Source organism: Astatotilapia calliptera, chromosome 18 (genome assembly GCF_900246225.1).
Source record: "Astatotilapia calliptera chromosome 18, fAstCal1.2, whole genome shotgun sequence".
In the NCBI taxonomy this organism is placed as follows: domain Eukaryota; kingdom Metazoa; phylum Chordata; class Actinopteri; order Cichliformes; family Cichlidae; genus Astatotilapia; species Astatotilapia calliptera.
Window position 1 is genome coordinate 27282607 of NC_039319.1, and position 51834 is coordinate 27334440.

Consider the following 51834-nt stretch of genomic DNA (forward strand, 5'->3'; position numbering starts at 1 on the left):
GACCCAGAGGTGATCATAATTAGGTGGACCAACCAGCAACATATTTGGGCCTGCAGGCACTGCACCTGCCCAAAGTCAAGTCCAAGCCTACAAAAGATACAAAGTCCAAGCCTAAATGGAGAGACGCAGTTACTGTCCCTCCATTTAGGAGGGACAATCAGCCAAGTACTGATTGTAATGTGTGCTCATTGAGGATAATTCTATTGTCTTCTATTGGAATTACACCACTGCACCAAGGGTCATAGATGGGCTGCTAAAAAGTAGTCCTTTATGGGAGGGTTGCAACAGGATCGGCTTCTGATGTAAAAACTTTGAAAGCCCTTTGTAACTATAAGAAACAGCCCAAACTACATTATTGGTAAAAAGGCATTACACTGTTATTGTGACAGCCATTCTACTGTTACAGTTGCTAACCAACTGCAAATATGAAAAACAAAAGAAATGGAAGAAATAATTAAGCTACTCCTAAAAACTCTTATCATACATGGTCAGTCTATTTGCATCAAGTCAAGGCTCGGGAAAGCAAAACCATTCAATACCTTTCAAAAAGATCTGACTACCTCTACTAAAATGTAAACATTGTCCCAAAAGAATAAAAAATCTGATAATGTCCATACTTCTGCTAACCCTTCTTATACACCCCTCTCTTTGGTGTCTATAGGATATGGATGTAAATGTTGCTGGTGTGGTCTATACATTTAATTTTTTAAATCCACATGGTTGCTAGAGAAGCTGACCCTGTCTTTTAATGTCACCTGCTCTGGGTGAATGGGGGAAAAAATACAACCCGCTGTTAGTTACGGAGAGTTATGAGCATGAAAGCTTCCTGTTCTGCAGAGTGTCAGTCTGGCTAAGCAGTTTGTTTGTGAGTCAAAGCTGTCCTTCTTTTATACAGGCCTTTATAATTAAAATACATAAAGAAAAATACACAGCAAATGAGCAAAATATATTTTCCTTTACAATATAAAGAACTAGTTTATTGGTTTGAATCATTATCCAGCAGTTCCAGCAGGAGGCAAGCTGACTAACAGTTACTGCGTAAAACCGAGGAAAGTCACTGGTGTCAAAGAAATTACAAACAGGCTGGCAGACACAACAGACAGTGCTGGGATCATAATATCAGGCTTTATTTGGACGTCAGGTTTACAGATTTGGTTCATTTAGGCTTGCGTGTTAATCAGTGTGCAATTATCTACTGAATATGCATTTGTGTGTGTAATTTGTGTTTGAAGCATATCTACATGTTTTTATGCCCTGATCAATCTACATTTACAGCATAACATGAAGTAAAAAACACATTCAATACCAAATAAAATGGCTTTGTCCTTGTTTTTCTACTTTAGCACCTTTTAAGTAAATACTGACTTCCTGGAAAAAAGGACTGTGTGTGTGCACACGTCTGTGAGAGAGGGAGGAAAAATGTGTTTCGGCAAACCAAAAATTAATACAAAATAAAGCCTACTGATAAAGTGGTACACATTCAGAAATCACGTACCTCTCCTTTGGGAGGTCTTTGGCTGAAAATATAGATTTGAGATTAAAAGAACAACTGATACAAATGATACTGCATGTCTTTGTGTGTGTGTGTGTGCGTGCGCGTGTGTGTGTGTGTGTGTGTGTGTGTGTGTGTGTGTGTGTGTGTGTGTGTTGGTCCTGCATAGACTGCTTTTGCTTTTGGTAAATTAATTTTCTCCCATAATGACAGGATATGTAGCCCCCTCAGTGCCTTCCATCCAGTAATGATAGTGACCACAGAGGTGTGGTCTGTGAGGGTGTGTTTACATGTACGCTGAAGGAGCTGGTCCTTCTTTCCTCCCATGAATTCTCGTTCTAGCTTTACAGTTCCTTTCTAGCATATCCAGCGGATGAAGCGCTCAAAGAAGGCCGGCTTGTTCAGCATGGCGTAATCATCTCCCCTAAAGATGGCTGACGTGTCTCCGAGCGCCACCTTCTTTAGCACCTCCTCATCAGTGTCGCTTCCCATGGCGATCACCGTGGGAACGCCTTCCGCTCTCTTCATGGCGCTCACACCTTCATCCAGCTGCTCTCTGGCTGTGATGCCATCAGTGATGAACACGAAGGCCACCTCAGCGTTGCGGCGTGACAAGCGACTGTTGCCCTACAAACACAACATAAAACAAATAATAAAGTCGCGTATCATTTGAGCATTTTTTGCTCCATACTTGCGACATTAGTGATGCCAGAAGATTGTCAGTCAATCAGTGAAAACTCCAGGGAGTCAAAAAGACAACCACTAGGACTGCAAAAAAAAACAACACACCAAAATGCCAAAAACTGCAGTACCTCGTCTGGCCACATGAGGCAGGCTCTAAAAGTGAGTCAATCCCCACAGACTCCCTTGTTAAAATGCTGAGCTTTACAACAGAGTTAACAATGCTACAACAGAGTAAAAAACAGTTTTGATCTCTCAAGCTGACTTCACTGACTTCATCCTTCAAAGTCTCTGTGTTTAGGTTAATTTTTAAGTAACACAACAATTTAGACATTAAGCACCTTCAGCCATTTACAGCTAGAAGCAGGTGTTGGCTAGAACACAAGCTGCGTGTCACCTCAAACAGCTGGAGGGAGTGGTCTGGACTTCTCAAATGAAAAAAAAATAAGATGTGTATATTTGTTATACCTTGAACACCAGATTGTTGACAGCATAGATGATAGCGCTGCCCAAAGCAGAGGAAGAATCCATGTAGGTGACGCCTGCTAGTGAATCGGAGATCACTGTGAGGTTATGCGTCAGTGCGAACTCCTCCCTCTGCTCCGAGGGGCTGCCGTACTGTAACAAAGCCAGGCGGGAATTCCTATCGTCATTTTCGCCAGTAGCCAGGACGAGACGGCGAGCCACATTCTCAATGAACTCTTTGGCCCTGCGGTGGTTCTCCAGCCCCATCCTCTCAGAACCATCCAGGAGGAACACCATATCCACTGGCCGCTGAACACAAGCAGCCACAGCAGGCTCTGGAACAGACACACATACATACATAGCAGGGTGTTCGGTGAGCTACAGCTGGAAAACAGATGCTCAAGAGTCAAAGCCCGCAACAACAACAACAACAAAAATATATATACACATATTAACAACAACATGCTGTAATTCCATGCATGCCAGCTGCAGTCCGGCTCTTTCAGTATTTCTTTGAGTAGCCTTCCCAGATTCTGACCGGCCTTGTCAATAAAGCACTGTTTTAGTTTGCTCGTTGAGTTTATTCTCTTTAGACATTAAAATAAAAATAATATATGAATGTATCCCATTTTACAGGAAACAAAATGAACAACGTGAACAATGTTCACATCAGCAAGTTGCAGTCACAGAGCTAAAACAATAACATGACATTGGATTGAAGCCACTCTGTGGTCCTTTTCTTCAAGTCATCCTACTTTGCAAGCCAAGCCACATGCAAAAAAAATCCCCCCGAAAAACATGCACCAGTCAAGGGCACATCATACAATAGTTCCCTCACAGTCGGTGCCAATTCATTTAACCAAACATTAACATACACCATCCTCTGACTCACATACAGTATGCTGTGAATTGTGTAAAACCAGATATTTTCCACATGCAACAGCCTTTCACCGACGTGATTCATTCACAGGGGAAAAAAACATAAAGGCTGTAACCATGGATACGTGCAAAACAGCAAAAAAAAACCTGTCATCGGAGTGATTCACAGTGAAAATGAGGCTCCATCAACTGTAACCGAATAACAAGAACGGCCCTGTAGACAAATCTGCCTCCAACAAATGCATGACATTCATTTTCCATTTCAATTGAAAATGTTTTGAAATACGTGATCTGTACATATTACTAACAGACATACTCAGGATTACTGTGCTATATCCATAAATGTTTATATTTATATTTATATTCTGAGGCCAGAAGGGATCATGAATCCACATTTTGACTGAAGTCAATTCACACAAAGGGTTCTCTGAAAGCTTAGTAAAAGACCAGCTTCATATCATGCAGTTCAGCCCAGGTGTATATTTCACCTGCATAGTTTAAACAATAAAACAATGCCCACAGTTTGAATAAATTCTATTCTTTGTCCAGCAGTAAGCTTATTAGTCAATGGCATCCATAATGGCGAGGTAGCATGGTTAGCATATTAGCATTAGCAAAGTCCTATGGCTTTCGTTGGGTCCCCCATAATGTCCCCATAGACATATTTGAAGGAGTTGATAAACAGCTGGGTCCACTGCTGCCTGTCCGCTCCTTGGGCGAGTTTGGCTCTCTGGGCTGTGTACGCCATGGTCGCCACACCAATCCCATACTGTTGCTCGCTCAGGCCGCTCAGCAGGCTGGTCACACCCTCCAAAGAGGTGGGGACCAATGAGGGGCTGCCTTCCTCGGCTAGTGGCTTCCAAGGGGGTGGGGCTTGCCCCACAGAGATGCCCCCTCCTGCAACGAGTGGGCGGAATAACATTGTGGGCGTGGTCCCACAAACACGAGGCACCAACAGAGCCAACTGAGATGTCGGAGGTACACTGAGTTGCTTGAAAATTCTTAGATTGAGCCAAAAAATGTAATCGCACCAATACAAAGGAGGTGTAATGATCTCTACTGACCTACTGCTCGCACGGTTTAACAAATTGCAACCAAATCCTAATGCAGTCTAACGGGGCAGTATGCTTCAAAAAGAAGGCAAATCTATTGGTATTTAAGTTGTAAATGGCCACCACTGAAGTGAAATGCAGGGCGATTTGTATAAATAGGTAAAAGTACCTCGATGGAAGAACTTTCAATAAGGCAAAACAAAAAGTAACTTAATTTGAAGCGTAGTATAAATGTTACAGGAATAAGTGAAGCTACAACAGGACACTTAGACTTATACAAAAAATCCTACCTGATTTACAAGGCAGATCAGGGCACACGATGAAAGGATCTAAAACAAAGATAGCGAATATGTCAAACCATGAAGAACAAAACAAGATGGTTAGTCCACTACATGCTGCACAGAATGAATATTTCTGTGTATTTACCTGGGCAGAGCACGGTCTCGATCTTGTCAATGAACTCCTCTGCCACTAGGTCTGCAAAGCGTCTCATTCCCATTACTTTACCATCCCTCTGGCAGGCGATGCTCTTCAGACTCTCATTCTCCTCGATCTGCTCAAACATGTCTCCGATACCAATGGCGCTCACGTCAACGTTGGGATCTCTACTCACATGCATTGGTTCACACAAACACAATCGATGAGATAAAAATGATCCTTTTCACAAAAAATGAATCTCAAACCACAGCCCCAGTAGCACCTGCAGAGGTAGGTGAGCAGATTGTCGTCATCTCTGGGGTCAAAGCGTCCGTCGGTGATGACGACGACAGTGACGTTGGCTTTCGCTCTGCGGCTGTCCCTGATCAGGTTGTCGTAGGCGTACTTCAGAGCAGACGGCGTGAACGTACCTCCTGCGATCCACTCCAAACGCTTTACTGCATCCTGAGCGATGGAGACGACAGTATGAGAGTTGTTTGCCGCGTATTATGTCACATCACCACCATTATTTTTACAAAGGCGCTTCATGTCTGACTACGGCCTTGTTCTATAAAAACAATTATGGTAATATGTGCTGAGGTGAAATTATAGGCTGTAATGACACCCAATGGTTTGTTGAATCCCTTTTTTTTGTCATTTACTGCCTTGGTTTTTTTGAAATGAAACAAGCAAAAGGATGGATGTCGGTAAGAAACTAAGCATTTTACCTTAATTATAGTTATAGAGGTTAAAGTAGCTTGCAGATCAGAAAGGCACTATCCCTAAATTATACCCTGTTTTATTATCTTTTTCATTCTTAGTGGAACCATAAATTACAAAATGAACACTCTGTATTATTAAATAGGACTTAAAACTAGCACATGGGACCATGAATTTGACAGTGAAGTGATTTTCAAGGCTATGAGTCAATAGATAAGTGGATATATTTTCCCATAAACTTTCATAGAGACAGATTTGTTTTTGCAACCAGATGAGTCGCCCCCGTCTGGCCATTAGAAAGAATGCAGGTTTAAGGTACTGCTGTGTTGACATCACTGTTCAGATTCAGAAGTTATTTCCATTTTTTTCAGACACACCCTAATGTAATAAAATAGGATAAAGTTTGCACTGACCACATTCAAGTTCAAATTTAAACTTGTTTACCAAATGTAATCAGCAATTGTAACAAAAACACTATTTTGAGAGAAGCTGGATTACACTTCTTACATTCTTTCTAATGCCAAGCAGGGGGCAGATCGTCTAAGCCTCAATTGTGAAGAGGTCTGGGAAAATCACTCTGCTTTTTTAAAATTTGATTCATGATGTCTGGAAAACACTTTCTTAACTAGTTTAAAATCTCAGTGCTAAGTTTCAAATCTTCCATCCAACGTGTTGTTGGGTTTGTTGATTAAAGCTCTAATGAAAATGAAATAAATGAGGCATATCTCTGGGCGTGGTAGCCTTCTAACTTGCAAATTGCTTCAGTATTAACTTGAAATCCAAGATCTGAGTATGATCCATCCCTGGCCTGGGACATGTGCTTTTAAAAAACTGAAATAGCACTGGCTAAAATGTAAAACTGAAAGCTTTAAAATGAGAGCCCCCAAGTCAATGGGTGACATCACAGTGGCTGATCAACCTGTTATATGCAGTGTATCATCGTTTTTATTCTTTTCTGATTTGTTTATAATAAGAAAAACATCATATGTGGCCAGACACTTGCTTTATGATGGTGAATTCCATCTTCTGCAGCTCAGACACTACTAAGCAACGTACTGAGAGGAACATGTGCAGACTGATCAGCCTAGTTCATTAAAAAAAAACATCTGGTGTAAAGAACAATCTCCTCTCTACTCTAAAAATAAACTGACACATGTGTTTGTGTCCGTCTGTGTGAGACCTTGAAAGCAGCCAATGAATCAATCTTGGGGTCGTTGAGCCGGATGGCCTGGAAGGTTCCACTGTGACTGTACTGAACCACTCCCACCCTAGTGCCTGGAAACAAGCGTGGCTATCTTATTAACAGGTGTAATTGGGAGTTATCTTGTAAAAATGTGAACTTAAAGCCTGACAGCTGTATCTACCTGTGTCTGACAGAGGGTCTTTGGCAAATGACCCCAGTCTGCTGATGGTGTTGATGACAAAGTTCTTCTCCAGGGTGAAGTTGGTGAGACCCACGGACTCTGAGCTGTCGATAACAAACACGATGTCCAGCGGTCCGCAACGTTTCTCACAGTCTAGAGATGAAAACGCAGCACGCTGTGAAGGTCTGACAATCTGACAGAGCACTTTGATGTCATGAATGTTTAGAGAGAGGCAAACAAACTCACCACAGCAGCCACACGTCTCTCTGATGTAGTTCATGACGTCACATTCCTGCAGGAAAAGACAGGAAACATCATTAAATCATCATCATGTGTTTGTGCTGACATAATAAAAGTGTAGTTGGTTGCAATATTCTCACAGTGAGGCCGGGATCCCCCTCAGGGCCGGGATCTCCCTGCAAAAAGACAATGCGAAATATCACACTGCGAATGCAACTACATTATGGATCTGTCTGTTTGTTTTTTGTGTACTCACATCACGCCCAGCTTCTCCTTTTGGGCCTCTTGATCCAGGTTCACCCTGGGACCCTGGCTCGCCCTGTTGGAAGGAAATAAATCACACAGCTTTCCTTTGAGCGAAAGAGAAACTTCAAACTTCATCCAAGGTGCTACTTACTGGTTGTCCTGGAGTTCCTTTAAGTCCAGGTTCACCCTTTTGACCACAGTCACCTCTGGTGCCACGAGGTCCACGCTTACCCTTGTCTCCTCTGTCACCCTGCGTATTATCGGGGAAAATTTCATCACCTGGCCATGTCAGGCAGAAACTATAAGCAGTGTTAACGCATTGATTCTAAGTTACCGGTTCTCCTCTTGATCCCGTATAGCTAAAGCCAGCTCTTCCATTGTCTCCCTGAGTAGCGATAAAACAAAGAGTTAAAACAAGGAACTGCAGCTATGAAGACAGCTACCACAGAAACAAACGTGGAGAGTCTAACCTTTGGTCCGAGGTTTCCAGGCTCTCCTCTAGGTCCAGCATCACCAGGGTCACCTCTGCTGCCCTAAAATACAAGCAGAGTAAATGGAGAGTGGATTAACATATATGTCTTTAAGGGACTTTTAAATATAGTTCTCAAATGTGACTTTTAACCCACGGTTCTTCCTTTCTCTCCTGGTGGGCCTGCTGGTCCCCTAGGTCCTGGCAAGCCAACATCACCCTGTTCAGAACAAAGAAAAGTGCACATGTAACAAACTCAAGTAGATTAAAGAGCTCAAGACTGTATAGTGTTCAATGACAATGAATCAATGAATGTGACACCGCAGTTCATATTACCTTTGCCCCATCGCTTCCTGTTTCACCGGGAAGGCCCCTCTGGCCCTCAGGCCCACTTTCACCCTGAAACACAGTAAAAAACGCCCTTCAGCCTCCCAGTGGTGGAATAATAAAACCGATTTAAGAGACAAATCATTTGAGGATATGCGAATAATTCATCACGTAGGTGATGTAAAAGTTACAAAAGGTCCCAAAAGTTAGTGGGACCTCAGACGATAACACCAACCACAGCGCTGTCCTGGATGATTTAGTAGATGTCAGTGTGACATGTAAAAAATATTTACAAAAAAGTCTTGTAAAAATCTTGGAGCCTTTACTGACTGATTGGACTGTCATTTCTGAGGAAACTCTTTTTTCTTAGTCTATCCTTTTCCTTGTTGGCGCAGGTCAGATGCTTATTTGTAAGCAAAAAAACCTCTCAGTTAAGTTGTTGACTGGTCTAAAAGGCTGATTGGTGAGCCACAGCTGAGGCCAGACAGTTCCAGCGGTCGGCTGCTTCGATCTTACTTTGACCACTCGCATCCTTTGCATACTGACTTTGAGTTTCTTCCTTCTTGATGAAGGCTGGCAGTGTTCAAAGTACAAAACAGCATTCATTTCTTTTGCTTATCTGTTGTTTTATGTTTTGCATGTGTATGTTGATGAGTTGCTCACCTACTGTAGACCAAACCACCTGAACCTGACATTTACGATTTGTGTCAGTGTGTACATAAAGACATACCTTCTCTCCCTTAGTGCCTGGAGGCCCTTGTGAACCCTTTGGACCATAGTCTCCTCTTCTACCCTACAAACAAAAAAAGGCATGGCAGCTGTGATGCCACATAAAGACAAAGCTCGCAGGAGAACGACTGTTGGCAAATGAAATAGGTGTTCTCACCTTCTCGCCTTGAACACCCGGGACTCCAGAGGTTCCCTAAAAACACACAACACAGCAATCAGCGCCTTGAAGCAGGTGAATGAGTGTGACTTTGTTATTTATGTGGGGATGCATCTTACAGTGTTTCCTTTCGCTCCAGGAATACCAGGTGATCCAGGACTTCCCCTCTCTCCCTGCAGATGAAACACCAGAGTTTAGTCTATCACCTCCAACACTGATCATACTAATGTGACTTCCATGCTGCTATTCTGTCTGTTTGCTGGTACAGAATTTACCTTTGGTCCACGATCTCCGTCTGGGCCAGGCGGACCAGATCTTCCAGGGCGCCCAGGATCTCCCTAAAGACAATTAAGCAGACTTTCATCATCTCTTGAACAAATTATAGATTTTTTAATTTTATTATTTTTACAGCAGGAGCGACCATCTACCTTGTCTCCATCAGATCCGGGAGGACCACGTTCACCGACATCTCCAGGGTGACCGTCAGGACCCTGCAAACCATCAAAAAACAGACCATAAATAGATAGCATGTAATAATAGTTTTGAATAGTAATCAGTGACGTGACATACCCTGTCGCCTGGGTCTCCTTTGCAGCCTGGAGCGCCGATTCGCCCAATTTTACCCTAAAGACAACGACAAATACATCAGAAAAGCATCCCATGATCAAAAACTGGGAGCGTCATTTCAAAATAAGAGCATTTAAGGAAAGACTGCTTGAGTCCTACCTTCTGCCCATCTGTCCCGTTGCGTCCTGGGATGCCAGCCACACCCTAATGAGAACAAAGAGGAAACAGTTAGATGAGAAAAGCAAATCACCTTCCAGCATTAATGATTATTTAGAGATGACGTTAGATTAGACATACCTTTTTCCCCTGAGTTCCAATCTCTCCCTGTAGTCAGACAAAAGTCAGTAGTCATTTTATGTATAAGAAACACAGACGTTACTTTCATTCATTTTCAAACATCTCCATAGCCCATTCATAGTTGAAAAAATCCAAAAGCCACACCTTCTCGCCTTTTAGACCTGGTTCTCCCTACAGAGACGGGACAAAGAAAACCATGTGTCATTATAAAGCCTAAATCAATGTTAAGAGTTGCACTGATGAAGATGATGGGTAGGCGAAAGTGTGGCTTCTTACTTTGATACCGGGCTGACCGATTGGACCTTCGATACCGGGGTCTCCTGGGCGACCTCTTTCTCCTTTTATTCCTGGCTCGCCATTGTCTCCTTTAGCTCCCTGCAGTCATCGAGTTCAGACGAGAAAACATTTGTGAGGATCAAAGTCACATAGGTGAAAGTGCTCTAAGCATGAGTGTTTGTGTGTGTGTTAAACTCACTTTTTGTCCCCTGTGGCCTTTTGGACCAGGAGGCCCTTTTGTCTCCAGACAGGACACATTGTAACACTGCGGTTCACAAGACACAAGGAGAGACAGTCAGTGAAGATAAAGGAAGGCAGCTCATAAACTGATCCTCTTCTGATTCTCAGGTGTGTCTTACCTCTACATATGCCAGATGTTTCTGTGAAGACAAAGGACACAAAACGTTAGCAGTAGCTGTCAGTAGCTGTGACTGTTTATGCGTGTGTGTTTGGAAGTTACCATTGTCTTGATGATTCGATCAATAGTTGGGGTATCTATCGTGACTCTGTTCTGGCTGAAGTTCACAGCTGCATATTCATTCCTGTAGAGGGACACTGGAGAGCTGGCGATGTCCCTCAGCCCAGTCTCCTCTATGTTATTCGATGCTGCCACAGCAAAGATATGGATGCCCTTGTCACGAGCCTCCTCTGCTGCCACCTTAATACCCCCACACGGGTTTCCAGTCACATGACCATCAGTGATGACAACAGCAAATCGGAGGGCCCTGGGGTATGAGGGTGAGCTCTGTATCTCCTTTGCCATTTCTCTGAGGGCACAATCGATGTAGGTCCCTTTACCCAAATACCTGATTCCCCTCACACCCTGGAAACATAGAAAATCAGAGGCGTTATCATGAAGGATGAGTTACAAAATTTGTGTTATTTTATGTTATTTACAGCAGAAACATTAAAGGAGAAGCCTGATAGGATGAGGCTTAAAACCTTCCTGTTTTAAATGTTTACAGTTAACGCTGGATCAGGTGACCGTGAATCCTTGCTTAGTTATGCTGCATTCGTCCGAGGCTGCTGGGGGCTTCCCATGATGCACTGAATGCTTCTTCTTCATTCACTTATTTTCCCTCACTATGTGTTTATACACCACTCTGCATTTAATCATTAGTTATTATTATTAGTCGACTCTCTTCCACAATGTGGTTTTTGTCTTGCCTACCTCCCCTCAGCCCCAGACAGGGAGGGCAGACGGCTGTGCTCCCCTGAGCCTGGTACTGCTGGAGATTTCTTCCTGTTAAAAGGGAGTTTTTCCTTCCCAGATGCTTTAGAATAATACAGATTCTCTGTATTATTGTAGGGTCTTTACCTTACAATATAAAGCCCAATGAGGTAACAGTTGTTTTGATTTGGTGCTAATACATAAAATGAACTTGAGCTGAATTGATCCGTCTCTGTGCCAATTAGGCCAGCTGGCTATTGGACAAAAAGTGAACAGGTGTATTTGAAAGACTAAAGGTTTTTGAGATGTGCGTCACTCACTGTGATGAAATCATTCTTGGATGCAAACCGACTGAAAACACTTTGTGTCTGGGAGAAGTGCAGTCCACCGATTTTCCAGGTGATCCGCACGACACCCCTGAGCTCTTCATCATCCAAACGCTGTGCAAACCGCTCCGTGAATATCTACAGCATCAACAACATTACACAACACGGCTGTTACTTTTACTAAATCCAACAATAGGGATCGTTTTAAGCCACAGAGTTGTAAATAAATGAGCAACCTTGATACTCTCCACAAGTGCTCCAGGAGGCGGCTCCTGCAGGGCAATAGTCTCCGACGTGTCTATGGTGAAATACACGTCTATGGGACATTCGTTTTTTTCTAGAAGGGAAAAGATGAGAACACAAAAACACAAACTTAAACCTTCCTTCCTGTTACATCACAGAGTACTTGAATCAGACAAATGTTCCATGTTGTGTTAGTGAAACTGTGGCTGTTCAGTTTTGTCGTGCTCACTGCTGCAATCGGCTTTCTCGGCACGAGTCAGGGCTCCAAAGAGAAGAGCGAACAGGACGAACTCTAACCCCACCATCTTCTTCTTCTCCTGTCACGGCACATTGAAACACACTTTTCAGTTATTGCAGTTGGGAAATGAATTCGGCAACTGCAGGATAAAACAGCAAAGAAAGGCAAAGACATGCATGATGAGATTATTAAGATGAAAAAAAGAAATGATGAGAGAATAGCCTTTAATATATAAAACATTATAAAAAACCCTGAAAATGCACGCTTCACTATATGAATTTTTTGTATCTAGAGTGCTTTTTTCCTGCTTAAAACTGAACTTATTTTTTTTTTCATTTTCTTCATCTGACATCAGTGTCAAACAAACACATGCAGGGACTGTTGTACAGTGAACAAAATGGCTGCCGTGCAGTTATGTAAGAGGTTTGAAAGCATCACATGAGTCAAACTTGTTTTGTGTGTGTCCAAAGACAGAAAAGAAAAGAAAAGCTAAAAAATGTAATAACTGTATGACTGTATGACTGTGTCGCTGTAGAAACTTAACCCGCTGCTAAACTACAACCAGATTCCATCAAAGTTCAATGAGAACAACAAAACTTGTGCAGGAGTGAAGTAGTTCAGTTCAAGCTCAAAGCTACGAGGTATTGACCTGATTATATTCTCAAAACAAAAAGCATGAAACCTCAGCCGTGTTCCTGAACATCAGGGTCAGCCTATGGCTGCATCTGGAGACCAGAAAACAGGTTGTTGATTGGATAAAAAGAAAGGCACACATTTTTATCACAAACCAAATTCTTTCAAAGGTCTCACTCTACTGCCATCAACAGGATTTCTCCACTCTCACATAAAGCCAAAGCTGTCACAGCAAGGTTAACTCATTGAGGGCAGGCTCGGTGACCTTATTTGCATCACACACTTTACAGCTTTGACGGGACATGTCTCTGCCATTCAAAACAAATGTACAGAAACCAGTTGCACATTGGGCCTTGTGGGAGCTCTTATGATCTGGGCAGAAGCAAAATGAAAGAAGCTAAGAACTCTATTGCCCATCACTCCATTTAAACTAGGAACTCCAGCTAAAATAATGTCTACAAGAGCACAGTATGAAAAAACGCACACTAACGGCGCAAAACAGGAGAAAACAGCTTCCGTCTGAGAACAAAGAACTTTCAACACAATTTCCAATACTACATGTGTCATTCATATATGTCACTCTACACAGCTCAGCTGTTCTGCCGGTGGAGCTCGTATCTGTGAAACAAAATGATTTTTCCCCCACCAGCGCTGCTGAGTGAGTTTTCATACAGGCCTACATTTTATTTTAATGCTGGAATATCAGCCAGAACCTCGTCAGCGACGCGCTTTGCTGCGGGTCCCTCTAGCGGACAAAAGGCTGTGAGCTGCGCAGGAGTCCTGCAGCTTCTGCAGATGTTCCTACTCCTCTTCCACTGCCCGGGCCACGAGCGAGTGGGAGCTCTCACAGCTTTAGAGCTCAGAGCGGGTGAATATCGTGCAAAAAACCCAAAGAAATATACAATCCACTCTCTGATATTTTTATTTGTTTGTTTAACGTTTGTGAGTTCTCAGAGAAGGTTGACGCTCTGAGAACTCACAAACTTCTCGCCTGAGAGCTAGAGTTCACACAACAGTTTTCGTCGGCTGAGAAAACACCGTCATTTCAGCTCATAGGACTAAATTACAAGACACAGAAGGAGAGAAGAGGGAGACAGGCAGGTTCACGAGAGAGACACGGGGGGAGAGAGCGAGAGCGAAACAGAGAAGCAAAAAGAGTCTGTGCGTAAAAGTGCAGCTTACCCAAACTCTATACAACTTCAGAACTTCGTCAGCAGCTTATCTTTTGATTATCTCCTCATCTCCACAGGGGGGGGGGGAGCCGAGAGAACGAGTGATACAGGAAGAGAGAGTGGGAAATGACACCCTGGATGCGCGTTTGCTTCCCGCAGAAGAACCGTCCGTTCGTCCGCCTGTCCCGGTCCAACCCCAGCTACGAGCTCTTGAGCCCTCCTCCTCCTCCCAGCTCAGATCAGTGCGCAACGCCGTCCGCTTGGAGGCGCCGTGGCTTCGCTGGAACCCGTGTGTGTGCGCGTGCGTGTACCAAGTGCCTGCCGTGCCAACAGGTGGTCGTTTGCCAGAAAGTGATCGCCAGTGTTTATATGTGCTCTTTAGTTCTAATGTATTTACTTATCCTGATATAAAGTCAGCAGTCAACGTGTATTTATGAAGAACTCATATATAAAATAAAGAAATGACCTGATATGGAAATATTCTTATGATTCTGCATTATCATACAAGCTCCGTGTTCTACATCTTTGGCCACTTAAACTAATTAAATTCTCTTTATAGAAGTGTGATGTTATATTTGGGCTGATCAATCTTCTGTCTTGTCATATGAATATTCTTCTGGCTCAAAATGACTTGATATCATTGATGAGAGATATATTTCTGATATGCTTGACAGATTATAGGCCAACAAGTCATTTACAGCATTCAATTTTTCCCCCCAAGCACCACTAATTTGGGATGCCAAGACTTGTTTCTGTCTTAAACGCCACAGTTTTTTTTTTATCATTGCCATTCCACAGAACACATGGTGAAAACCTTAGGACACGCTGAGCTTTCAGGTCCTCGAGCTAAAGCATTTAGGAGGTATTCACAGTTGATCTCAGACATGTGGCAGGTCAGAATGAAATAAAACAGGATAAAGAGCAGACTCACCCCCCTTCCTACTCCTAACCCACCGTCTTGCCTGTTCCTGGTGATATGCTTGCAATTAGTAGGCCAAGCTCTGTAGTTTATACCTGGTGTAAACACAGGCAGCCTGTGCATGACTCTGCACACATGTTTACATATTTTGAGGGACTTAAAGCGAACTATTTACCTACTTGTATGTGTTAACGTAGTGGGAGTTCTCCCCTTTTTTAGGGGATTTACCCTGTCTGTGCACATCTGCACAAACAGTTAGATTTATAGTGTGAATGGAAAGCATGTCTTAATTTATGTTATCATTGCAGATTATGCTGCTGGAGCTGCCTTTGCAGTGAAGACTAACACTGCCACTAATGTGTAATCCAGCGCAGAACACAGGAGGCAAATCAGGAACAGAGTTGTACATCCTTTACATGGCAGAGCCAACAATGTGGAAATGAAGCGGTCATGTGGATTAACTCACTGTGGAAGGAAGATGCTGTAAAAAATAAAAATGAAAATCTGGAGTTTTATTTTGAAGCTGTACCAAGGATCAACATAAAATACCTTGTCAAGCTTTAGACGAAGCGACACGAATGAACACGTAACGAATCTGTGAAAGGACATTTTTGAAGACGTTGCTCTTAACTTTACCTCGCTTACAGAGGTGTCTGGAGGTGAGGCAGGAATCAGCATTCTGCCGTGTGGGAAGATGAGAAGAAGTGCTGAGACAGAAAAGAGAATGACGAGGAAGAGAAGGCCAGCTGCTGACCAGAGTTATTACTATGTGAAGCTCTTCTCTCTGGATGGGGAAGGGTTTTTCCTTAAAAAGAGAAGAGTGGAGCAATGTGTGTGTGTGTGTGTGATGGAGAGATGGGGGTGTTCTGGTCTCTCTTAAAACTGGGTGACTCATAGGATAGGAATGACCTTCCTCCCGAATAAGAGTAAACCAGTCTCTGCTTCTCTGTGTCTCTCTGACACACACACACACACACACACATTAATTTTTGTCACATGGACTGAAAGAGAGTTCTGTAGAGGGATTACTGTAGAAGAAAAGTGTCTAGAAAACTATCATACTCAGACACTGCTGCAGCTTATTTTCTCACAGTTCCATGGAAAAGGTCACAAGGAACAATTTATTTGTGCCTGTTGCAAACAACTGCAAATGCACATGAAGGGCAACATGGGCAGGGGGGGAAATAAAAATGTTAAGAGCTGTGCAGTGAAAAAGCAGACAAACATTTTTGCTGTCTGTAATGAGCGCAGAACAAACTGAGTGCAGATATGGGTTATTTGATGTGCTTTAATCTCTGTGATGGTCACTGGGTGTGTGAATGTGAGCCATTCTTTCAAGAGGTTTTCCAGAGCAGTTCTTGATCTGTATATGTATATGTGAACAAATGCCAGGATATTACATATAAACATTACACAAGTTAACATTAACCCCCATTTTTTGCTTCTTTTGGCAGTCTCTCTCTTCATCCAGATGTGCTTTGTCTTTAGACAAAACAGCTGGTAGTTGTTACCTCTTTGCATCTCTCTCTCTCTCTCTCTCTCTCTCTCTCTCTCTCACACACACACACACACACACACACACACACATGCTCACACACACACACAGACACACACACACACACACACACACACACACACACACACACACACACACACACACACACACACACACACACACACACTTAAATTTCTTCTTCTCTGTTTTTTTCTTTTTTTCATTTCTTTCACCCTCTGAGGAGGTTTAATGCATAACCATTTCCAGAGTTCTAGAGAACTATAATAGACAAACACTTTTTTGCCGCTTTTTTGGACACATCTTGCAAAAACATTTTCTACACTTTCAGCGAATTTCCTTGGAAAAAGTCTGTACTGAGGTCTGAGGGCAGGACAGCACAGAAAGGTCCAGTCCCCTCAGAAAACAGAAGGAGCACGGGAAATTGCAGAAAAGCTGCAGAACAGCCAACACAAGCTATGTGCTTGGCACCACTGTGCAAGTGCATAGCTGCATGCATGCAACAGATTTAAAAGGTGCATGCAAATGTAAATCATGCATGGCAACATGCAACTGGACACACCCATGCATATGCGCATAAAAGAACATGCACACTGGGGAAAGATCTGTGGAACAATCTGATAAGCGCAGTTCGGGCTCAGGTCATTTTGAAATTACTTGGACACAGGAAGTTATGTACCAAACAGTACAGAGATACACACACCCCGAACAGAAGTGAATGTCTGGTGCACACATAAATGCTGCACAGTCAAGATCTGAACAAAAAAATCAGGATCACTGGAGGGGAAAACAGCAGATTTAGTGAGGCAGTCTCAACGAATTTCTCCTGAATTCTGACTAAGGAGATTTAATTTAAAACATGTGTTTCGCATTGAGCAATAGAGAAGAAAATCAAACATTTGTGTCTGTGGATACAGAGTGATGAAGAGGCAAATATTTTAAATAAATCATGGACAGTTTTTGCTAAACGAATTCCTTCTCTTGTCCTTTTCTGCAAAGAGGTCAGCAGTCCTGTATCTTGTCTTGCTAGGGGCATTTCAACAGGCTGATACTTGCCGTCACAATGGGTAGCACTTTGGAAGCTGTACAAGACTACTGGCCTGTTACACTGAGAGATGGAACATTAAGCTGTCTTCAAATGGGAAATGGTGACGTTAGCACTTGGACATTTAGCAGTGTAAAACAGGCTGAAAAATTCTCCTCACTCTTTCCTGATTATCTATCAAAATTATTGTTTTATTTAAAAGAATATTAAATATTGTTGCAAAGAACAGGTAAAAAAAACCAAACATGTCTACAGCACAGCTAGCAACTCTTGGAGAATTTCCAGAGTTAATGGCAATGCTGCATGCTAATTTGCTAATCTCACAACCACACTTTTATCTAAGTAAAGTTTCACAATATATTTTTTTAGTTTTGTATGAAATGAAGATTAAACTCTTATGCATGAAATTTTTCATGTTCCACCAGGAAGAGGCCTTAGGACACACCGAGGAGATTACATCTCTCAGTTGGCCAGGGAATTCCTCAGTGTTCCCTCAGATAAGCTTGAGAAGGTGAATGGGGAAGGTCTGTACTTGTCTGCTTAGGCTTCTGCCCGGATAAGTGGATGAAAATAGATGGATAGGTAGATGGGTTTGTGTGGATGAAAATCCTTTGCACTCAGTAGTTACTGATACATAACCCATAGATATCACCAAATGCTGGTTCCTCCTTTGAGATGCTCTTCAAGGCCTTTACCATAGTCACCTTCAGTTGTTGTTTGTTTGTGAGTTTCTCTGCATTTGATAAGTGTATTTGGTAATACTGAAGCTTAAAGGAATTTGTTCAATTCTAAACTACCATTCACTTTAATTTTCTGCCAAAATCTCTGGCGTCTGACGTCAGTTACATGAGTCGCTTACCTTGTCCGTCACTTCCGTCACTTACCTGCTGACATACCCTGACACTTTGACACTCTTGTTTTTGTCTTTCTTTATTCTTTTCCCTTTTTCTCAGTACTCTCCAGACTCTTTTACATGTTTTCTGGCAAAATCGAATCTGGCCTACCTGTTTTCGAGTGAAGCCAGTAGTTTGCGTCTTGTTGCAAACCCTCTGTATTTCCATTCTTATTTTGTCTCATTTTCATTATTGATTGTATAAGATCTCTATCTCCTTGACAGCGTTGTACACTTGGTAGGATGTTATGAAGACATTTTTCTTAACCGTAGAAATAATTCTCTCAGTTGTCTGCAGTTTAGTTGTTTTCTGTCTTCCAGATGTTTTGGTGTTGCTGAGCTGACCAGTACGTTGCCTGTTGATTTTACCACTCCCAAATATTTTTGCTATCTCCCTGATACGTTTATGATGTTTTTTAAGCCCGATGATGGATTTGCCCGATGATGGATTTGCCCACTGATATCTCTTTGGCCATCATTGTTACTGAGAATGACATTAATCAGCTATCTGCTTAATTGCTTAATTGATTATAACCAGGAATAACAAGGAAACAGGCCTCACCTGTTAGTGGGAAAGGGGAAGATTAAAAAGAGAAAAGAGAAATAAGAGCTAAATACAAACTCTCAGAAAGAGAAGACCGCAATTAAAGAGTAAAAAGAGAGGTACGAAAAAGACGTCTAGCAATCTGAGCTTAAAGCAGCATAGCTAAGGGAGGGTTAAAGGTCACCTGATCCAACCCTAACTGTATGTTTTTATAAAAAAAAGAAAAGAAAGAAAGCTCTAAGCCTAATCTTAAAAGTAGTGAGAATTAGGGTTAGTCTTCTGGATCCAAATTGGGAATTGGTTCCACAGGCCTGAAAGCTGCAGGCTCTGCCTCTCATTCTACTTTTAAATATGGCCTGTAACTGGTAATGGTATAGCGCTTTACTAGTCCATAAGGACCCCAAAGCGCTTTACACAGTCAGTCATCCACCCATTCATGCACACATTCACACACTGGTGATGGCAAGCTACATTGTAGCCACAGCCACCCTGGGGCGCACTGACAGAGGCGAGGCTGCCGGACACTGGCGCCACCGGCCACGATCACCCTCCATAGTAAATACCATAGTAACCACAAGTAAGCCAGCAGTCTGACAACAAAGTACTCAGTTAGGATAATAAGGCACTATGGCATCTTTAAGTTATGATGGGGCCTGATTATTCAAGACTTTGTATATGAGAAGGATTTTAAATTTGATTCCCTGATTTAGCAGGGAGCAAATGGTGAGAAACTAATATGGGAGAAATATGCATTTTGGATCAACAGAAGACTTTCCAGGGAACTTTGAAAACAGCCTGACAGTAATGAATCACAGTATTCCTGCCTATGAGTAACAAATAATGTGTATGTGTTAGTCCCCATAGGGAAATTACTCCTCTGCATTTAACCAATTCACCCAGTGAAGCAGTGGGCAGCCACCAATGCAGCGCCCGGGGAGCAGTGTGTAGGGACGGTACCTTGCTCAGGGGTACCTCAGGGTAGCCGTTCAGTGGAGTCAAAACCCCGACCTTCTGATCATGGGGCAACCACTCTACCTACCTGCCCCAAATGGACTAGCTTTTCAAAAATGACTCCAAAATTCCTCACACTGTTAGCAGACATCAGGGTAATGCCATCCAGAGTAGAAACCTGGTTAGAAACCACACTTTCTAAGATTTTTAGGGCTCAGGTACAATAACCTCAATTTGTTGGAGTCTAGGTGAAGAGAAATTCAGTCAGGAAATTCGGTCATTTGTGTACTGAAGACTTGTCTGTAGTTTAACTAATTGCTGGCTTCACAGCAATGTAAATGTATGCATTGTTTTATAACACTACCTGAGAGATGTAAAAATTCTTTTTTTCTCCTCAGTGTTTTAATCTGAACCAAAGAATTGTCAGTAGAGGTACATGAACATGTGTGAATGGATCTTTGTAAACTACCTTTGCGAGTGTGTGTGTACAGGACAAAAACAATCACACTTAGGTGCAGCAACCTTTATTGAAGGAGCTCTTATGAAACTACTGCGGCTGTGCATCCCCACGGTAAAAATATCTTCTTTAACAAAAAGGGTAGAGGCTAATACACTGAAACTAGTAGCACCACAGATAACAACAACAGCTCAGTGACTCTGAGCCAATGAAGATAACAACACCTTTGAACTTCCACTTAAGGTGATCTAAAAAGCTGTGTGTATTTTTCTGTGTGTGGGTAGGTGTGAGAAGTGCCATGTTTATTTTCAAGGTTTCCACCATGGCAGATTCCAAGGTCACTGAACCAATGTATGCATGTAAGCGTATGTGTGTGTGAAACTGAGGCTTTTCTGCTCCACAGACAATAAAGAACAGTTTTTTATCATTACTCTATTATTTGAACCAGCGACCATAGTACAGCTGTTTATGGACCAACGCCCCGAGGCTCTGTGTAAAACACACATTCACATGTAAATGATGTCCACACACTGAGAGGGTTCACACATACTCACAGACAGAACCACACAGGTAAGGTCGAGCTGTGGAGTTCTGGTGAAGCAGGCTTTCTACATAAGCCTATCTGATGTCACATCCTGTTTTGGTGATTTAATATAACTTTGACATAATGAACAGTGTGAGTTTTCTCCAATTGTGGACTAAGTTAACACTTAAAGATCATGGAGGTGGAGTTTAAAATAAATCAGTTCACAGCTGTGATTGGTCACTTCATTTTGCGTTACTGTCACACAACAGATCTGACACCACTTGAAAGAGTGGCTAGAGTTATAATGAAAATAAGAAAAAAGAATCCACATTAGACTCTAAACACAATCCTTGAAAGGGCAGGAGGTCCGGTCCTGGAGAGGCAAGTAAGTGCTGTTTCAAAGAGCCTTGTTTAAAGCTGAAGTCAGAGCTGACAGTGATACAGGGATACCTGAGTAGAAATCAGCCTAATGCAGATGAAAGCTAGAAATAGACACGTGCTAATACTGATGGCTTTCCAGGACCGGAGTTACCCATTTATTTGGCACTTTTTTACCCTGAACTTTACCTCCAAGGCAGAAATTTCTAAAAGTGGGAGGTTTAGGTCAAATACCTTCGTTTGGTTATGATCTCAGCGAAGGCACCGGGGTTTGTACACAGCCTAACATGGTCCGCCTTGGAGGATCAAGTTGGGGTAAAAAAAAAAAAAAGGTTTCTGGGTAATTTTTGAAGAAATTTACATTTTTTCTGCCACACAATCATTAGTCATTTTGCGACTTTCTTTTCTTTTTTAAACACAGTGTACTGTAAATGAGTGAGACTGAATATTCATTGGACTAAAAATGTAAAGCGTATTAGTCCTGTTGTATGGTGTATCGCCATTCAGGGCATGGACACCCTGCGGGAGACGGTTTGGTAAAAGACCCCACGGAGCAGAGATGGGTAGTCTGGGAGACGGAACAGATGGCGCTGAGCGTATGTGATGTCGGCCAGCCGTCCTCTGCTCACCAGAGTGCGCAGGTTAGCCTCGCTGACCTGGGTGCCAGCTGAGATGACATAGAGCTCAATACCAGCATCCGCCACCTCGCGAACACGCTTCTCCAGGACAGGCTGGGTGACGCCCTGAGACCTGCCGTCAGAGAAGAGCACCAGCTTCTTACTGCCTGCTGATCCATCCCCGCGGGAGGCTAAAGTCCTGATTGCAAACTCCAAGGCCTGGGTCACGCTGGTGCCATCGTTTTGGAAGGTAGCTGCTTTAATTTCCTCAGACAACACTGTCAGATTGTGATTCAGCGGCGCGTCCAAGCGAGCATTCCGACTATACTGGCCCACACCCACTCTAATCTGGGCACCAAGCGACCTGTTTGCGTTCAGGAAGCGATCAGCCAAGTGTTGGGCAAAGGTTTTGCTTATTTCAAAGTTCTTCTGGCCTACGCTGGCCGAGCTGTCCATCATCACCAAAATATCGGTACTTTGAGGAAACTCGACTGCAATATAAGCAGAAATAATACACACAACACATCTGGTCAGAGATTTCCAACACAGGAGAGAGAAACACAGCATTTATTTATGATGTCTTTAACATCCAGATTCTAATTTATTGTTGGTTTGGGGTTTTTTCGACTTTCGTTCACTGAATAACGTGACTGTGTTGAGATGTATTTTTTTCAAACAATCCTTAAAATAATATAGAAAAGGTGAGGCAGAGGCAGAAGTAACTAAAATTAAATTTTAGCCTAAAGCTTAGAGACAGAAACAGAAAAAGGGAATTCGTTCAGAGTTACCTCTAGCCACTAAGCACAAAACATAGAGGTAGGAGGGCTGACTCTGATCTGAACGTCAGAGCTCATGTGGGGTCTGTCACTGAGTCTCCTTCCTTCTGCTTTAAACTGTTCGACCTTTTCTAAGTCTGAGTAACACAAAGAAACTGATAACATGCTTTTATGCCAACAAAGCTGGATAATTGTAATGCCCTGCTAGCTGGTCGACTTAAAATGTGTTACATCAGCAGAAGTTAGATCATTTATTTGGAGATAAGAGAAAGATTATATTGATTCTGAAGTCTATACTGGCTGCCTGTCAGTAGTGAATTCAAAATCATTTTACTTGTTTTTAAACCACCTCGTGGCCTTATTCCAGTATCTATGTCTCACGTGCTGATGGCATATAAAGTATTTCAGGTCTTTTTCTTGTTCCAGTGTGGAGGAAGAAAATGTTTAGAGGCAGCCATGAGGTTTTACCCACATCGCTAAAACAGCAGCAGCACCCAAGAGCAACAGAAGGTTTTTGAAATCTCTAAAAAGAAATTTAAATCAAATCTTTTATGCTGAAAAGATTGGATTTGGGGTTTTCTTACATGTCCTACTGATGTCGCATATTTTTATTTGATTTTTTAAAATAACTTTCTATGTTTTTAACTATATCTTTAACTTTGTATTTTTGTTGCTATTTTATTTGTGATTATTTTTATTTTTACATTTTTAATGTAATATTTTAATATCTATTTTTAAATTGATTTAAGCTTTATTTGACTTACTCTTATCATACCTATAGGCCATTTCAAATTTAGATTTATTTCTTGTCTGCTGCATATTAATTTATTATATAATTTATTTGTTCCTCCTTATTATGTCTTTTTGACAGTTGTGAAGCACTTTGACCTGCACTAACCTGCATGAAAGGTGCTATAGAAAAATAGCTTTGAACAACTGATTTCTGAATGAGGGATGTAAGACATTGTCAAACCCAGTAAAATAGTACAAACATAATACAACCCAGTGTAACTGTGTATTGGAAAATAATATCAGACTTACTGGGACATCTGTAGTCTGGGCATTTCTTCTCTGTAACAGAAAGCACAAGATAAGTCAGTTTATTTCCAAATTACTGTTTCCAGCTGGTTAAATAACTGCAAGATCAGATACTGGCGTGTTGTTTTGTTACTACAAAGAAGTCTTTAATGTTTCTCTGTTACCGCAACTGACACAGACGCCTGGATATCGCTGTATATCGTGAATATGGTGTTGCTAAAACAACACTAATAACTAGATAAGGAGTGCATTCATAGGTTATTTAAATATGTGGAGCTGTGCTGTACCTTTACAGATTCTGTCTGTAAGGTTCTGCAGGAAGTTGTCGTCGAGAAGTTCAGCAAAGTTATCCAGCACGAAGGAAAAGCCTGGTTTGGGGTCGCTCTTACACACCACGTCGTCGAGCTGCTCTTGGTTGGGCTCACGGCCTGAGTAGTCCTTTACTCCTAAACCACCAACCTAGAGATGAAGCAGGGACCTTTTAGGGTTGCCTGTACAGGGATGTGATTCAACCTTCTACAGTGTGTGTTTCAAAGTGTGTCACACTTGCCTGGAGGCCTTTACCACAGAGTATGTTGAGGGGGGTCTTGTCTCTGTCGATATCAGAGCGTCCATCAGTGAGAACGAGAACGACTTTGTTCTCTTTCCTCATGACACTGATTGTGTTGCTCAAAGCAAAATCAAGGGCCTCGCCTGTGTACGTGGCCTCAGCTAGCCACTTCATGTCTCTCACTGCCCTACACACACACACACACACACACACACACGCACACACACACACACACACACACACACACACACGCACACACACACACACACAGACACACACACACACACACACAAAGAAAACGTGCTTAGCATTGAAACATAAGGCAAAATATACAACATGCTGTATTCAAAGGTTCTTTCATTTTATACATTTAAACAGTCATTTCTGTTTCCAGATAAGTAATTACCACTTAGAGTGTATTTAACTTAATAGCGACAGATCTATTTCTGATCAGATCTATAGTGCTGTTTTTTTAGGGTAGAAAAGTCCCTCATTGTCCATTATTGCCATTGTTTGTATTGAGAGCATCATAAAGGCATACAGGGGACGTTACTTTGGACTTCTGACCTGCTCGTCAAACTTTCTAATATTATCTTTAAAAACGCTTTAAAAACGACTTAAATATCCACTGCTTTTGTTTATATTGGCAGAATTTAGGGAATAATCCTGGTATATGGGGATTTGAAATATACTATTATAGTTTGCATCTATTTCTTTCAAGTTGACCCCAAAATGTCTTATAACTTTAAAGAAAATATTATCAAGAGAAAGAGAATGAGCGGCCTTGTTAGTTAGAAATCTAAGTTATACAGGAAACTCTCCATGTTCATGTCCGGTTATTGAAAAATCAATACCTATTATCTATTACCTGCTCCTGCATAATGTTTGTGTTATCAGCGTAAACATCTGCAATGCTACCCTTCTCTCATTTTTTACTGCACTGCAAAATTCTTAAAGTACATTTATAAAGAACAAAGAAAGCCAGAGACTCCTGCCGCACGCGTGTGTGAACTCACTGTTTGAATTCGGTGAGGCTTGAGGATAGTCTGACAGCTTCTTGGGCTCTTGATCCACTGTACTGGACAACACTCACTGTGGACTCGTCGACAGCAAACTGGAAAGAAAAAAACCCAAAGCACTGCATGGTGACTGTGTGTTTTGGTCTGTGTGTGTTTTCCTCTGTCAACATTTCTGTGTCCCACCCATCCTGACTAATTGCAACCAAACTGGGAGAGGAGAGTCACTGGAGAGACATAAAAGCATGTTCCAAACCCAAGAGAATATCTTTCATTCACACTTTTCTATTTTGAGGTTTGCTCTCGAGGCGAGCATTTCGTAACATCTCTGAAAAATAGCTTTAGCACCATTCTTGGAATGATTTTAAATAAACAACAAATCCCACAAAGGTCAAGCATGTGGCTGACAGATGGTGGTAGAGATTAGGAAAAAGGTGAAGAATATGAAATGCAATGCTGTCAAAACAGAGGATAAATTAAAGGAGGATGTTACCTTTACTTGCTGGTCTTTTATCAGCCTGTCAATGACTGTGATGATAAAGTCTTTGGCAAGAGCAAAGTTTGTAGAACCGATACTCTCTGAGCTGTCCACGATGAACGCCAGGTCCACTGGTGCACACTTACACTCTGGAGACACACACATGAATAATTTCATAAAGGCTAATCGTCAAAGTAGCTACAGACAGTGGAGAACAATATAGGCAATGACTCCAAACTCACCACAACAAGCTGGGGGTGATTAGAAGAGCATGGGGGAAAAAAACCACAAATCAAAGTTAATGAAATGCAGAAATAAATGTATCATGATACAATCTGCTTCGGTTTTCATTAGGGTTAGCCTAGCACTGAGCTAAAGAAGGCCAACTGTTTAAAGTGGCCCTATTATATCAATTTCCTGCACCATATTTGTATTTTAAGACTGTGTAAGCTTTGCTTTGGTTCAGTTTTAGCTGTTCTTTTCTTAAACTAAAAACTTGAAGCTCTCAAAATGCAATAAATGCCATCTTCTATTAAAGCACTAGCTTAAAATATCTGAAATACTCTGTGAAAAAAAGTGAAACAATCCTCAATGTTTACTCCATATTATGACCTAATGAAAGCTGCTGTTACTTTTTCTCTGGGCTGATGATCTAAACTCAAACGCTATTATTACAAGTTTCTGTGCCACACTGCTCTGCATCTGGCTTTCATTTCCAGTTGAAAGGAAACAAAGGAAGCGATATTAGCCTTAACATCTTTCCTGTTGTGAAGAAACGAGAAATGAGCAGGAAAATGCTTGTGGCACCTTCCCAAAGGACTGTGGCTGTGTTTTGAGCACTTCTCTTATGATACTTTTGCTGCATTGATGGGATGAATATACCAAATGGCGCAGCTGGTTATGAACAATGAATAAATCAAAAGGAATCAATGGTTTTGGACTTCAAGTCAACAATGGTAAATATAAAATCCTCTCATGCTAGGCACAAAACCGTCCAATACATCCAACACTTACAACCTCCGAAAGCAAACGTTTGGTCATGACCCTGTTCAAATAGGAAGATGACAACCTGCCAGTTCAATCAGCTCAGCAGTCCATAAGTGACCAGCAACCTCCAACTAAGACCAGTATGTCAGATGTCTGTCCATCATCCAGGTCATGGCAGCCTTAAGAGCTTGTCTTAACTTCTTTAGCTTGTCAAAACGTTTCACCTCTCATCATTCAACAGCACAACCCTCAGGTGTACACTTGTACTTAAAGGACAATGACAATGTTCATATTTTGGACCGAGTAGACAGATGGTTTGTAAAACCAGTAAAGGAGGCCACCTATGTCCATTGCTACATTGTAGCCACTGTCTTGAGATCCCTTCACTGTTGCTTCAACCCCCCACCTCACCTCAAGTGACATCAATAGGTCACATGACAGAGGAGGGCAGGGTCTCACAGTAGTTTCAGTCTTAAACACCGCTGATGGTATTAACCAATAGTCAGTAGCAGGTCAAGTAGCAGAACAACAGCTCTCAGGATCATTTCCAAAGGAGACAACACTCAGTAGACATTAAATACCTGAGACTCTCCACCTTTCGTTTTTAGTGATGAAGAAGCGTCTCTAAGTTCAGTTGTGTTCTTTTTTTCAAGCTCTTAAGAATATTTCAGATGCAGACCTATGATGGCCAGCAGATGTGCATAAACAGATGTTTGTGGACCATGTATAACTGTTTAAACACAAAGTTTATTTGGATTTTTTTAAAAAAGGAATGATGGTAGAGGACTATATTACATCAGTAGATGCTTATTTTGTTAAACACTGTTAGTGGAGCAACATCCATTCATTCATTTTCCAACACTTTTCAGGGTCTGGGACACAGGGTCAGCAGTCTAAGCAGAGATTTGGACTGCCTCATCTTTGCAGTAGCCTAAGCAATGATGCGGTGGCAGCACTCTGCACCACTCCTGATGCTACACCAATCCATCTGTCCATTTCCCTGAGATACCTGAGCAGCAACTCCTTTGTGACCTGGAATGAGCACTCTACTCTTTTCCAGCTGAGAACCATGGCCTCAGGCTTGGAAATGCTAATTCTCATTCCTGCTGTTTCACACTGGGCTATAAACTGCAAAAGCAGAGGAGATCCCGAGGCCACAAAACCAGAAACCCTTCTCTGCTTGACAATAACTAAAAATTACCTATCCATAAAATTTATAACTAAAATCTGTGTGCAACCCTGCTGGTTCTTACCTTTGGCAATGCAAACCAAGCTGTTACTAAGGTTGTACAGGCACAGAATGGCCCATGACAGCAGGGCAGACACTTCATACTACTAAAGCAATCCCAGAGGACACACTGAGGGATATCTTATTATTTTATTGTCTATAAAATACATGCAATATCCTTGAGAAGAAAAGGAGTTGGTCATATGTTCAACAACCAGGATGAAAATCAAATTGTTCCTCGTGGATCTGAGGGTCGACCAATGGACAGACTCTCCCAAAAGCACCCTAACAAAGAACATCCCAGAGAGCTGAGGTTTGCTGATTCTGCTAAAGTTGGACCACAACCTTGTTTTCCCTTCTTAAAAAGAAGAAACATCACCCCAGTTTGATAAACCAGAGGCACTATTGTTGAGTTCCATGCAGCTTTGCGTTGGTGTATCAACCTAGACAGCCCTCCAGTCGAGAAAGTTGCCCAGTCTACATGACACTGAACCCCACTGAAGTCTAGGTTCCTCAATTTTCTTTTTCAGTTTTTCACAAACCTACTTTTTCACAGTAGGTTTCTAAATTCCCCTCTGTATACCATCACCTTATCATGGTGGAGGGGATTAGATCCTATACTGGGATGGGTCTCTCAAGGAAAATTAGTGCTGGATATGGATGTCCAGTTTGACTAATACCCAGTATGGTTTCCTCCTCAGTTACAGTACAATCAGGTTCAAATTGAAAACGATAAACAGAACAATTCCCTGTTTATCTTAATGTAAAGTCCAAGACTGTTCCAACTGTTCAACATCACTACCCAGACTGCACTGAGACTTTTTAAAAATCAGATTTAAATGGATGACGTTCGTTTTTAATCGAAGAGGCTATACATGTGTTTTTAGTTAGACTTTAAGCCATCCTTTTTTCTGACTGGGTGATCCTGACAACCAGAAGCTTCAAACAGCAGGTCTTCTGTTCTCTTAGTCAGAGCTCTTTGCCTGAGATGACCACATTAGGGAGATCCCCTGTTTATGACATCATACAAACCAAGACTGAAACTGACAATCTGAGGTCTTAACTTTTGGCTCACAGGGATTACTTGTACATATGCTGACCTCATTATCTGAAACATCTGCAATGTTTAACATTCGCACTCACCACTGTAACTGTAATGTATATATATATACATACATATGAATGACAGAGAAAACTTTAACATAAAGAATTTAAATTCTGTGAGTGGGTGTTCAAGAAGGCAAACCGTTAAGTCTTGAACTTACAGCAGAGCTTCATAATGATATCCAGAATTTCACAATCCTGAAGAGAGAGGCAGAGGATACATTACAATATGGCCGCAGACCTACATCACATTACATAATATACAAACACGACACACAGCCAGCTCCCTGACTGCTTTTGAGCCGCTCCAAAGGAGAAGAAAATGAAAACATGACTACGTGATATTTTACTTAGAAGTCAGTGAGCGCCTTGGGGTTTTGTGTTCAGGAAATTGGTTGTGTGGCTTTGGACTGAACATACAGTATCAGTTGCAGATGCAAAACTTGCACAGCCTCAAGGGGGAATTAAGTGTGTTAGCACTCTGGTGCTACGGCTAAATTGAGGGCGAAGGCTCACATTAATTGGATTGCTTCAATTTTTATCTTGATACTCACATCGGCTCCTGGTGGTCCGGGAGGCCCTGGTGGTCCCTGAAAAGGAGATAGGGAGACTTGAGTGATTCATCCTCCTGAAAAATGTCTATGTTTTTTTTGTTTTGTTTTTTCTTTTAAAAATCTGTCCAAAGGTCTATCTGGTCTGGCTTCAAGATGACAGAGGAAAGTTTTTGTGTTTTAGTTGGAATTAAAAAATATGGGGGGCTTCTTTGAAAAAGACGTTACTCCTCTGACTGTACGCAAGGTTCTCACCATGACTGAACCCACAATCCGCGCCCACACATTTCATGCTCGCCACTGTCGTTCTGCAAACATCTGAAACGTCCAAAAGTTCACTGCCACAGAATTTTGGGAGTCGTTTTTTTTTCTTCTCTCGACTGTAGGAAAACCATCTGTTATGTTTTAGCCGACATTAAAGCTCTGTTTAAGGGCACTCGTTTCTGCGTAAAAGACACCAGACTACCACACACACACATTACAGAATGAGAAAGACAGGAAAAGAGAGCGAGGGAGAGAGACAGCCGTTAATTGTAGAGAAGAACAGCACTCGGAGCACATGACGCAAACTTTTCAGTGGTTCCTCTCAGAGAGCGTGCGATCATTTAGATTAATGTCATATTTAGATTAAGCTTTGTTTATATTTTCACATGAAGCAACACCACAAAGTTTAAGGTTTAAGGAAACATAGGAATGATTGTTTTTCCATCTCTTAGCATGTGGTTTGGTGTTGTGGTGTCTGTCTGAAACATGGAAATGGACAGAGTTGAAAGCTGGCTGTGCTCTTGTTAGCTCACTTTCTTAAAGGCCTGCTAAGTCTGTATTTCTTTCCTATTAAGAAGAATTAATGTTTTAATGAATTAACTAATCAAGTGCACAAATAACATTAACAGAAAAAATATGTCAGCATTGCCCATGAATCTATGTTTTACACATTCATACACCACAAACATACGTGCACACTCCATGTCATTCTTACCGGCCTGCCCTCGGGCCCTCTGTGACCTTTGGCCCCTTTTGGTCCTAGAGGCCCTGGTTCGTTATTCTGTCAAAAAAGAGAAAATGAATGGAGATTAAAAGAAAGGGTCACACCTTTGGTTTGTTTTTCTCTTTTGAAATAAATGATTGTAAATCTTTTCAAATTACAGGATGAAAAGCTATTTAAAGAAACTAAGTTGATTTACACACTAATCACAATGAACGTGCAATGCTGTGTGGCAAAGCACTGCTAAACAATAACCACAGCTCATAGTTTTGTCTAAACTGGAAACAGCTGCAGTGGCACACACTTTTTAGATCCAGAGTCCAACTAAAACCTTCATACTGACTTACTGTATAAGTGATTACCTGACTGCAAAACAACCTGATTAGTGTGTGTGTGTTCATTTGTTTACTTTTTTTATGACTCTGTGCTTGACTATGGAAATAAGTAATAAATGTAAAACTTCAGAAGAGTTTTGTCTCCGAGTGTGGTAGTTCATATCATAAAAGTGGAGGAGAAGGAGAAAGTGGAGCACCGTCATTTATTTTTGTGTATACAAAGACAATGCATTCCTGCTTGCTCCACACACAGTTTCAGAAATTGTAAGCACGAGTTTGTTGCCTGATCTTGGAGAAATCCACTGAAGTGCTGTGCCATGTCTCATCATGGCCAGCTATCTAACTATGCAGCGGGCTAAAGGAGCCAAAGCCCCTGCAGCTGCTGCACCCTGACACACAGCTGATCGCTGTGAGAGCTAAACAAATTGATTTAGGACAATGATCACATCGTTGAATTTGAATGTTCCCACAGATACTTTTACACACTTAAAAATTTGAGAATGACGGCAGGCAGCTGAAATGAATTTCACAATAATCCAAAACTGAAAGCAGATACCAAAATAAAAGAAGATTTAAAAAAAAAAATCTTTGAAACACACGAGAAGAGCAGAAACTGTTTTAAAGTGGGTGCTTGTGTGCTTTAAACGGCTCATTTTGGATAAAAGTGTATTTACTCTCTTTTTTTAAAACGACTTCATAAACAATGTGAATGAAAATATTACAGATCATTAATGGACAAATGTCTGTCCTAGAAACCTTCTGATTGGGAGTGACATGTAAGGCAGGAAGCAGTGTAAGCAAAAGGGACTAGCTCACAGTGTAAAGTCACAACCAGCAGATCTGCACTCCTGCAACACAACCATCTACCTACAGTGGACAGATACAGCGGAGACATGAGGGCTGTTGGGGAGACGGTACTGCCAACCATCTGGCTTTTTCACACACATGCCAACAGACGTGAGCCTTTAATAGGAACACACACGTGTGCACACACACGCACACACACACACACACACATATATCTCAACATACATGTGCACACAATGCATGTGACTCCAATTACTGCTCAACTTCAAATGCTAGGATGTAATGAACATGAACTACATCATCCATAGTTACACAAACAGCCAGACAAATCATAGGCTTGATTTTATGGCGTTATATTTAGCGATCACATCCAGATGCAACTGTTTGTCATACCTTTTGCAGGATATGATCTTAAAAGTATGTTAGCCACAACTTTAAATAGGTGGGAAAGCCACACGCCGTTCACAGCCTTCCACCATCCAACAAAAAGCTTTTTTGTGAACAGCTGAGAATGTGGAAACAAGAAAGTCACTGTCTAGGGAGAAAGACATAAGAAGAAAACAGAAATGCATGCATGCCTCTGAGAATGAGTGGAACATAATAACTTCTTTCTGTTCACTGAGATATACAAAAAATGGCATCTAATTATGTTAACTATGGTTTTTTTAGTCTACGATTTTGTCATGGACCGATACAGGGTGCGGTGTGGAAATTAAACCATTGTTAAATGGTACGTCATTTTGGTAACTAACTGGACTTGTTTTCCAAACCTAGATAAGAGAACAGTCACCACTGGACCACTGTCCAAATACAAGGCTGCAGGCAACAACAGGTTAGCTTAGCACCCATTCTGCTAAACTAATTCCTGTGTGTTCAAAGTGGTTTACAATGACAGCATGCACCCACTAGCACTTCTAAAAGCTCATATATATATATATATATATATATCTTTTGTGCAGAATGCTGATTTATGTACCAGGTCAGCCCTTTTGGCATACCTCAAACAAGTATCATTGGGTTGAGTTAAGCTATAGTCTTCATGCTTTATGTTAAGCTAACCAGATAATTTGGGTTGCCTCATGTATTCATTTAACAGAATATGCCCATTACTCTGCTGTCAGAGTGAATGTATCATGTACATTACTGAAACATTACTACAGTACCAAACAAATTTTAGTAAAATATTGGGTGACTGGGTGAATTGTACGGCATCTTATCCTGCTCTGGCTGCAGTAACATAAAGCTTTGATGAGTGGTAAACTGATCTGGCACTGTAAATCCACAGCTCACAGAGTGTGACTGTTCTGCAGAAAAAGGTCAGGGTGCACCAATGTATGGATAGAAACTTTTAAGCCATGAAACTCGAACCCTGGAAGTGAAATTATTTAAATGTAAACACGGCCAAGTTGAACCAGGAATAATCTCTCTCTCTCTCTCTCTCTCTCACACACACACACACACACACACACACACACACACACACACACACACACACACACACACACACACACACACACACACACCAGAAAAAAAGTAATGCAGTCCCCTCATCGTCTCTGCTCACTTCCTGGTAGCCTTGACAACAACATATACACAGCTGCATCAGCTCAAAGCCCTCATCCCCAATGTGTTCAAAAGTACTTAAAGCATTTCCAGCTGCTGAACAGGAGGAAAGTGTGGGAGAAAGACAAAAAAACAAGAGCAGCAAAATACTTCTAGACTACAGAAGAAAAAAAATAATGAAAAGCAGAAAAGACAAAAAGTCACTTTGTAGTATGAGACGTGTTAAAAGACGGCAAATGAATAAGGAGATATGAAAATATATCTAAAATAGTAGCCGTGTGACTCATATCCTGTCAGCTCTCTGCGCCAAGAAAGGAAAGGAGGAAAGATAAAATGAGATCAAGAGCGAGTAGCAACTCAAAAAGGGAAAAGAAGTCAGAGTTGGACTTACATCGGGGCCTGGATCTCCGGGCTCGCCATCATCTCCTTTGGGTCCAGGCGTCCCCCTGCCACCCTGATAAATGCACAGCAGATATAAACAGTTACAGGGGAGCACTGGCAAAGACAGATGATTAAATGATAATGATGATAAAAGGGCTAACAAAGCCCATTAGTTTTAGCTCAGTTAATCGCTGCCTCTAACAAACGTGCATCCCAACATCTGATCTCAAATTAAAAAAAGAGTGCCCTGATTGTCTATGTAAAAAAAAAAAAGAAGAACCTACCGGCTCACCCGGGTCTCCACGGGGCCCAGGATAACCCTAAAAAATAAAACCACATAAGCATCAAAAATATACATAGTTACAGCGAGAAAGCTGCTCCACACTTGAGATGCCCTAACTACCTACCTGGAAACCATGACAACCTTCTGTGCCATTTCCTGGAGCACCATCCGCTCCCTGAAAATAAGAAAGAGAGACACTTACAGATCCATCTGCACACACACACACGACCGGAGTTATGATCGATAGCACACATCTGTCTCCCCCCTTTCTCACTCACCCTCTCTCCCATAGGGCCTCTGTCTCCTGGAGCTCCTTTGATTCCTCTCGGCCCTCTGGGTCCCTGAGAGAAGAAAGGAATGATGAGATTAGAAACACATGAAATGCAACATGAAAACATTTGGATATTGCTGACAGATACTGAGTGTGTGTGTGTCTTTGAGTTAATGTGTGGACCAAGACTGTGAACCAGTTCTATTTCTTGAAATTTCCACCTGAAAAACACCTAAAAAAAACTCTCCCTGATCACATCAGTGGGATCAGACGGAAGTTCAAATTCTAAATCAGAAAGTAAATAGCAGCCTCTCTCGTGATGATTCAGTAAATAATCATGTGATTCAGTGAGCTCTAAAACCAAATTTGATTAATCAGAAAAGAAACACAAACAAAAGTGCAGCATCTGTTTTACTGACAGTAATACTGAGCACTGATCCGTTTTAATAACAGACACGTCAGTCCCATATAAAGGCTTAACAGTAACTATTAGTATCTGCAATCTGTCAGAGATTCTGGCAAGCTGACTGCCTAGATTGTGTGATAACGAGCATCAAACCACCAACAGACATGACAAATGAAAACAAAGCTGACTCACAAAATTTTTATGGATTTAAAGCTACATCAGCGGGTTTGTAGCACTTTAGCCTTTGCTATCTGAAAACACAGAGTCAAATCTTTACTATTACTTTGTAAATGACATGAAAGTATGAGACAGTCTCTGTTTGCTTCTAACGTTCGTCAACTTTAAACAAAAAGGCAGACCAAAAAAGTCTCTCATGTAAAATTACAGTTTTAACTTTGGCAGATAAAGGGCAGTTCATTTAGGAGCCTCTCGCTCATGGAGGAACAACAAACTCCCAGAGTCTTCAAACACTCCTGCACTTTCATTATAACCTGTACATTTGTTTTGTTGGACTCACTTCTGATCCGGCTTGGCCTTCATCTCCTCTGTACCCGGGAGGCCCGGGCTTGCCAGCTTCACCCTGGAAAACAACAACATTAATGACAAACTGTTTAAACACTTTTACTGTACATAACAAAAAGGGGGATTTAAAAAAAAATAAAGTTTTAACAGCGTCACTATTTAACAACTACACTTCCCATGAGTCTTTGCCTGAGGAAAAGTTTCTCAATTTACTCAACTCTTCCCATCGCTGTGTCTATGTGAGCAGATAATCGCCCGGAGAGCAGTGAAAAAAGAAATTATGTTCTCTGCATTGTAACATTATTCAGTAGGATGTTGTGAAACAATTAAAAGTCACTGCTAAGATCTGGTAACATCTGGATCAATCTGAAATGCCGTATACGATATTTAGGTTTGGATTTAGGTTTTGGACTTTCAAGCAATAAGACAAACACACCACAGCACTTCTTTATATTCTAGTTAACACACAAAAAATACTGTTAAACACTCCTGTAGAGTAATGCTATGCCGTTATTCCGGTTGTCCGTTATTCCATGTTTTCCATACTAATCATTTCCTTAGTGTTCACTGACAAGGAAAGTAGCACAGTCAGAAGCACAAAAGAGCCATTGAACGCTCTGACATCACGGAGGTTGCCGCAGCTGATGCTTGTAACGTATTATTATTATTACACTGCCTGGTGCCTTATTAAGAAAAACCATGGTGAGGCTTTGGCTTGAGAGGACGGAGAGAAGAACTGAGTCAGAGGGGAAAGAGTGACTGTTGATGTTCCCAGGAAGAGGAGTAAAATGGAGAATAAGAGGAGGGGAGTTGGGGTTAAAGCAGGGAGGAGTGGGCAGCACTGCGGGGACACAGCCAGGTCTTACTTCTGGAAAACCTGGCCAGTTTATCCCCACTTAACATGAAATATGCACAACTGCTCACATGTGCGCATGCAGCCACTAACATGTTCCTACGAAAGGAAAAAAAGGATAATTCCAGAGAAAGAGCGAGTGGTTTATAGTTGGGGCTGTGCCGTGCTACACCACGCAGCATTGTAAGCAGGGCCGCTAACTGCTCGTGCCTGCTCGAATGCCTGCATGGTTGCTCATATTTGAGTGAGTGTTTCTGTCTTACGGGGGCGCCGTTGGGGCCAGTTGTGCCCTCCCTCCCTTGTTCTCCGCGGGGTCCTGGATCCCCCTGGCAAGGAAAAGAACAAATGTATAAATTAGACTAAAGGCATTCAAGACAGTAACAAAAGACAAGGAACGCAGACAGAGCCAGGCTTTAAAAAACAGTCAGCTCAGTGGGAGTACATGAGGAATTACACAAAAACTGTTCTATTAAGGTCAGTGTGGTTACAGTGGACTCACTATACTGTACACGTGCCAAACTGAATTTCCCATGAATTTCTGAGGAGAAAATGCTGAACTGGTGAAGGCCCGGGAGGGACTGGGGTTAAACCTTTTATCAGCACTTACCGGTTCTCCTCTTGGGCCTCGGTTTCCACGGGAACCTTGCTCCCCCTTCTCTCCAGGTAGCCCCTACGAGAGATTTTTGAGACGGTAACGTGCATTTTGGTAGCTGTCACACACAAAAACACCATTTTAAAGTCAATATATTTACTTTCTCGCCCGCAGGTCCATCATTCCCTGGTAATCCCTGAAATGCAAACATAGCAGAAACTTATAGAAGCTACAGTGAAAGTCATGAACTTCATTTTTTTTTTGGTTTTATCCAGCTTTATCGCTTACATCTTCGCCGCGCTCTCCTTTGTCCCCGTCAGGACCACGAGGGCCTGGATCACCCTGTCACGACAAACATGGTTAATTCTGTATCAAAGTTCCTGCTTTGTCATCTCTCGTCGTTTCTGTGTTTCTCTGTACGCTGACTCACCTTTGGGCCCAATGGTCCATAGTTTCCAGGTCGTCCTGGTTCGCCGTCCCTCCCGGGATCTCCCTGGAATGAGCACACAGCACCTTAATACAGGGCGTTAAAGGCCACACAAAATTCTAGCACCCAGAACTCCTTCTCTCTTACTTTTTCTCCTTTAATTCCATAAGAGCCAGGGTCTCCCTTTGGTCCATGCTCTCCCTGCGAGCCCTGGAAACACACAACACAGAGACAGTTTCAATGCATGATCAGAAGCAGCTGAGGTAACACTCCATCTTGGAGGCTGCCGTACTTGTAAGCTCATGTATATGTGTGTATGTTTACAGTACAGCTATATGGACTCATCCAAACAGTCTGACAGAAAAGAATGTAAACTAAGCCAAAGATTAAAGAGCACATGGTCTGGTCTGCTGGAGATACCAGGCAGAATTTGTGTTTGGACCAAATAAAAAGAAAGAGAGCGACATTCCTAGGCATGCACACAATAGCTAACGGCTAATCTATAAACAAAGACGCTGAAAACAGCATTGGCTTATCTGAGGGTGTGTTAAAGTGTTCAGGAGTGTAATTAAGACAAAACATAAACTCTGTTTGTCCCAATGTCGACACATCTGATTGCACATTTGCAACTTTTCTAATTAGTGTCATGGATCTCATGATTAGCTCCCATTTGCACTTGGCCATGAGTGTTAATGGTGCTCGATTAAAGGTCATAAAAGGTTCAATGTATATATTTAAACTCACGTCTTGTCCAGGAGAGCCTTTACAGCCAGCAAGTCCAGGGAAACCAGGTTCACCCTAAAGGGGAAAACACACAAAAACATCTATAAAAACGGATACATCTGAGAGGAGAAAGATGGACGCATCAGATGGCCGGACTTTACTCACCTTGCGTCCGTCGATTCCATCCTTTCCCCTTTGACCTTTGTCTCCCTGAGAAGATGGAACAGATGGAAAGAATAGAAAGAATTAAAGCGAGACGAAACCATAAGATTCCAGGGCAACCGCCGGTACAACGGCCTCTCTCTCTGAAGACAAGAAGTCAATATTAGCTCACCTTGTAGCCTTTGTGTCCTCTGTCACCCTGCAGAAAACACACAAACACAGAGTCAGTCACTCGAGAATATTAAAGCACAGAACTGAATCTTACTAAAATATATATTTTGGGGGTATCTGACAGTACCTTCCCTCCTCTTGGGCCACGGTCTCCCTAGAAACAGAAACACATACGTCATTATTATTACACAGCATGGGGGATGAGGTGAATGATAAGGTGGGAAAACTGACTGGAGGTCAGCGGTCATGACTAGACAAACATACACATACTTAGAGTTACCAGACTGCCTCCTCTTGAGAAGTCAAACTTAATTTACTTGGAGCAGGATTAATATCCTTCTAGTTTACTTAATAGTGCAGAAAATTTAAAAAACAAATAAATACTTTGCTTCAAAATATCATGAAGGCTCCCTTAGATCCCAGCTCCAATCTATCAGCATGTTTTATTAAGTGCACTGTACCTTCATTCCACTGTAACCGACAGGACCAGGGTCGCCAATCCTGCCCTGTAAGAAAGAAATGGGATAAACGGACAGTTTTTTCAGCAGGTGCACCAAGTGTTGGATGCCACATACTTTTTATGCTTATTATTGGAGGAAGCCACCTACCACATCACCAACATCTCCCTTCTCTCCTGGCATCCCTGGTCTACCTATTTCTCCCTGTAGAGAGAAGGGGAGGATGGAGGTTAGTCAACAAGGTTTAAATGGGACGGTTGGAGATCTGTACATAACTACATCTCTCAATTTTCCCAACAGCTATCCCACCTTAGAGCCAGATTCTCCATCTGGTCCTTTGTCCCCTCCAGGAGCCTGTAGGCAAACAAAAGTTAGCTCCAAAAATATAGTCCAAAGAGAAATCACGCTTGTGACTTATAAAATAAAAAAGGTAGTACTTACAACGCAGTCAAACGAGCAACACTGGAAAAAAAGAACAAAAGATTTTAAAAAATGAAAAGTGTGTCTGTGCGTCTATGGCTGTACAGAAGATTGGATACTTAGTTTTGCTCAAATCTAAGTAAGACATGCTGTTAGGCAGGTGCGATCACACTGGAAATACAAAAAAACCATGTTTTCTGGTGTCACCTGAACCTCTCACATACACAGTGGTAAAAACAAAACAAGCTATTATAGTTTTAATAGTAATCGCAGTAATCTCAATTAGCTTTTGGATGTGGTGGCTGTAGCATCTAGTGTGTGCCCTCAGTGACCTCTCCTAGTTTCCTGTTTAGTGAAGTTGTTTAGTGAAGTTTAAGATAAGATAAGATAAGATAAGATAAGATAAAACTTTATTAATCCCTCGGGTGGGTTCCTCTGGGAAATTCGATAGTTCCTCTGGGAAATTCGATCATCTCAGTGAAGATTCACTGAGATGTTCACTTGCCTCAAGGACCTTGAGGCAACTGTTGTAAATTGGTGCTGTATAAATAAAACTGAATTGAATTGAAATATGCAGCACAAAAAAAAAAAAAAAAAAAAAAAAAGAGTACAGCAGAGAACCCTGGTTTTTAAATACTGCATTTTGACTCAAAATGAATCAGCAGAGCTCATCAGATACAAATAAGATGTTAGGCTGTTTCTTTAAAAGCACAGTGCTTAATATTTACTCAGCCAAAAATATGTTTGAACAAACAAGAGCTGAACATTATTGGTGACATTTTTTTTTCTAGCCAGCCTTCTCAGCCCCAAACATGAGAAAACCCAGGCCGGCTTCTGCAGCAAAGCATGCAACAAGCAGTGAAGTTAACTTTATCTAAATAAAAATAAATAAATAAATAATTGGACATACCACATCCTTTGTTTCATTTGTCTGGAAAGAAGAGATAAACCAGGAGTTAGTTTGAAATCCAAATGTTTCAATGTTCAGAGACGAGAGAGAGAAGAGAAGAGAAGAGAAGAGAAGAGAAGAGAAGAGAAGAGAAGAGAAGAGAAGAGAAGAGAAGAGAAGAGAAGAGAAGAGAAGAGAAGAGAAGAGAAGAGAAGAGACGTACGATCATGTTAATGATGGTTTCAATGGTTGCCATCTTGCTGGTTCTGAGGTCATCTGCAGCAGTGAAGTTCTGTCTGTAGTTGCGGTCTGTGGCAATGAGAGACAGCCTGGCTTCCTGTAAATCAAACACAAACATCTTTATCTACGATCTGGCCACACTAGTATCCGAATGATTAAGATTAACATCTGCCAACATGTTCTTCCTGACATTAGCCGGTAGAGGAAAATTGTGAAATCCACCACGCAGAGATTCCTGGCATAACATGGTATTAAGATTAATGATACTTGTTTTTACCTGACTGTGAACAGAACACATTAAAAAAAAGCATTTTCAATACAGTGCATGCAGAGTTTAATCTGTATATCTGTTTAATCTAAAGAAGCCATGGTGGAATCAAAAACATTTGGAAAGATAATAATTTGTTTTTCCAGAATTCTATTTTCTTCAATTCACTGTCTCTTAAACTGTTTCACTGTGCTGTGGGGTTTACACTTGAGCTATGCTGGATTTGTCTTTAAAGCAGACCTTTTATGCTCTTTTTTTTTTTTTTTTTGCTCCACGTTTGCATGATTCACAGTCTAAACAAGCCTTGTTTATCTTTAATCGAGTCATCCTACAACCCATCAATTCAATGACCTGTCTGAAATTAAGCATCCCTCCCTCCTCCTTACTGCCTGTTTTCATCTTATTGGCTGGTGCTCAGAAACAGAAACAGGTGGGAGGAGCTTCTGTGCTTACAACCTGATATAGCCATATTAGAAGTTTCAGCTTTTACTGATATCCAGCAGAGCCTAGAGCTGCCTTAGCTAACACTCTGACCTCATTATCTGAACACTTGAGAAAAAGAGAAAAAGTGGACTACGCTCTTTAGCTTCATATGGCATCAGAAAGCTGAGTTGACCAGATCATCCAAAGAAAAACATCTTCTTAGTATGACATTTCTGTCTTAATGCATTTGCAAACAGGATTTGGTTTATAATCATAAGACTTATCCCTTATATTTCACAATTTAAAAAAACTAGAACAGATGTCTTCATCAGAGATCAAATAACCGTTATCATGTACACATGGCTATGTAAGTATAAACCCATGAAAATAAGACTGAAACTGATTTAAGTATCAAACTCTGAAATCAAAATTAACTTATAATAGCTAATTAGTGAAAATGACACGCCAAACCTTAACTCCCCCAAAATGTATTTGAGCAATGCACGGCTTCATTTGTGCAAAGTTTAATAAATGATCTGTATGTGTGTGTATGCGTTGTACCTCCTGGTCAGGTGAGATGGCGACAGCGAACACTTTGACCCCGTGTAGCTTGGCTTCGTTAGCAGCCTCCTGCACACCTCCACATGGCTCTTTGTAACCAGTAATAGGATGTCCATCAGTCACCACCACCAAATACTTGTTCTCATGGTAATGGGAACCCCTGCAAGCAGGTACACACGTATGCAAACACATTCAGAAATGTTGTCAGCGTCTTTATTATTTCAGGATGAAACTATGCGCGTGCTGTTATTACCCAATGAGCAGCTCAGCGAGGCCCCTCTTGATGGCACAGTCGGTGTACGTGCCCTTGCCGATGTACGCGATGTTGTCGATGGCCGTCTTCAGGGCATTGCGTTCGGTATTCAAGTCACTCAGCTCCTTCACCAGTTTGACTTCGTCACTGTAGTGCAGCGCTCCTGAGTTCCATGTCAGGATGCGGTCACACTGGTGGCGCCTGGATAAGCAATGGTATTAAAATCAAACATGGTACAGACAGGCAGGGGTGGACCAGAACTATGCAGATTCAATCACAGTCATAGTCAGAGGGCTTTCTTTAAGTTTTTCTTTTTCATTCTGCTTCACACTTTCATCCCATTATATTTCATATAAAAGTAATTGGCAGAGTTCTGTCATTTGATTAAAAAAATCTAAGCCCAGGTGTTTAAAAGTTACTCTATGTTACATTTCCCCAACTACAGCCACTGTAAGTAGTGGGTGTGGTGGGTAGGCTAAAAGGACTCTGCACCTGTAGCCACGCCCACAGTGTATCCGAGTATGCTGTACAGTGCTCCTTACTGGTACCTGAACACTTCCTCCAGAACTGAAGGTAATTTGTGTGTGTGTGTGTGTGTGTGTGTGTGTGTGTGTGTGTGTGTGTGTGTGTGTGTGTGTGTGTGTGTGTTTCTTACATGTCTTTGAGTTGATCTATGAAGTCCTTGGCGAAATTTTTGATCTGGTCAATATAATAGGAATCCGGTGTCCTTCTGAGGGCAACACTCTCAGATGTATCCAGGACGAAGAACAGGTCAACAGGACACTCTGTTCACAAAGCAGATAATCAATGACTGTGATCAGCAAATATAATCCCACGATTTAAAAAAAAAAATGAAGAAGAACGAAAAAATGATCCAACTAATGTGATTTCTAGCTGCTTAGATTTCTCTAAACGTGTTAACAATCAGCTTCAACACTGGTGAAACCAGCAGAAGTCATTACTTCAGCACCAGAGGCCTACAGCTCATTATAATGAGCAACATTAGATCATCTCATTGGCTGATCATGTCATACAGGTAGGAAACCTCAGCAGACTATCTGCATCTATAACATGGCTGTTTGCACAAACACCTGTCCTATGACTCCTGTCACCTCGGTGGGGGAGCCGGCCTGAGGTTCTCGGCTACTCTGACATCACATATCAGTCTGCTTTACAGCCAACACCTCACATGACCATTAGGTAAAACGATAGCGGACTAGGATTCTATCATCTTGGTTGTTAGTGCATCAAAATACAGCAAACAAACGACTTCATTGCATTCGACACAATAAACACACTTCAAGTGCAAAAGAATCGCACTAGAACATCTGCTTGGAAAGCACCAGATGTTTTCAGCAAACCTACCAGCAACTCTGCGCCGTTGGTCCTGCTGTAGTTGCGCTCCAGCCATGAAAACGCACAGCAGCGCGAGGAGACTTCTGAGAGTCTCCATGATTAAACTGTGAAAGAACAACTAAACCACGGCACCCAACCCCCGACAAAAAACAACTGCGGCCCCAAGCCCCACACCTCTAAACTGATTTCGTGAAGTTTTGGCGATCCAGAGGTCTGAGGTTTCTCCGAGGCGAAACCCAAGAGCGCGCAGAGGAGGACCAGAGCGCACGGTGAGGGGAGAGGAGGGGGGAGCAGGAGGAGGAGGAGGAGTTTGTAAAGCTTTCTCTAAGGAAGCTGATGAGAAGCAATGTACCAGAGCGCGCACGGACCAGCAGTTTACGCCAATTACCCAGATGTGCACGCTTCCTTAAAAGGGGCCAAACAATAAACTGGTGACTGTCAGCGAGACTTCAGCATTCACAGAGCTGATTCTTTTTATTTTGGCATAAAGAGAAAATGTGGAAACTGGACATTTAGTTTTTCAGTTTCACATCGTTTATAGAGAACGCCCCTTTAATGTTATTTGGTCACTACGCGGCTGCTCCTTCATCAAACTGCCTACATGTCACCCACAAAAATCAAGAAACGCAAACCAGAATAGATGAAGCTGAAATCACTTCATGTTGCTTAATGAAAACCATGTGGCGCACATCTTGGAAGCATTTTGAGCTCTATTCCTGCAGAAATCTGCGGAAGATGGGGTGGGGGTTGGTGGGTGGAGCTTTAACACATCTGGTTCATTTTAAAAGTCCAGACCAACCTGAACATAAAAGCAAGACGAGAAGGGCGTGGGAGCGCGCTGCGGTGGGATGGTGTCTCTATTGACCCTTTGGAAGCAGCGCCATCTAGCGCTGGTTGAGGGCTGACCTTGGAAGCTACTTTGGAAAGAGGGGGTGTTCATTTGGCAGGGTGTTGATGGGGGGGGGGGGGGGTGGATGCTGCACAGTTGCTGCCGACATGTGTGTGTGTCTGTGTGTGAAGGCATCGAAGGTCTGGCCTGGACTCAGATTTTCCACTGAGATCACCGAGTTAGGGAGAGAAGGAGAGCAAAGAAGGGAGAGGAGGAGGGACTAGGAAGAGAGAGGGGGGGGACACATCTGGTTATGATCTGTATTTATTAGCAGGCTCTCATTGTAAATCTGTAGGATTTTTGGCAGATGTGGTGCTCAGCATGAAGTGTGATGCATGCATTTCACAATACGTGCCTTCATCAGGAATACATTATTCCATAGTAAAACTCACAGGAATGCACAAACAGAGCTCTGCTTTAAGCTTTGTTTTTGTGAGTTACACAACCCCCTGGAATTTATGAATCTGACAAGTTGGACTGGAATCTGTTTCATTCACTAGAAGCAAAAGCTTAAGCTATACATGTGAAGAAACAGGAGACGAGAGGCTCGGGGTGCTTCCAGAGAAGACCAATGTTCACAGGAAATCAGTAGGATTTCTTAGTAAGCTAGAAGGAAGGCAGCCAACGCACCTCCAGCCAGAAGATGCTAACATCTTGCAACATTTAAATCATTACGACAGCCAATTTTGGTGGTTGCACCTCCCTGTGAATGGCAGAGAAATGGGTTTGTTTTGAGAGAGAGTAAAACTCAAAGGTTGCTATGGACGAGTGAGCATGGATGAGATGTAACTGGGATGGGGAGTAAGAAAAAAACCTGAAGTTGAAAAAAGACAAACAGAGCTTCTTTTTTTCCCCAAAGGAAAAAAAATCCCATAAAACTCAGCACAGATGGAAGAAATTAATGGTAATGCGTCTCTTACATAATGACACATCATGTTTGCCTGAATTTCAAGTTAAAACACAAAACTGGGAACAAAGTGGTCCGAATCCAGCTGTTTTTTAGCTGGACGCAAAGTAGAGAATTGAATTTAAAAGCTAGATAAAAATGTGGTGATGCTTTTTATGCCGCCTTTAAACACTTCAGAAATGGCGGGACCCCAGTGAGGAAATGAGGAAACGAGAAGAAACTGTGCTTTAATCAAACTTCCAAGCTGTGCCAAAGAAAGCAGATAAAGGGGACATGGGCCACAGCTGCAAAGCTGTATTTGTTTTCCTGACAAATAAATAATTTGATGATAGACAGTCATTATATCAGCTCTGCTGGTTAACTAACACGCATCAGTGCATGGCAAACTGCTTAATAGTCACCTACTGCCATCTAGTGAAACTGAAGTCTAATACAGACACCTTTTGTTTTTCTGAGAAAGAAAAAAAACTTAACCGAGATAAGGAGTAACGAAGGGAATTTAATCTGAAATTCACAAACCTTTCAAACCACAGAGAGAATACAAAAGGTGAAAAAAACAAAACAACAAAAAGAAAATGGGCTTTTTAACTTTTACAAACTCACACTTATTTGTCATCCAGCATATTTACAGAGAACATTTTTTCCACCTCTGCAACTTTTACCTCCTTTTCCCAAACTATATCTTCATCCACTTCAGACATACAGCACATGCCCCCCCCACCCCAATCATCTCAGTGACAAAATATTCTCTGAACTCCTTTTATCCGTCTCCCCTGATCCATGTGAAGCAGAGCTGGTGTTTGTGTAGACCAGATATAATGCTTAAATGCTCTGGCAGCACCTGAGGTGACACTTCACATGGCACATTCTTAGCTGACTCTTAACATTAGCCAAGAAAGCACTGACAATCCACACAGGACCCGACTCTGCTGCAGCTCTGTTCAGTATTTACTCTAGCTTTTACTGCAAACATTTACTAAACAAATGAGCCTTGCCTTCTGAAAATTACACCCCTCGCATGACAAACTGCAATCTCAAATAATCACATTTGCCCTTTCGGTCTCTGGCATTCCTTTTGACTGCTTCTTATTAGACAACCAATATATATATTAGACATTGTGGTTACTCATGACTTAGGAAAGAGAGGAGAAGCTTCTGTGTGATTACAATTGTAAAAAAAAGGCCAATTTAAACCCAAACCGCGCTGCTTATTTTGAAACTGAACCAAGCCGTTTTGGGTCTGACACTAACCAAGGTTTTAAAAAAAATCATGAAACTAAGTTAACAAATACAAAGGGCCAACATGTGAGTCAAATTTCCTGGCTTAAAGTCTTGTGGCTCAGGCCCAGAAGAGGGATGTATGCCCCTGTGCTCTCAAATGTGCAACGTAGCAACAAATCTCTGCTGAACCCTTTATATCTATGCTTTGTCATCCAACTTAACTGTCAGCTTAGCTGCAGGGGGGATTGTGATGTTTAGGAGACAGCGTTGAATCTTATCATCATCAGAGCTGCAGTCTGCCCCGGTCAGTTAATCACGGTAACCTCATCATTTTCACAAGTGTGGTGATCGAGAGCTGGGTCTAACAACTGTCACAACCGACACTAAGAATCACGATCAATAATCAGAAGTTCAGACAAATATTTATCTCTGTAACTATTAGGGAGGTCTGGAAAAAGTAAGTTCCAACTAACATCTCATTGCATTCACGCTTGAGAAACTGATGCACAGAAGAAAAAACAAAACAAAACAAAACAAAACAACCAAAGCCAGATGGGAAAAGAGGGAAGAATTTGTTTGTGCTGGTTGGAACAATCTCGAACTAATGGATGAAGAACAGGAGCCGAATCTCCTCGCCTCACTTTCTACAACAGCCAATCGGCATCATTCCCGTATTGCTTGGTTTAGTTGGTCCATTGAAAGTTTCTTAGATAATGTCAGTTTTCCTTCATGCCTGCTTCAGCTCATGTTTGAGTGGCTTTTCAGGTGCCTCCTCAGGTGGTTCAGACAGGTGTAAGTCTTGGGGCAGATCTGGCAGTGATACGGTCGCACCCCCGAGTGGTTCAGCATGTGCTGCTTCAACACGCTTCCGTCTGAGAAGGCCTTCCCACACTGGGAGCACACGTACGGCCGCTCCCCCGTGTGCACGCGCATGTGAACTGTGACTTTGTGCGCCATTGTGAAACCTTTGCCACAGACCGTGCACTTGAACGGCCTCTCTCCCGTGTGAGTGAGCCTGTGCGTGCGCATCGCCCCCATCTGGGAGAAAGCCTTCCCGCAGTCTGGGCAAACGTGCGGTTTCTCGCCCGTGTGAACCCTGGTGTGACTCCTCAGTCCTCCGGCCGTGGAGAAGCACTGCGAGCAGTGAGTGCACTGGTAGGGCCGCTCTCCCGTGTGAGTGCGCATGTGTTGCTTCAAATCATAGCGGTTTCTGAAGCCGCGGCCACACACCAGGCAGCTCTCCGGTCTGTCGTCGTTGTGGCGGAGCTCGTGATTGGCCAGGCATTTTTCGGAGAGGAAACATTTGCCGCATTCCTGACACTGATACGGTTTCTCGTGGTCGACCCTCTGATGGTACTTGAGCTCGCTGATCCCAGGAAAGGTCTCGTTACAGTATCTACACCTGAAGCGATGGTTGGGGCTGTAGGGGAGCTGATGTTCACTCATCTGATGGTTCCTCAACAGATGAGCCATCTTGAAGGTCTTCCCGCAATGAGAGCATTCATATTTCGTCAGCAACTGGACACACTGGTGTCTGACGCGCTCGTGCATGGACCTGAACTGGCACCCACACTTGGTGCAAATGTGGGCGGCGTTTTTACACTTCCTCTTCCTGTGCCCTGACAGGTGAGCCTCGGTGCGGAAGGCTTTTCCACACTGAGAGCATTTGTAAGGCTTCACAGCTGTGTGGAATCTCTGGTGTTCAAGAAACTCAAAGCGATATTTGAAGCTCCTGCCACACAGCGGACAGTTATGGGTGACTCTTCCTCGCTGGTAGACTGCTTTGACGGACCTCTTCCTGGAGGAAAGAGACACTGATGTCCGATGACTCGAGCCACTTTTCCTGTGTTTATCTCCACTCATTAACTTGAGGGTGTCCATTTCACCAACCTCTTCATGCCTTTGTTGGTGTTTGTCCAGACTCTTTGAGGAGATGAAGCTCTTTCCACATTGCTTACACTGATAAGGCTTCTCATGATCAACTTGCTGATGGTACTTCAGGTCACCTATTCCTGAAAAACCAATCCCGCAGTGGCTACACTTGAAAAGGCGGCTTTGAACATGAGTTAGCAGATGTTCCTTCAGGCTGCTGGACTTTGGAAAACTCTTTCCACACTGCCCGCAGTCGTAGTTACGTCCTCGTTTCGGGCAGTGATGTCTGAATTTCTCCAGTGACGTTGGAAAACTGTTCCCGCATTTGATGCAAAGATATGCCGCATTTTTGCATTTCCGCAGCCTGTGTCCAGCAAGCAGAGTGGCTGTTCGGAAAGCCCTCCCGCACTCAGAGCAGTTGTAGGGCTGCAGCCCGCTGTGGACTCTCTGATGTTCAATGAGGACAGAGTGATGCTTGAAGCACTTGTCACACTCGGGGCATTTATGGATTCCTGACTGCTGTCTCCTGCGCGGAGACGAAGTAACATCGGCCCTTTTTGGAGATTCGGGAAAGTCAGCTGAGGTGGAAGGGTTTGTGGACAGCTCTTCGTCAAACATGACAATCTGAGGGACGTCATTATTTTCATCATCACAAGCACTCGGGTGGGAAGCGATGGCTACTTCCAGAGATGGAGGGAGAGACAGCGAGGGGATCAGAAGATCATCTGACTGAAATGGAGCTGCATGAAAAGAAACAGGAAACAAATATTAATATAGTCCCACATCTTGAACTAAAAGAAGATGCACTGACTAGTATATGCATACCAATGCTGCTCTTTGCTAATTTCCCGTGGCACTGTTTACTCTGGAGAAGAAATTTAAGGTCCTCTCCGTTGGACACGCACTGCATATACTCCTCTAGGACTGAAGGGGCAGCACTAATCCAGGATGCAGTCTGTGAGACACAGGCACAAAAAAAGCACATTTAAAAGCGCTCCTTTATTTTATCATCTTAAAAAGATCCTCTCTGTACCTGTTTGAAATCTGGTATTGGCAGCAGCTCCTCGAGTCTTGTGAAAAACTCACAAACTAGGGTCTCGAGCGCCGTATCAAAGTCAGGGCCGTACTCCACAGGAAACACATTCTGCCACATGGGAAAAAAAGAAAAAAAAAAAAGATCTGTACTGTCAACATACAACCTCGTCCTTTTACACATGTTATTATAATCACATTTTTAAATGTGATTCAAACATTGTCAGTCCCAACTTTACCTTGAGAAAGTGTTCTCTGCCATCCGTGTCTTCAATGAGGCCTTGCACCAACTTCATAAAGTTTGCCTCTGGTGCTTCAATTACAGGATCATTGGTCTAGATAACCACAGGACAGGTCATAGGTCAACAGCTAATAATTATTTTCATTATTACTGTTGAATTACTTCTTTAAAAAAATCAATTTGTTTGAACAATCCTGAAAACAGTTATGTTTTCATCATTTTTTGATTTTTACAAATTAGCCATTTATATATTCCAAATTAAAATACGCTAACAGGCTCACCCACCTCCTCGATGCAGGAAGATTGGATTCGGTTAAGGTGGCTCTGAACCGCCTTGAGATCTTCAGGGTGTTCAGAACGCAGCAGTTCAAGAGTTGTCTAGAAGAAGCGTAGTTTATAATATTAACACGTGCCTCGCGTCCTCGTCTCATTTGAATAGCTCCTTTTACACACGTCATGCGATCCAGACATTTCACTTACCCTTGCTCTCAGACCCAGTGAGAGCAGCCTCCCTTCCCTCTTACTCATCAGTTCAGGAACTGCATCTGTTACCATGGACACAAACTCCTCCAGTTTCCCATAGTGCTTTATGTTCCGCTGGCGCACCACTTCCCACATCACAGCAGACATAAGGCGGAGTGGTGGGACCAGGAGAGCCAGCGAGGACAGGGGAACACTGAATTCTTTGGAGAGAAAACAGACTGGGTCAAACAGGCTGTCAGTCAGGTTAATTAAGAACCTGGTACCCCTCTGTGGACCCGAGTTTACATGAGAATATTTAACTTTGAGGCAGAACAGAGATCCCCTTCGTTGTTTCAAAGGCTAGATTAAATGTTATTAATGTAAATAGTTGACCGTGCCTTAAATATGTCAATAGGAAGAAGGTAAATGAGTGGGAGATACTGTTTTTTGTACAATAAAACCACTTGTCAGCACCGTCTGTTCACCATCGCTACTGTCCATCCATGAGCTGCAGAAACACAAGACTACAGCCCGTCCTTAGCCTAAAGCACCAGGTTTGTGTGCATAAATAGGATAAAATTCAGTTGTTTTACACTAAATTAACCACAAAGACAAAGAGACGATGTGAGTTTATTACGGAGGCATGAGCAGGTTAGATGGGTAAACAGCTAGTGGTAGCTTAACGCTAGTTACTTTATTTAAAAGGAATCGCGTTATAAATGCCTGTTAATAGACCGATTTTTTAACCGCATTTGATACACTGAAGCAAGCCTTTTCATGCAAATAAAATGTTTGGAAACGCGGACAATCCCCACTGTTTCTTCCATATCTAGAGCATCAGCTAACTTGCTGGCTACAGGGCAAAACCCGGCTTAACGGGGAGCAAAACAATTCTTGTTCCAGAGATTAGTCGAGGCCTCCTCAGCTCCCAGTAATCCTTCTCTTTGGCTAGTCGGCTAACCACATAACAAGCGAAAATACAACATGTTGTTGCTCTCCACGAGGTAACACTTACCCATATCATTCATTGTGGAATTCATTAGCAACGATGGAAGGAAAACGCAACATGAACAGCTAATTCGTTCATAATATCGGCTAGTGTAGTAGCTAACCGAATATACGGCTTCAGGCGCCAACTTCTTCCTGAAGCACGCTGTTCATATCGCGAGGAGCGCTGGGCCAGTAGGTTCATCAGGGAGGTTCGTTTTGTTTTACGGGGCAGCCCGTACACAACGAGTCCCATTTACTTTTGTAAACGCACCACGCCTCCGAAAAATCTAAATAATAAAGGGTAGCGTAAAGACCTGGCTCAACTGTATTTTATTACACAGTTCGTACACTGTTGTTATGCTCATATTTTAAGTTCGGAACAGACGTTACAACGTAAAGTGTAAAAAAAAGAATCAACAACTAAAAAAATAAAAAAAATACAGTAAACAAAGTAATAAAAAAAACTACTGCCATTTCAGCTTTGGAATAAGAGTTAGAAACTTTTTACTTTCAACTAAACGTAATTTTTCATTTGTTTCGACGGTGTGACTTTATTATTTTAAACACAGAAACACATTAAACAAACCCACAGCAGGATGTTTAACCTCCTAAGACCCAAACTCTTTCATTACATGCATTTTTAATTTCTCTTTGCCATTTGGGCTGATGAATGTAAAAACAAAGAATTAGCAGTTTGTTTGTTTTACCTTATTTTTGTTTCAGAGGAAAATAAGATCCACATATGAAGATGTTCTTTTTAAATTTAACCCTTGTGTGGTGTTCATATTTTTGTTACTCAGCCAGTGTTCATGGGTCTGGTGGACCCGCTAGAGTTTTGGCTTTCCAAATTAACACTATCAAACAATTTTATGTTAAATTACTCAACAGATGTTTACTTCATCCCAATTACAAGCCATATGAACAGTAAACATGGTTAATTTTTTCCCTTTACCTTTGTTAGATCACATTTATGAATTAATATGTGTCTCTTTTTTTTAATTTTTTTTATAAAATGTTATAAAAAATAGATCAGTTATAATCAAGTGGAGTGAGTGGAAAGACAACACATTTACACGTGAAGCAATATGTTTCACAACTAAATGGGATCAGCTGTTCATCAATGGTGACATTAGGCCCAGG

At 42.1% G+C, this 51834-nt stretch overlaps 3 protein-coding genes across 5 annotated transcripts; all 3 read right to left on the reverse strand.

Moving 5' to 3' along the window:
* Positions 1-949: 949 nt before the first annotated feature.
* col6a2 (collagen, type VI, alpha 2) lies at positions 950-14376 on the reverse strand. 3 transcript variants are annotated; one of them, XM_026149912.1, is made up of 33 exons: positions 14172-14375; positions 13006-13081; positions 12348-12435; positions 12112-12212; positions 11870-12013; positions 10839-11201; positions 10738-10758; positions 10578-10643; positions 10379-10477; positions 10247-10273; positions 10103-10129; positions 9965-10009; positions 9809-9862; positions 9667-9729; positions 9514-9576; positions 9358-9411; positions 9239-9274; positions 9083-9145; positions 8362-8424; positions 8183-8245; positions 8027-8089; positions 7891-7941; positions 7708-7806; positions 7567-7629; positions 7451-7486; positions 7317-7362; positions 7071-7223; positions 6887-6981; positions 5270-5451; positions 4996-5174; positions 4860-4898; positions 2642-2973; positions 950-2119 (listed from the first exon to the last, which is right to left on the reverse strand). In XM_026149912.1, the coding sequence occupies exons 3-33, from the start codon at positions 12421-12423 to the stop codon at positions 1850-1852; spliced, it is 3036 nt and encodes a 1011-aa protein (XP_026005697.1). In that variant the 5' UTR covers positions 12424-12435; positions 13006-13081; positions 14172-14375; the 3' UTR covers positions 950-1849. The 3 variants fall into 3 exon arrangements, with proteins under 3 accessions (XP_026005697.1, XP_026005696.1, XP_026005698.1); XM_026149911.1 differs by lacking the exon at positions 13006-13081; XM_026149913.1 differs by lacking the exons at positions 950-2119; positions 2642-2973; positions 13006-13081 and adding an exon at positions 2985-4414 and having other exon boundaries at positions 14172-14376.
* A 6157-nt stretch (positions 14377-20533) lies between these two features.
* On the reverse strand, positions 20534-43360 carry col6a1 (collagen, type VI, alpha 1). The gene is made up of 35 exons (XM_026148913.1): positions 43090-43360; positions 42380-42509; positions 41725-41925; positions 41472-41631; positions 40203-40316; positions 40001-40021; positions 39112-39132; positions 38980-39024; positions 38821-38874; positions 38674-38718; positions 38340-38366; positions 38214-38240; positions 38045-38089; positions 37901-37954; positions 37304-37366; positions 37160-37222; positions 37018-37071; positions 36890-36925; positions 36745-36807; positions 36401-36463; positions 35280-35342; positions 34364-34426; positions 34210-34260; positions 34087-34122; positions 33813-33875; positions 30711-30776; positions 29735-29770; positions 29342-29378; positions 26104-26112; positions 25877-26010; positions 25384-25481; positions 24368-24554; positions 24105-24276; positions 23821-23850; positions 20534-22494 (listed from the first exon to the last, which is right to left on the reverse strand). Exons 1-35 carry the CDS (start codon positions 43175-43177, stop codon positions 21890-21892), a joined length of 3024 nt encoding a protein of 1007 aa, XP_026004698.1. The 5' UTR covers positions 43178-43360; the 3' UTR covers positions 20534-21889.
* A 1724-nt stretch (positions 43361-45084) lies between these two features.
* LOC113010079 (zinc finger protein 420-like) lies at positions 45085-51023 on the reverse strand. Its single transcript, XM_026148914.1, has 7 exons — positions 50720-51023; positions 49723-49925; positions 49528-49620; positions 49241-49336; positions 49003-49113; positions 48795-48924; positions 45085-48709 (listed from the first exon to the last, which is right to left on the reverse strand). The coding sequence occupies exons 1-7, from the start codon at positions 50742-50744 to the stop codon at positions 46836-46838; spliced, it is 2532 nt and encodes an 843-aa protein (XP_026004699.1). The 5' UTR covers positions 50745-51023; the 3' UTR covers positions 45085-46835.
* Positions 51024-51834: the final 811 nt, after the last annotated feature.

Excerpts from the sequence above, each read along its gene's own strand:
- col6a2 (XM_026149911.1), bottom strand. The coding sequence starts at position 12,423 with ATGGTGGGGTTAGAGTTCGTCCTGTTCGCTCTTCTCTTTGGAGCCCTG. Across the intron at positions 10,478-10,577 it reads AAGGCCACAGGGGACAAAAA|GGAGCTAAAGGAGACAATGG; the intron begins GTGAGTTTAACA and ends CGATGACTGCAG. Across the intron at positions 5,175-5,269 it reads CTGCTCACCTACCTCTGCAG|AGATCCCAACGTTGACGTGA; the intron begins GTGCTACTGGGG and ends GCATGTGAGTAG.
- col6a1 (XM_026148913.1), bottom strand. The coding sequence starts at position 43,177 with ATGGAGACTCTCAGAAGTCTCCTCGCGCTGCTGTGCGTTTTCATGGCT. Across the intron at positions 42,510-43,089 it reads CCAACGGCGCAGAGTTGCTG|AGTGTCCTGTTGACCTGTTC; the intron begins GTAGGTTTGCTG and ends CTTTGTGAACAG. Across the intron at positions 38,241-38,339 it reads GTGGCCCAAGAGGAGGGAAG|GGTGACAGAGGACACAAAGG; the intron begins GTACTGTCAGAT and ends TGTTTTCTGCAG.
- LOC113010079 (XM_026148914.1), bottom strand. The coding sequence starts at position 50,744 with ATGAATTCCACAATGAATGATATGG. Across the intron at positions 49,337-49,527 it reads AATCTTCCTGCATCGAGGAG|ACCAATGATCCTGTAATTGA; the intron begins GTGGGTGAGCCT and ends GTGGTTATCTAG. Across the intron at positions 48,710-48,794 it reads ATTAGCAAAGAGCAGCATTG|CTCCATTTCAGTCAGATGAT; the intron begins GTATGCATATAC and ends CTTTTCATGCAG.